We start from the raw sequence: 63,392 nt of genomic DNA on the forward strand, positions 1-63,392 counted from the left end.
AGTCTTGTATTATTTTAATTTTAGTTTCTTGTGTACAATTTGGAAATTAGTATGGCGTTCATTATCACTGGACTAGTATATATTTGTTTGGGGGCCAGCTGGGGGACGCCTCTGGGTGCGGGAGTTTCTCGCTGCATTGAAGACCTGTTGGTGACCCTCTGCTGTTGTTTTTTATTTGGTCGGGTTGTTGTCTCTTTGACACATTCCCCATTTCTATTCTCAATTTTATTTAAACCTGTTTGATTGTATTTATCAATGAGACATTTCATGACAAACATATGATCTGAAGTACGCGTGCCTTTGCAGAAACTCATTTGCTCAGGACAAATGATATTTCTTTTAATATAAAATTTTTCTAATCTTTTAGTAAGAATTTTTGTAAATACTTTACCGAGACAACTAGTCACAGTTAGTCCACGATAATATGATGGATCATCCTTTGAACCATTTTTAAATAGGGCAGTTATAAAACCATTAACCCATATCTGGGGATAGTTTCCAGTTGAAAGTATTTTATTAAAAACATGATTTAAACTTTTATTTAGAAAACTTTGACTGGTTTTTATCATTTCATTTGAAATACTGTCAGGGCCACATGATTTTTTATTCTTTAATGTTTGAATTGCATCAGAAATTTCTGTGATAAGGATGTCTAACTCAGTAAACACTTTTGCATTTTCCAAATTACGTAAAAATTCTATTATATGAGGAGAAGGAGTTACTGGGTTTTTGTTAAGATCTTTTAAATATTCAGGCCACTCAGTGCTTGTTATGTTTGATGATTTTTCTGTTTTTTTTGTCTGAATTTTTAAGGGATTCTAATAAAGTCCAATAATTTTTGGGTTTTTTCCTTTACGCAAGTTATCAAGTTGATATATAAGATCAGCACGGAATTTGCTATATTGAGTTTTTCTTGCTTTTCTGTATTTTGTCAGTAAAGCAAAGAATGAGGATCTAATATAAGGATCTTTGTTATATTGTTTAAAAAGCTGTTCTTTATCGCATTACTGTTTTTCCATATTTATAAGAGGTATGTCAAACTATTTAGACTGTTGACTTTTCTTCACTTTTATCAGTACCATTTACCTTTTTTATAATCTTTTTCTTAATAGAAATATTAGCCTCATAAAGGATATTATTTAGATCTTGTATCATATTATTTGAGTCACCAGTATAGTTTGTATTATTAAATGTTTTTATTTTTTCTTGATTCAATGGTGAAGCTAGAGCATTTTGGAATTTCTCTGAAGAATTTTCTTCCCATATATATTGCTTTGGTATAGAGTGAACATTTTTTTGCACTGCATTAAATTTACAGTTAACCCTTAACATTGTGGATACCTGGCAGTGATAAGAGAGGTTTGCTTTAAAATCATGAACCTTTTTTAAAAAACAGTATATTACTTAAAAGACTTTTGAAAGATAAAAAATAGTCTACTACACTACTACCCATAGGGGTGTGGCAAGTAAGCTGTTATATAAAAAAAAAAGAAAAAAACCTTCAGGTAAGCCTAACAAAGTTTGCTTACAAAAAAAATTGCTAACAAAGTTTAAGCCAAATGTAGTTATTTGTTTTGTGTTTTAAGAATTTAATTCCAGGTCTCAATGTAGACCTTACATATACAAAAATACCACCATAGCGTTTTCTTGTGCGTGCAGACATGGGCCGAATAGGATGCACAGCTTTAAAATCTGGTATTTCCAATGCATCTTCAAGAAAGCAATGGGTTTCAAAAAATATCTTTTTTTAATTGAATTCACTAATAAAATCCGAAGCACTGTACTTGTTGTATCCCTTTAGTTTAAAACCATTAATATTCCAACAGCTTACATGTAAAGTGTTTTTGATAACTATTTCACAGAATGAAAAAAATAATCAGACATAAAAGAGACGAAAAAAACTGAGATACCCAGAGATATAAATTTCTTATACAGTAATGTAACAAATTTTACAGTAAATAGAGTAATACAGTAATGTTACTTATTAGATGACATTAATATGATCAAGGAGAGATAACTCAATGACTCCCATGATTTTATAGTATTAGCATTCAAACAGAGAACAGAAAATTATTTCTGAAAGCTTTTTAAATTATTGAGACATTTTGTATGATTGAATTTGTTACATACTGTACTGTTTCACCATGTTTACAAAATGTGTATACAAAAAATACAAAAAATTTGGTCTATTATTATTTATACAAAAGAATCAATATGCATGTTTATAATATACATGTATGCAAAGTTTATAATTATGGTACATGTATAAATGAAGGCCTCTTTGGCCAATAAAAGCTAAACAAACAAAAATATTGACTCTTGACTTATATAAGAGTATATGTATACATGTATAATAGAGAATCAAAACATTCTTGTGGCACATACATGTACATAAAAACTATTATTTATAATTATCATGAGCAAATAATAGCTTTGAAAAAATAAAGTTGATTTACAAGTACATATTACATGTACATGATGTAGTTACCACTGAGTAATGTTTTATCTTCTACCAGTTTGTTGTGACAATCTTGGCATATAGCCGAACATACTAGAATTGAAACATGTGTACATAGGATACATAAAAAGGGGTTTGTGGGGAAGGTTGTTCTAAATTTTGTTCTGTTTTGTTAGAGTTAAATTTCATATTACCTGTACCATGCAAGGAATTCTGGTTTACAAAATCAGGACCATGTGTACCTATTTGAGGTTTGTTCCTTTTTTGGTAGTTATTTACCATTTTTTGTTGACTGTTAGGTTGGACTTTTCCCAAGCCCATTTGCTTTCTTAATTGATATTTTATGTTTGATACAAACACATTCATACCTTGTGTATTCAAGTGAAGGCCATCATTGGCTAGGAACTTTTTAACAGGAGTTCTTCTACTACCTAAATTATGATTGTCACAAATTAAGATATCTAAACTGTTTAGATATGTACACTGTAAAAGTACATAACATTTCATAATCTTATCATTAAGAGTTTGATCTTTGAGACAAGCAAATGACAAGGAAATTGTAATTTTAGCAAAGGTACAATGAGACTTTATTCCATCAATTAAATCTGAACAAAGTTGTATACAATCTTCAGGTGTATTATTGCGCAAATCATTTGTAAAGAAACGAATAAAAACACATTCATAATCAGTATCATAGTTTTGAATTTTCTCAGTTGCTTCTTCAAAAGTTGACACTGTGAGCTTTTCAACAATACAATCTTTTAAGAAGTAGTCTGTATTGATGTACTTCACATGGGAATTGCCCATTAATAATATTTTATGGTTTGCGGACTTCTTTGATTTACTTTCAAGTTTTTCCTGTTTTGCGTCTGGTGAATCATTGTAGTCAGACAGTGCTTGGTAACGATTTGAAGTATCACAATTGAGGATTGAACTATCCTGTGTTTTTCGTGAGCGAGACATCTGGGGACTTTCTCTTAAAGGTAATGATATTTCAAGTAACTTTAACTTTCACAGATTGACAAAGGCTAGATAAGTTTCTACTGACAGTATCATTGATTGTGGAGTTCTTACTCAGAATTTCACCTGTAATTTCAAGATTACTATTAACTTGACAGTTCTGTTCGTGCAGTTCTTTAAATGAGTGATAAAATTGAGAATGGAAATGGGGAATGTGTGCCAAAGAGACAACAACCCGACCATAGAAAAAAACAACAACAGAAGGTCACCATCAGGTCTTTAATGTAGCGGGAAATTCCCTCACCTGGAGGCGTCCTTCAGCTGGCCCCTAAAAAATATATACTAGTTCAGTGATAATGAACGCCATACTAATTTCCAAATTGTACACAAGAAACTAAAATTAAAATAACACAAGACTAACAAAGGCCAGAGGCTCCTGACCTGGGACAGGCGCAAAATGCGGCGGGGTTAAACATGTTTGTGAGATCTCAACCATCCCCCTATACCTCTAGCCAATGAAGAAAAGTAAACGCATAACAATACGCACATTAACATTCAGTTCAAGAGAAGTCCGAGTCTGATGTCAGAAGATATAACCAAAGAAAATAAACAAAATGACAATAATACAACAGACTACTAGCAGTTAACTGACATGCCAGCTCCAGACTTCAATTAAACTGACTGAAAGATTATGATTTCATCATATGAACATCAGGCACAATCCTTCCCGTTAGGGGTTTAGTATCATACCATCATAACATATATGAGAAGAACATAACCCGTGTCATGCCAACAACTGGTTTTTGAATAAATGTGTTTAGTTCCAATGCAAAAACCCTATAAGTGAATCAATATTAACGCCAAAATATGCAATCTTTAATGACCTGACAACAGTATCGTAGCTATATCCCTTCTTAATAAGTCTATTCAAAGGTTTTATTAGTTTTTGAGGTGAATACTGACACTTTTGTGCTTTATAAAGAATATTTCCATAAAAAAAAATGGATGTGAAATACCTGTACGTATAAGACGTCTGCATGTTGAGCTATATTTACGAATGATGTCCTTATACCGATGATAAAATTTAGTAAATGTTTTGACAAGTTTGTGATATCGAAAACCCTGGTGTAATAATTTTTCAGTAATACATACATTTCTCTCGTTAAAATCTAAAACATTGTTACATACACGAGCGAATCGTACAAGTTGACATATATAAACACCGTAAGATGGTGACAAGGGAACGTCACCATCTAAAAATGGATAATTAACGATATGAAATGAAAAATCATCTCTTTTATCATAAATTTTAGTATTCAGCTTTCCGTTAGTGATACAGATATCAAGATCGAGGAAAGGGCAGTGGTCATTGTTAGTGTTAGCTTTATTTAAAGTAAGTTCAACATGATAAATTTCTTTAATATACATACTGAAGTCGTCATTATTGAGAGCCAAAATATCATCCAAATATCTAAAAGTATTATTAAATTTGTTTATCAGATGTTGTTTCGATGGGTCTTTGCTTATTTTTGTCATAAATTGTAACTCATAGCAATACAAATACAGGTCCGCAATAAGTGGTGTACAGTTAGTCCCCATTGGAATTCCGATAATATGACGATATACGGAATCCCCAAAGCGAACAAAAAAGTTATCTAGTAAACATTACAGGGCATATATTGTATCAAAGCATGTCCAATTGACATAGTATTTTGTTTATTGCTACTAAAAAATGACCTAAAAGAGTTTAAACATATATATTCACATTCTGACTTTTTAAATGCCCATTTAATTAGGTGTGTGAATTTGTTCTTAATGAGAATGTGAGGCAATGTGGTATACAGGGTAGAAAAATCAAAACTTTGAACAGATTCAAAATCACCAATATAAGCATGCAATTTTTTGTCGGTACTGACTGTAAATAGTTTACCAAGGTTATTAAGATTTTTGGATATAAAATCACTGTCTTTCGAAATTTTAACAAGTTTTTTTGAAAGTTGGTTATAGTTTTCATAAAGTTGTGATTTCTCTTGAGCTTGAGAGTTTGACATTTTATCTAATTTGTCACATAAGCTTTTCATTTCTGTCTTCCAGCTCTTTCTTTAACGTGTTAATAATCTCATCTTGATTTGATTGATGGCTGTTAGTTATAGCTGTTACAACACTTTGATCAATACGCGTGGCAATTTGAAGAGCTTCAGGGGGTGATTCGGGAGCTTGTGGTAGAATAGTAACGTTTTCCCATTTTTCTTTGAAGCATGTTGGCACTTCAGCACAAACTTCACATGTATACTTCCCGGAAGTGTTAACAAGTGTGTACAATTGATCAATTGGCAGTTTTGTAGATTCATAATGTGTCCATTTGTGACATTTGCTACATTCCATCATATGATCATTCTGATCTTTGTTACACGACTGTGAACACTCAGATTTCACGGTTGTTTTTTTTTGTTACGAGTTGTGACTGAAGGTTCAGACTGCTTGGATTCTGATACATATACATTTTGTACATGTAACTCTGTGTCTGAAGGGGTTGAGTTTTTGTTTTCTGATAGCAATTGCTTTGGATCAGTATTGTCACAATCAGATATTGGTTCAATGTCTTCGCTAGCTAGACTTTGAGATAGCGTTTGTTGAACTGAGATGGTGAATGAAGGGTCACATAGATCTATTGTACAGTTAGTGTCATTAGGACAGGCATGTCCAAAATCTGTGGGAGATTTAAGTACAGTTGTGTCATCATATACTGGGATGACATTACATGATTGATAAGTATTACCAGCAATAAGAAATTGAATGGCTTCGTCTATAGTTTTGAAGCCTTTATACACGGCATGGCGAAATTGGTAGACACTGAGTTCATACTTCGACCAGTCAGTGAAGATTCCGGTCGTCAAACCACGGGCTACGCTATAGAAATTTTTTCTGGACATACTTCATATATTAGTGGCACTGTTTATGCATAAATATAACGGAATTAGACCATTAAAGACATATATGGGTCAGTTTTTCGTCTTTTGAATGGTCTTTAAAATTTTTGCGCCATATTGGTAAGGGGACGCAACTCGAAATCTCCAACATATCTCATTATATCAAAATAGAATAACAATAAAAATAGTATTACATGATAATTATCCGTTATAAATTTATTATGGCAGACGTTGGAACCTTTGAATATTGAAATTTTCATAATGTATTAAGGTTGTTTTAAATCATGATAAACCATCAGGTACATCCAAACAGCAGGGGTGTATAACCAGTGCAAGTAATGTTAATAACATGTTTAATGCTTTATTTATAGTTACAAAGAGAGCATAGCTTCTTAATAAAAATAGTCACATACATAGTAGCTTATCATTGGCAAATAATAATAAAAGATGTGAAAAAAAATATCAGTCTGCGTCTATATGGTAATGTTTCTTATGTTCAGAAAATCATTCTATATTTCTAGTAGCACATTCTATATGCAAGTGGAAACACCATATTTTGTACTTATTTCAGTGAATAATCACGTACTATAAACTTGACCTTAGACATAGTGCTAGTAATTCAAAACTGGAAAGAAAAGGGACCATGCAATTCTTATCATTATATGTGACCATACATAAAATTAGTTTGGTTGTAATCACATGTAAAGAACTCAAGTTATATACTAGTAATTTTATAAACTCCTTCTTGAACTGAATTCAAATCTATTTCAGTAACCATGACCATAACCGTTTGCGTAGTAATGGTCCAAACATGAAGAGGAAAAACTATGTTTAATACGTGAAGGTATTACTCTGATGTGATCTTATATGAATTAATATTTGCAATCAGATGTAAGGACTTTGGAGTTAATATCAGGAATCCCCATTTTATGCACTTATTTTAGTTTATTATTTGCTGCAATAACTTATAACTTAAGCATAATCTTAAAAATATATAGGAGATTGTATAAATGTTTCAACGGTAAAACATGTTGTCAATTTAATAGCTATTTGGAAAGTGTACTGTTTTAATGTATAATTCAAGATAGTTAAATATTTGGACTGGCTTGTTGTTTATTCATAGCAATACTGCCATTGTGACCTTAACGTACAGTATCTTTACGGGTATCTTACACAAAATGACACATTGCTTACAGTCTGCTTTTTTCTCCGATAAAATCTCTTTTTTGGTACATCCTTTTGCACAAGCTTTCATTGCAGGTGTATGATAATCTTCATCACATTTATTATAATCTGCCTCATGTATTATAATCCGCTCCTCTGTCTTACAACATCTTTATCATTTCTGTATGACCTTTTTGACAAGCCTTTATTAAAGGTGACTAACTAAAATAGATACATTCATTGTAGTCTGATCCACTGTCGAACAACATCTTTACTATTTCTGACCTATCATATTCACAAGCCATCCCCTAATCACATTGGTTATAGTCTGCTCCTCTGTCTACCAAAATCCCAACTATTTTAGAATGTCCAAATTGACAAGCCATCATAAAAGATGATTGACCATCATCGTCACATTTATTGAAATCTGCCCCACTATCTAACAACAATTTTACTATTTCTGTGTGACCAAGAATACAAGCCTTCATTAAAGGAGACCGACTAAAACTATCACATTTATTATAATCTGCTCCAGTGTTTATCAACATCTTTACAATTTTAGTATAAACCTTTTCACAGGCCACCAAAATAGGTGATCGATCCGCTCTGCCACATTTATTATAGTCTGCTTCTCTGTCTAACAACACTTTTACTGTTTCTGTATGACCTTGTTGACAAGCTTTTATCAAAGGTGACTGACTAAAATTGTTACATTTATTATAGTCTGCTCCTCCGTCTATCAACATCTTTACTATTTCTGTGTGACCCTGTTTACAAGCATTGAATACAGATGACTCTTCCCTATTGTTACATCTATTATAATCCACTCCTCTGTCAGACAATGTTTTTACTATTTCTGTATGACCATATTCACAAGCGATCAATAAAGGTGACTGACCGTCTTCATCACATTTATTATAGTTGGCCCCCTTGTCTAACAACATCTGGACTAATTCTGTATTACCATGTAAACAAGCGATCACTAAAGGTGACTGACCGTCTTCATCATATTTATTACAGTCAGCCCCTTTGTCTAACAACATCTGGACTATTTCTGTATGATCCAGTTGACAAGCGATCCTTAAAGGTGAATGACCGTCATCGTCACATTTATTGAAATCTGCCCCACTATCTAACAACAATTTTACTATTTCTGTGTGACCAAGAATACAAGCCTTCATTAAAGGGGACCGACTAAAACTATCACATTTATTATAATCTGCTCCACTGTTTATCAACATCTTTACAATTTTAGTATAACCCTGTTCACAGGCCACCAAAATAGGTGATCGATCCGCTCTGCCACATTTATTATAGTCTGCTTCTCTGTCTAACAACACTTTTACTGTTTCTGTATGACCTTGTTGACAAGCTTTTATTAAAGGTGACTGACTAAAATTGTTACATTTATTATAGTCTGCTCCTCTGTCTATCAACATCTTTACTATTTCTGTGTGACCCTGTTTACAAGCATTGAATACAGATGACTCTTCCCTATTGTTACATCTATTATAATCCACTCCTCTGTCAGACAATGTTTTTACTATTTCTGTATGACCATATTCACAAGCGATCAATAAAGGTGACTGACCGTCTTCATCACATTTATTATAGTTGGCCCCTTTGTCTAACAACATCTGGACTAATTCTGTATTACCATGTAAACAAGCGATCACTAAAGGTGACTGACCGTCTTCATCATATTTATTACAGACAGCCCCTTTGTCTAACAACATCTGGACTATTTCTGTTTGATCCTGTTGACAAGCGATCCTTAAAGGTGAATGACCGTCTTCATCACATTTATTACAGTCTGCTCCTTTGTCTAACAACATCTGGGCTATTTGTGTATGACCATGTTTACAAGCGGTTATTAAAGGTGACTCACTGTATTTATAACATTTATTACAGTCAGCCCCTTTCTCTAACAAAATCTGGACTATTTCTGTTTGATCCTGTTGACAAGCGATCACTAAAGGTGACTGACCGTATCTATCATATGTATTACAGTCAGCCCCTTTGTCTAACAACATCTGGACTATTTCTGTTTGATCCTGTTGACAAGCGATCCTTAAAGGTGAAAGACCATCTTCATCACATTTATTATAGTCTGCTCCTTTGTCTAACAACATCTGGGCTATTTGTGTATGACCATGTTTACAAGCGGTTATTAAAGGTGACTCACTGTATTTATCACATTTATTACAGTCAGCCCCTTTGTCTAACAACATCTGGACTATTTCTGTTTGATCCTGTTGACAAGCGATCAATAAAGGTGACTGACCGTCTTCATCACATTTATTATAGTTGGCCCCTTTGTCTAACAACATCTGGCATATTTCTGTATAACCATGTAAACAAGCGATCACTAAAGGTGACTGACCGTCTTCATCATATTTATTACAGTCAACCCCTTTGTCTAACAACATCTGGACTATTTCTGTTTGATCCTGTTGACAAGCGATCAATAAAGGTGACTGACCGTCTTCATCACATTTATTATAGTTGGCCCCTTTGTCTAACAACATCTGGACTATTTCTGTATTACCATGTAAACAAGCGATCATTAAAGGTGACTGACCGTCTTCATCATATTTATTACAGTCAGCCCAATTGTCTAACAACATCTGGACTATTTCTGTTTGATCCTGTTGACAAGCGGTTATTAAAGGTAAATCACTGTATTTATCACATTCATTACAGTCTATCCCTTTGTGTAACAACATCTGGACTATTTTTGCATGCCCATGTATAAGAGCATTTCTCATAGGTGACATGTGTCTCCAGTCACTTTTATTATAGTCAGCTCCTCTGTCTAACAGCATCTTTACTATTTCTGTGTGACCATGTTCACACGCTTTCATAACAGGTGACTGATTACTCCAGTCGAAATTATTACAATCAACACCTCTCTCTAACAAAATCTTTACTACTTCTGTTCTACCATTTTTACAGGCCATCATTATAGGTGACTGACCCCAGCCGTCACATTTATTATAGTCTACTCTTCTTTCTAACAACAATTTTACTATTTCTATATGACCAAGTTCACATGCCTTCATCACTGGTGACTGATTAAAATAATTACACTTATTGACATCAACATCAAATTTAAAACACCACTGAGTGAAAGAAATATCTCCTGTAAGACAACATTTTATGAGAACAGTATCATCATCCTCAAAATCGTCTTCATCGTCATCATCCTCCAGCATGTTTCTAAATGGATTACGCTTTTCACAGATATATGCCAACTGTCTCTGGAATGTCATATCAAGTGTATTCAAATAAAACAAAACTTTCTGTCTGAAACTAGGTATTTTCATATTGATGTTATCAAATACATGTTGGACGTTTCCCTTCGACCAGTCATTAATCATTCTCTGTAAGTACATTTGATGATACTTTGGTGGTATTATAATTATAAACTGATCCATCCCATTCTCTCTCTCTAAAACAAATCTTTCCTTGATCAAACCACGGTCGGCATTCTTTATCAAACAGTTGATTATTTTCTGACCAAAAAAAAAAGCTAGAAAGTCAAATATTTTGTCATGCATTATTTTGTACATGTTTTTTTTTTTTTATAAAGGTATCTTGAAGTGAGTCAAGTTCATCGAGTAAAACTAGTCTTGATGTTCCCCTGTCTAATTTACAGGCTTCACATGTATTTTCAATCATAGTCCTGATTTTTCTATTGACTTCGTCTGTCAATATCTCAGCTTCCAGGTTGTTGTTAAACATGACACATAAAGCTAAAGCGCAGTATTTAGTTAAGTGCCCTTTTTTAAGTAGATTGTCAATCTCCGCTTCATAAACTGAAAATGGATTCTGAAAGAAATCAATTACATTAAGTTCAGGATTATCATGGTACAGTTTACATAAAAGAGGAAAACAATCATATAAATTGTAATAAGGAGTAATCTTAGTCGATTTTGTTTTCAGATATAATTCAGCAATTGACTGTTTTTCAACTTCTAACAAACACATATCCTCTGATAACATGTTACACACACATGTCTTAAAAACTAACAAAGATTCAAACTTTTCATCTTTGTATACCTGTAACCGACATGCTCCAAGTATTTTTGTTTGTTTTTTGTCAAGAATCTTTATGATATCTTCCATGACTGGCTCCCAACTTTTAATGTCACTCTGGTCAACGGAAAAGTTTCCACATAAATCATCAACAACAAACAATGTTTTTTTATTTGGATTGTTAAACTTTACAATGTCACCCGGATCGGTCACCAAAAGAACATCATATTCCTCTCTTGCCATTCTTAAAGCTGTATGTCGTAAAATAGTTGTTTTGCCTACACCGGAACTAGCAGTAATAAGTACACAACTGTTTTCCTTTATACACGTGACAACCTGTTGAGCAGCTCTTGTGTTTATAAACATCTTATCATCATTGTCCTTCCAGGCCTTAAGTGTGTCTTCAATTCTTGCTGAAACAAACATTATCGAAAATTGTTTCAATACACAGTTATCAATTAAGACGAAATTTGATCTACATTCACACGTATAAAAATTGCGGGTTTTGTCCAACGCAATCATAGGTTTGAATTTGTTTTCAATTTAGACTTGTTTATAATTATTTCGTTTGGGCTTGTATTGTATTTGCCATCCGGTTTATATAATCCGTTTATCCTTTTTCGACTCTTTAAAAATCAAGAGTGTATCCTAAATTGAGGTTAATTATAAGGCATTTCAAATACTTCGATCCCTAACATCACTGAAGAGACATTAACTGTCGAAATCCGGATATGGAGTACAAATGTTAGCACCTCCTGTTTGTGGTTTACCATCTTTGCCGCAAGTTTATTGTTTTGTATTTGGTATTAAATGAATATAAAGATCCACTTTGTTACATCTTGTGATCATTTTATTTGTCAATCGCCAATGAAAGTCAGCAGGGTTTAAGAACACCAGTTGTTCGACCTGTTAGTCAAATGCGTTTTGTTAAAATATACTTTTTCAACTTTTAGTCTTTTTGAGAATGTTGTTTGTGCTGTATTTAGACCCCTCTACAACGAAGTTTGTTTTACATGCACACGTATAAAAATTGCGGTTTTTATCCAACGCAATCATAAGTTTGAACGTTGTTTGCAATTTAGACTTGTTATTAATAGCATATATATATTATTAATACAAATTGATATCTAAGTAACTAAAAGCATTGTTTAGCCAACCGAATGATGTGATACTTTATCTATACTAATAAAGATTTTTCATTTATGTCGATAATGGAAGGTCACTTTTGAATCGGATTATCCTTTATCTTGGAATTTTGCAATTATGATTGTGTTCTAATCATGATGATTAATGTCAACACAATTGGTACTATTTGAAAATAAACACATCATATATACAAGGATTGACATTTTCATATTTGCGCTAGACGCGCGTTTCGTCTACAAAAGACTCATAAGTGACGCTCGAAAAACAAAATTTTAAAAAGGTAAAATATAGTACGAAGTTTACAGAGCATTGAGAACCAACAATTCATAAAATCACCTCTGTAGGTTACATTGATATTTGTGATAACAGGATGAATTTTGTTTAAAACTAAGGAGTTCCTTAGTGTTGCACCTTGAGTAGTCATTAAACAATGATATAGTCTCTAAGGTCGCTCGACTTGAAATCAGTAATAAACATTATTAAACGACAAATTATTATAAGTTTTAAATCTTGCAGCTCATGATGAAATAATAGACTTAAAATCATGAATGAAAATGGGGAATGTGTCTAAAAGACAACAACCCGACCATGCATGGAACATAAAACAGCAGAAGGTCTTCAATGCAGCGAGAAACTCCCGCACCCGGCGGTGTCCTTCAGCTAGCCCCTTAACAAATATTATAACAATAACATTACATGGTACCCTCATCTCATTGTGCTTACTTTTACTATTTCAATAAATCAACATCATTTAAGTCCAGTCTTTACCTCTCACATTCCAAGGTACTGTATCTTCTTGACAAGTTTTCAACCTTTGTATTTCTTTCGTCATCTCTGCATGGTTGTCTTGGAGTGCCTCGTGAGATTGTTTTAGACTATTTAATGACTCTTTCAGTCCCTTTATTTCATCATTAGATCGCTTGATATCCATCATGATTTCTGTGTTTGTCTGGTCAAGTGTTTTTGTTTTTAGTTGATCACACTCCAATTTCAATTGCTGTCCACCTAATCGTCCAATGGCCTGCAAATGTTTTACAGAATTTTGAAAATCGTGCTTTTTTTATTAGGTGGTGGCTGTTAATTTCGTTTGTACGAAATTCTACTTATTTCAGTAAATTTAATAAAATAAATGGACTTATCATATAAAATTAATTACTGGATTTGAGGGTATACAATAACGAATGTTTTGACTAGAAAATTATTATAAAAATCCACCAAGCAACTTTGGTTTCTTTGTCTTATCATCGTTGTTTCCACATGTATTGCATTGACTTTGTATCAAGCTATTTATGAATGATAATATTATCATATGAGCATGATGAGAATATATTATTAACAAAAGTTAGAGTGCTCATGAATTTTCTTATATTTACATAGTGTGCTTGTGATCTAATACGATATATATAGATTCAGCAAATTCCATATGGTGTGAGAGCGAAGCTCATCCAATATCGAATCCTACTAACCGAATATGGAATATGGAATATACATGCAGTTGCTTTTAACCAATCATATTCCTAGAAATGCATATGATGTATGATAAAAATTTATATCTGACCAGTAATTGTTTTGTTTTGTTAGTTTGGCAGAGTACCTCGACCTGCAATATGTTCTATGTTTATGAGAGTATGAGACGTAGAACTTTTTACCCAAGAACCGCATTTCGTCTACATAAGACCAACAAGTAACGCTTAATTCCAACCAGATGGATCCAATGCAAAGATAAAAAAGTCCAAAAGAAACGGTGATGCACCTAAAAGTTATATGATTGTAGATTTTGCTTCAATGCTTTTCAAGATAACAACCAAAGTCTGACAAAAAATCGCAACAAACATTATTTCAAAAACAATCTCTCCAAATTAGGTTGTCTTTCATGGCTGAAAGTTTCCTCCTTTATAAATCTAGACTTGTTTATTACTATAACTGGCATAAATTTTGCCAATAATCCTATAGGTTTGTTTTAGATTAGGTCAAAATCAGAACTTTAAACCCTATGTTATACTGCAAATAAAAGCAAAAAAAATCTTTCAATTTGCTGAAAAAGTACTCTTATGAGACTTATTAACAGATACCGGATTTGTTCAGACATTATCAACACAACGGGTGATACATGTGGAGCAGGATCTTTACTTAATCTTCCAAAGTACATGAAAGCAAACCCGGTTGTGGAAGGGTTCTTGTTGCACAATCTCTAGTTGTCCATATTGTGTTTCGAATATTGTTGTTTGTAATTTTTAACCTTTATTTTTTGTCATGGCGTTACCAGATTTATATGTTAAAAAATAACATTAACAGTACAAATTTTCCTGCACCAAATGCACATTGCGAAATTAAATGTTTTTAAGTTATTCTCTTTCCGAAACGTATGAAAATCCAAAACCTATAAAATAACATTGAAGAGCTGACCAAACCAAAGACTGTTTACGGAATTATTATCCAAAAGTATTATTTTGAAGATAACTCTTTCATGCAGCTAAATAGAGCACATAATTTGAGATTACGTTTCCAATTTCAATTTCCCGGAAAGAATTGTTTATGTTTAGCATCAATTCAGTTGTTATCTTATAATTCGTTTCTGTGTGTGTGTTACATTGTTGTTTGGTATATGTTCACTTTGGTGTTTCAATTGTTTCGTTGTTTTCAGCTTATAGGTGATGTGTTTCCCTCAGTTTTGGTTTGTAAACCGGATTTTTTTCTCTCAATTGATTTATGACTCTCGAACAGCGGTATACTACTATTTTACTAGTCTATTTTTAAACCGTAGCAAACAAGACACCCGTATAAACCAAATCATGATAAAGATAAACAATACAATACTTACCTCAGATATAATCTCCCATGCAGAGTTGAATTCTGAACATAGTACCTTTCCTTCATCTAGATGTGCCAGGTAGTTTCTATAATATTTTATTCTACATAAGTCTGCACCTGGTGTGGTTTCATTTTGTGTAGGTAAACAATCAAATCCACCATGAGGAGGGTACATATTGGTAAGGTTTCTTAAAAGTGTAATCATCAAGGTGATGTCAAAAGTCTTAGAATCTACCACATCTGAAAAAAACAAAAAACTTCCTACATGTGTTTTGTTGTAAAATATCAATGCCATATAACAAAAACCATGCTAAACAACGAAATTGGTAAAAACTAACTTAAAAAATGCTTAACTGTCAATTTACAGTTCCAATAACCTTTTTTTTAGATTTTGTTATGGTGATTAATCTACTCTATACCGTTCACGTTATTAAGATAATGTGCAGACATTTCTAAAATAAATAGAAATTCTTATTGTAGGTCAAGAATACTCCTTGTAGGGCAAGACTTAATATTTTAGACAGTTTGGTGCTTTTTGGTGTCAATTGGGCCGCTATCCTTCATCATAAAAAAGTTTAATTGCTTATATCTTATATTTTTAAGATCAGTCTATACGTTTCTAATGCCTATACTAAACCAATTGCAACATAAATCTTCAATTACAAACACGTTTTGTAGTCTCTCAATATTGACGACTTCTAGTTTCAACCTCCTGATTGGACCTGTCTTATTTCCCTGTTCATACAATCCAGCGGGCTACGTTATTACCGATTATCTCATTATTTGGAAACACAACTTAAAAACATAAATGGATTCAGTCGAGGACTATGTCAGGTAACGGGAGAAAGAAGAGTTAGACACTCTTTCAATTCAGAATTTCAAAAAATGGATGGGTCTATCAATACCCATGTTACGTCAATGTTGCATTACACTTGTCCAACCTCCATGACGAAAATGTTGTTGTCCCCGCAGATAAAGCCCCAAACAAAATCGTTTTTGTGCATCTTGATAAATGGATTAGGTATTGACAGTTCACTTGGATATTCAACATATTTCCCCACGACACTTGTTTAAAAATTAATCCTGGATGGTCATTGGTTTGTTCTATGTTCCTTTAAAATTTCAACATAAATAAAGCACTGGATTTTCAGTCACTGTATTGGATACCTAAACTTCATAAGTGCCCTGACAAACAACAGTATTATGCTTGCTCTTCCAAGTGCTCCACGAAACCTCTTTCTAAATTATTACCACATTTAATTATAAACTTTACACAAGTATTCCCCTTTCCAAACTAAAAGACAAATTGAAATAATTGGTAGTGCTTTCATAAAAAAGATAAGATTGGCCAGCAAAGATAAAAGTATCTTGTCTTAGGGAGGGGTAATTTCTACTGTAAATAATCACTCTGATTCAAACAATAAAAATCTCTAAAACTGGCATTGAAAAGGATTGATTTCTTGATTGACGGCATATTTTTACGTTTGGAGGACCTATTTTTTAACCAAAAAAATCGGCATTCCCAATGGAACTAACTGTTTTCCTTTTCTTGTCGACTTGTTCCGTTTTTTTTTATGAGGCTGACCACATACAAAAACTTCTCAGGAAGAAAGAAAAGAAATTAGCAATATCCTTTAACTTTACTTTCCGCTATATATATGATTGTTTCTCACTAAAAAATCATAATATGGTGACTTTGTTGAATGCAATTATTCCATCGATCTAGATAAAGAATACAACAAATACAGTTAAGTCTGCTTCATATCTTGACTAAATCTAAACATTAACAGTGAAGGTCGATTGAATACAAAAACTTTACTACAAAAAGAGATGATTTCATCTTTCAAATTGTGAACTTCCCATTTCTATGTAGCAACGTTCTTACAGCGCCTGTATACGGAGTAAATATTTCCAACTGATACTGGGTGTTATATTAACATGAGCAACAAAACGGGTGTAATATGTGGAGCAGGATCTGCTTATCCTTCTGGAGCACTTGGGATCACTCTCAGTTTTCGTGTTGCTTAGTCTTTACTTTTTATATTGTGTCCTTTGTACTATTGTTTGTCTGTTTGTCGTGGAAGGAAGAGAAGCGACACACAAAATGAGGTCTTGTCTTTTAATAGTATAGATATCAATATATATATCGTTCAATTGGATTTTTCTAGTCCTTTTTAATTTAATTTCATAGGTTAAAATATATCATCGTTATTACCTGTATCACATACGATTTTCTTGTTCGAATATGTCAATCAAATGACTTACCTTTGATTCAATGTTGAAATTATTCTCATTTTAATTATAAAACACATAAAATTCATGCGATCAATCACTAGCTAAGGAGTTGAATTGAAGTTCACATGAATACGGATTCAATGAGGTCGAATTATTCACTATTTCACTTTCATAACTAACTGAACAGAAAAAAAATCATGTTTTGAAGTTTTTTTTATATATCTCGTAGAATAGCTAGTGCTCTGTTGATGGTTCATCCGAAAAATTCAGTCATGTTGACATTATCTTACTTTTGACCATATTTCCTGCTCACAGTTTTGTACTTTAATGATAACTAAAAAACCTCAAACAAATTCGCCTTTAGCCTCAACAACTCTTTCAGAGTCATCACCCAATGATTTTGGTCATTTGACTGTTAGAGATTATTGTATCAGAGATAATTAATATTGTTTATGTTTTTACCTATATTTTTTTTTATAGTTTATCAAGCAACTGTCAAAGAGGAGAAAGATTATACGAAAAAATAGGAAGATAAATTCTATTACTTTTTGTTCTAATGTAGAACTGTAAGAATCTTTTGTATGGTAGAATGGACACATATATTCAAGGGTAGACTGGTGTGAATCATTCTAGGTTAAAACTATTTGGAGTAAAAACGATATCGATGGATCACTTCTATAACAGTTGTTTTGACAATTCCTACTATATTTTAAGAAAGATAAAAAAAAACTGATACCAACTGGTAAATTGATGGTTTCTCTGACTTACTCACAGAATTTAACATGCAAAATTTTCAGTCATTGACTGCGGGGACATAGAAATGAAATGTGTAAAAAAATGTAGTATATAATACAATGGCATAACAAATATCATTGACCTGTCATTAGTGACTTGACATAATAACATAATGCAAGACAATCGGATGTGTCAATGCTTATTCAAATACAAGCAACCTATCATTGATTTACTATCTATTATGGTTCTTACTGAAAGGACCTTATCAGACACTTTTACCAAATGTTGACCCTGACGACTCTAATGAAGGAAGAAACGGCAAACCTCTAGCTATTGATCTTTGCGAAGCTGGACAACAATGTTATATCATGACTGTTTTATAGTTTTGAACTTAAATGAATATTAATGATAGAATGATTATACATGACGGAATGGTTCGATTACGAAAACCCACTGAAATTTTGTTAATTGTGACCTATTTGGTGACTTATTTTACCAAACGCAATTTACTTTCAATCTTTCATTATTTATTGTTGCCAACACAAATGCTAAAAATATAAACTTTTCATTAAAGCACAACATATCCTATTCTTATTTTGTCAATTTCATTCGAAATGAATTGTAGGTTATGACATTTTGAAAAATGTTATCTTTTTCAAATTTTCTCTAGATATTACGATTTATAAGATATAAGCAATTGCTCCCATTTTTTACCCTAAGGTCTACTTTTAGCGGAAGGTTGAATTATCAGAAAAATTTTCTAGTTATATACTAAAAGCGTGATAGTGGTTTGAATTGACAAAGAGTCAGACAGACAATGTTTAAGCAATGTACACCACGTGCTTGCCGTAGCTATCACTGGTCTTTTGCTCCATGCTAGCAAACAAATCTATTCGTACTAGAAAACATAAAGAATAGACTTCATCAAATTTAACACGAATTTCAGATATGTTTTAATTAATATAACATGCATAATATGTTACGAAATCGTTTTTGTAATTGCACGCATTCCTTGTTTTCAATTATATATGAAATATATAAAATTTATAAATAATCGAAACTGCCAGTAAGGAGAATATTTCACTTTCCTCTATCAGTAATAAAACATTTATAGAATCTGATAATCAGTACTGAAAGCTATATCATACGCACATGAAGCCAAACTATGACCCATAACATTTATACTATCGTATCTCTGTTGCAAATTGGTTGTTTGCTGTAAACTTTGAAGTATTAGAATTTGCTGTGAGTAAAATAAACCTGCGCTTTATGTACTTACCTATTAAAAAATAATTGTACACACATTCGTAGGAACATGAACAGACTTTAAATTATTTTGCTTTCATGACTTACCAGGAAATCTGGGAAACAGGAGGTTCCATTGTGATTGGTTAATTCTGTGTGTCTTTTTTATTTCAAGCAATTTGTTATACTCTTTCTTGAGTGATGAATTTAAACATACTGGTGCAAATTCTTGATTAAAGAACGTTCTTGCTGCACGTGGAGAAATTCCTGTTAGCAATAGACTCATTCTAACATAGTTTTCCTCCTCTTGTGAAAGAGATGCCATCCTACTGATTTATTCAAGTTATCAATATAAAAGCTACTTCTTTTTGGCATAAACGATGACAATAACATCTATTGATGCTCACATTGTTTAAAAGCAGGCATGAAAAGGACGAAGAACCGATTGAATCATTCAAATAAAAACTGTGACACATATTTCTTTTCTTCTTTTGTAGATCGCACATAAAACTCTCTGCAATAAAAAAAGGTATGAAAGTAGAAAATGAAATTCTCATTTGGTCTCTTTTCGAGAGTTGTCTCATTGGCAATCATTTATATTTAATCCCTTTTGTAAATGTTTATATAAATTTAAACTTTAAAAGGTCGTTTATTGAAGCTTAAAGTAATACTGATATCAATATTTTAAAGAATTTTACTATGAAAATAGTCTTGTTATACTGGCCATTTATTAGATGGAGTTAAAATAAAAACGTTTAAAGAAATTTGCCCATTGTCCAGTGTTTTCCTCAATGTGATTAAAATAAAATATCAACAATCATTCACATGTGAAATTTCAATTTAAGCAATATACCAACTTCACCTGCATATGGGATATACCTTTCCCAACTTGTAGCTCCTAATCAGACTTTGTCTGAGCAGAAAGTTGAGTAACCAGGCGTATGTCAAAGAACGTCTCGTCCCGTTCAAAAAAGTTCGGAGGTAAAATATTCCGTATTAAATTCACAAATAATAAATGATGGACTTGAAGTATAGATTCTGCGTACTGACGCTGTTTATCATCTTAATAACGTGTCAAGGTATACTTTAATTGTCTTGATTAATATTACTTTTAATGGTTGGTGGTAATGGTGATATACATTTGACGTGTCTCTGTACATCCATTCATTGTTTTTTAGTTTCTTTGATACGTATTACGCGTCTCTGTACTTTAAACATCCCTCCATTATGTAATTGTTCTATTGTAATTTTTGCATACTTTGAAGGACAAAATTATTTTATATCTCTATCTGTGTGACGTTTACATTCTGACGTCAAACACGCGATCTACGACAGAGTTAATATTAAAATTACGATACGGTCCAAGTGCTTAAAATCTCTCGATCTTTTAAGGGTTGATTTGGCATACTTAAATAAAATATAAAAGTAAGTAAACAATGAACGTGGTTGTTAAATGTAATAATGACAGTGTTGACTGCTGTATCCCTATTTTGACAAGTTTACGTATTATGTCTGTTTGTTTTAATCACGCATCTTTGTCAATATAATGGGATTTGATGCGACTATACAAGTAAACAGATAGCGTTACAAAACCACCATTTTCTACATAAGAAAATGCCATTACCAAATCATGAAAGAGACAGTTGTTGTCCTTTCGTTTGATGTGTTTGTGCTTTAGATTTTGCCATCTGATTAAGGACTTCCGTTTTTAATTTTCCACGGTGTTCAGTATATTTTGTGATTAAACTTTTTTAACCGTTAAATCTGGGTTCAAAATCCCAAAATAACAATTTCGCGTCTTTGCCTGAAATGAATGGTTTTGGAAAAGAAATAACACTATGTAAAAATTATACCAATTCGGAAATTATTTACCTTGGTACAGGTTATCCGATTAATAATATATGGAAAATACATTGCTTTATACCGTTTCTTTAGTTAACTAGTATACAATTCATGATAAATATGATTACCATAAAATTAAACTTGTGGTAAAATATGAGCACAGCTGTGAAGGTATGAATATTTGGTAGAATGTAAAGGGATTTTTAATTGGTGGTGTGACACCCAAAGCAACTGCCCTGAATGTATTTATAGTATTAGTTAAGCTCCCGTTGAACATGTCCAAGTTGGTGCATTGTCCACTCCATCCGTTGCATATATATGCACTGTATTATTTCTTTAATTGTTAGAACAAGCTTGACGATTTTTTTCATGAGGTTTATAAGTCATTTAACTGGCAATTGTTTTTAATTTTATACCTACCAGATTGTTCCTCATTAGTGAATGGTTTGGATTTCAGTTATTCGAACACTTTCTAAATGAAATTGTTTCTTTTAGACAGATACACCAGTTAGAAATATATTTTCTTGACACGTCATCTACTTATCTAAAATGGTTTTCTGACGTCTGGGAAATACCCTATTTTTTACTTTTGTTTTGATCGAGATTAGTCAGTGTATAGGCATCATTCTACCAGTCCACCTGTAAACCGGAAAGACATCACTTAACCGGAAATTTTATCTGTATATAAGTTCGTGTATTTAAACTACAGGTAAACTAGAACTATGTATAGACACTTTTCATATCTATACATAGAATTATTTTTAGATCAAATTCAACACTTGAAATTCAAATCAATGTCGTTTTTGTCATAAAAACTAAAATTATAGCTTAAATTTATAACAGTAGATTATATTGAAAAGCCAATTGGGTTAAAAGTATACGTTTGTTTAGATATAACATGTACACAGAGACATGCATGGTTAAATGTGTGTCGGATTGAAAGCAGATACTACTACTATAAAATATCATAGAAAGGTTTGGTTTACATATTTTTGCCTGTTATCTGTTTGCAATAAACAAAGGTATAAAATTCATATATAGTTTGTTTGATTGATTGTGTGATCGTATTTTGTTAGCAGCGAGTTGGTGCTTGATAAACAACAGTTCAAATAGCCTGATATGGAAATCTAATCCAGATGAATTAAAAAATATGTATTTAATTGGAGGTGTAAATAACGGACAAATAGATGGATTAACCATCAACATAATGACACATAAGTTAACAACTATAGGTCACCGTACGGCCTTCAACAATGAACAACGCAAAGTCAGCTATAAAAGGTAACAAAGTGACAAATGTAAAACAATTTTAACGAGAAAACTAGTTAATTTATGTACAATCAATTAACGAAAAACAAATATGTTACATATGAACAAACGACAACCACTGAATTTTAAGTCCATTACTTTGGACAGGCACAAACATACCTAATGTGGCGGAGTTAAACATATAAGTGGGATCCAAACTCTCCCCTAACCTGGAACCATGGTGTAACAGAACAACAATAGAACGAAATTTAAAAATAAGTTGAAATAGGCTTAACTCATCAGATGATACAATAGAAATATGGTTATTAAACCCTGTTAATCAAACAAGAAATTGTCTGATACCAGGCTTATAATTTGATACGCTGGACGCGCGTTTCGTCTACTCAATAGTGACGCTCATATCAAAGTTGTTTGAAATTAAGATAGAAAATAAAAAGATTCCGGAACACTAAAAGTAATACAAATATGATGCCAAAAATTAAACCAGTCTTGTTTGTACGAACAAAGACAAGCTAGAAATAAGACTAACAATACAAATTTGGATCCCAAAATGAAAAGTGAACCGTTGCTTACCGTGGCCCATAGTAAAACTATTTTGAAAGTCAGAATGACGACTAAAACCTATTGTTTTTTATCAATTGATACGATATTCCAGGGCTTGTATTTTCTATCATAATTTCCATGATAGATAGTTGCTGCTTAAAAGGAGGCTATTAATCCAAGAGTTCCAAATATTGAAGTTGTCTTACCCTCCTTGCTTCTTATTGACGCCATCACGAGTAAGTTGACAATTATCGAATATGTGTTTCACAGATGATGAAGGATAAGTTTCATAAGTCATATCCACCATTACGCTCATTTCCCCTGGAATGTGATTAAGACTTATCACCAAGTATGTACGTACAGAACGGGTGCAAAATGTCGAGCAATATTTGTTTATAATTAATGCGCACCTTGGATCTCTCCCGTTTTTGCTGGGTTTGCATTGCTCAGGTTTTTGATTTTTATTGTTGTGTTTTGTGTTTTATTTTGCATTTGGTCTAATATTAAATGCCATGGGCGGTTTCAGTTCATATTCGACTTTGCAAGTCCTTTTAGTACATTTCCTCTCTCTTGATAAATCCACCCTCTTTGTTGAAGAAAACCTCGAAACAGCGGTGACTTTGTTTTGCTAATTAGGCAGTCAACGTAAGGTTGTTTATACTCTTCTTCAAAATATATCAAAGAAAGTTCTTAAAATAATTTCCGTTTATTATATATATGCATTCAGTTTTAGAAAAAAAAAGTTATTGATCATTGAAAAATAAAATGTTTAATCATGCAAAGAAAATATTTATTTGCACCCCACAACCGAACAAATTTGTTTTCCAAAAACATTTTGATAATTTTTTATTTTAGTTTGATACATTTTGTCATCAGGGTTTAATTGCACATATCAGTTCAATTAGCATACACATATATCAAAAATAATTGTTTTTTTATTCAAAGAAAAATAATCTGAAAACGGAATAGTATACATTTATTTCCCGTGCCCGAGGGTAATATCAATTTTCGAGGGTGATCAAATCTTCATATCTCCCTAAGCTAAGGGGAATGAATGGGTTTTTTTACCTCTGCCTGTACATGTTTTTAACTTCTGGACATAAGATATTGATTTACATAGTTTAGTTTTCTTATCCGGTTTTCGTTATTACTTAACACATCATCAACATACACAATAAAAATCAGTACTGATTAAAAGTTAATTATCTATTCTCTTCTTCTGAAATTGTCCTTAAAAACAGAATTTCTATCCTTTTTTTTTTTAAAGAAAAAACCATCAAAACGTTTTAAAACATTAACCGTGGGTAACGTAGCACAAGCTAATCCCGACTTTCAGAGGGAAATGTGATAGTCAGAGGGGAATATGAAGTTTTGTTCGAAGTCACGTGGGATAGTTTCGACCAAACAAATTTTGCATGCAGTGGAAGACTAACTTTTGGTCTTTTGACCTTCTGTCCTACATTCACATGAATAAGACAGTTGTTCTGTATTCGTTCCGTTGGTTTATGACACTAAATTTTGTCAGTTTGTTTTGAGTTTCCCCCCTTTTTTTTAGCATTATGATATAATCTTCTGTTTTATTGTTCAAAAGAATCATTATAATGTCAAAAATGTTCGCATAATTTAGTTATGAAGTTATGCCGTCTGACCAAAAGTATGCTTCTACCAACATTTTTATCATAGTAAAATGTAAGCTGCAAAATGAATATTATCTTTACACTAGTACTGTTAATGAAAAAAACTACAACATTAATGATATATAAATAATCATTCGATTTATTTCAATGATATTTATATTTTATTAACGAATTGACTCATGCAGAGTAATGGTAGCCTGTTCAAAATGGTGTGTGCAACTGTCATAATCTTTCAAACATTTCATGATATCTCGTTAATATGTTTGCTGTTCGCCAGTATCTTCTTTCCACAGATTTAAATTTAAGTCAGGCAGATTCCTACATTTCGTTAGTTTTCTACAAATAGACAATATTAAAAAAATGATACATGTACATTTTAAATATCTGGAACATTTACATTGTATAAAAAGTAAAATCACAAAATTACTGAACTCCAAGGAAAATTCAATTGGAAAGTCCCTTATCCAATGTAAAAATCATATGACAAAACACATCAAACAAATGGACAACAACCGTCATATTCCTGACTTGGTACAAGCATTTTCAAATGTAGAAAATGGTGGATTGAACCTGGTTTTATAGCGCTAAACCTCTCACTTGTATGACAGTCGCATCAAATTCCATTGTTTTTACAACGATGCGTGAAAAACAGACATAATAAATAAAATAGTCAAATTATTGGTAATATGGTTAATAGACATTTGTCATGCTTATCGAACGTCACCATTTTCGATTATTCTTGTTTTTCTTGATTATTTCTAATCATATTAAAGTTTAACAATTTTCTAAATTTTAGCGGTTTTATTAAACAGTGCAGACAATGAGTTGCATTCATTTTATGTAAGGAGAAATTTTCTGCTTCGATGGAACCTGTCTCAGTATTTCGGATTGATGTAAATACTTTGTGTTCAGTTAAACTCTTTATCTGCAAAAGTTACATAAAGACGAAAACATCTGCCCATAATAATTATGTCGAAATGGATCGTTATTTCTGCAATGTGATTTTGAACTTTATGAACCTTATATGCTAAACCCGACTTATTCTAATTAGTTGCTGAAATATATGTATAGGGTTTAGTGGTTCACCAACCACGTCAAATTTGAAATATAAATGATAGTATTAAAGGCATATTTGATAGTTTCATAACAGTATAAATCAATATGCAGAAATACAGAACAAAATGTATCAGACACGTATAGTTGGATCCATTTCAAACCTTTAGTATTCCGTATTAGTAGGTAAATTCTTTAGTGAAAATGGTTTTCAGTTTGCCTGTTGATTTGTATACATAAACATGATAAAGTAAATTCATCTTACTCCGTCAAATCTTCTTGTATGATTTCTCTTATTCCATAAAGAGTTAAGTTGGAATAAAATTACTATTTGAATATTACAAAGTTTACTTTGTTTTTAATTACTTTTTGTTTTTGGGTCGGATGAAAGCTTCCTTTTGAATACGCTCCAAACCAAGGTTTTCACAGAGCACTTTGGACATTGTCATCTTTTTGATTGAATTAAGCTGGGCTAAAAAAGAATTAATATTTCTGTAATTATGGTGTTGAAACAAGTGGCATAAGTGGCGCAAAAGTGTGTTTTTTAGTTTGTATGACTATCGCACTCCCCCCCCCCCACCCCACCCCACCCCACGGTATATATGATTGATAATGTGTATAATTTACATCAGTTGGGTGTACTGATATTGTTTATACAGACTTCTCATCATTTAAAAATATATATAAAGTGTATGAAATTATAACTTTATTACAAGTCACCTATTCATATCAACCTGTCATACTAATTTTCTAATAATATCATTAACATTCCTATTTGTATGTTTGACATGTATGCATATTTTCTAACTCGAAATCAGGTAAATCCATATGAATCCAACATAATTATACCTTAACATACTTTAAACACAAATCCATAGGATTTTACAATACGATTAGATAAACATATACACATTTACATAAATCCAAATGATTCTATCATGACTAAACATTAACACACACACACACACCCATTGATCAAACATGCATATGATTGATCTATTATCATCCTTTAACTCTTTTTAATTAAAAACAAATCGATATGCATAAATCGATATGATTATAAAATAATTATAACTAAAAAACTCAATTGAAACACAGATCCATATGCTTTTACCATATGTATAGCTTAACATTGACACATTGAACATAAATACAAATGATACTACCATAATTATACATTACCAACCTAACTCATTGAAAGTTAATCAATATGATTCTACCAACATAAGTCTTGGACCAACACAAATCCAGATGATCCATCATTAATTTTACATAAAGACACACACACACACAGAGACTAAATAAACACCCATTAAACACCCATACATGCAATTGAAGGCACATTCATATGTTTTAACCATATTAATCCTAACATAAACAAATTTCGACTTGTTCAATAAGACTCTGCCATTATAATACACCAACAAACTCATATTGAACATGTTGAACAAATCACTACGATTCAACTATAAGTATACCTTAGCACACAAACACACACATTTAGCAGAAATTCATATGTTTCGATCACATATATCTTAACAAAGAGTGATCAGATTGAACACAATCCATGTGATAATATCATAACTATACCTTACCACAGATATTGAACAAAAATCCATATGATTGGACAATACTAGTAATTATATTATAATATATACTCATATTGAAAACAGATACAAATGATTTTACCATGACAATGAATTAACACACACAAACTGAACACAGATCCATATCATTGCATCATAATTATACCAAATACACACACGCATTTAACAAAATGCCTGTTCCAAGTCAGGAATATGACAGTTCTTGTGCATTCGCTTTTGATGCTTATTATTATATGATTTTGCCATGTGATTATGGACTTTCCGAATTGATTTTCCTCCAAGTTAAGTATTTTTGTGATTTTAGTTTTTTATTTAACACATATCCACACGACTATAAATTAACACACACATACTGAACACACACAGAGTTATATCATTCGATCATAATCCTACCCAAACATACACACATTTCATACAAATCCATAATGAACAAAATTAGCATCATACCTTTTGTAAAGCCAAAATCTGAGTCTCTCCTCTCATACCAGTATCTATCTCCATATTTGGACAGATAAAATTGTTTACCAATTAAACATGCAAATGTTTCTCCAACACGTCCGTTCTTTGACTTCTCTAGAAGTCCACCGACATACAGATCGACATCGTCAGCAGAACTTTAAAAAGAAAATTAAATAAAATTTTCCAAATTCTCTGTTGAATTAAAAAAAAAAAAAATAGGGATGATAAAATATATTAACCAAGTCAGTCGATAAAATACATAAATTGAACCATGCAAATCTAATATGTTTGCATTTGATTTGATGAAATCACCAGATACGACTCATCAACGTAAACGGTCCGACATGACGAAAGCCGTTAGTTAAAGATGACATGTTCACCCTTCCCGAGCGTCTGATTTTAACCTCAGCTTTGAAAAGGTTCAAGATACACATGATACACGAGCCTTGGAGTCCTGAGTGATGTTTCGTGGACTGTTATGACACTTAATGTATTTTTTTGTGCATAAATACTTTTGCCAAAATACACTTATCCAAATAACGAAATTAATTGGTGCATCATAATGGAAAAAAAATGTTAATTGTCAGTTATTTGGAGGTAACATCAAAAGGCAAATAAAACGTTATATAAAGATAAACCCAAAATTATTTAAAAACGACGTAAAAAAGCAAGTAGGAAATGATAATCTACACATCAAGATAATAAACTTAGAAATATAGAATTTGCTAGAAGAACAGTATGCATATTTTTTTTTAAGATATGTTCCAATAATTAATTAAAAAAACGATACGGTATGAGTTCCATTTAGATAAGCATCAAACAAAGATCAAATACAATGATGTTAAGTGGACATTAAAATGTATCATCAATTAAAAAAAATATCGTTCCCCATTGATAGAGGACCTTTTGTTTTGTTATAGAACAAATCCTATGGCAAAAAAGGAATAAAGATTACAATCCAACTACAAGTCCTCCATCAGAGAAATATATTAGCAAAAGTAAAAAAGCAATAAACCTTCAATCCAACTGCCGTAGCAAGGTTGTCGGCTCGTTAAACTTTCCCGAAGTCCTCCGTTGATTTCTGAGTTCTTCGGTCCTTGCTTGGATGTTGCCTCCTAAGTATCCCATTATTGTGTTATCTTTTATTACATTCCCTTTTTAATGATTATTTTAATTAGTTAACAACGTTACGTTTCTCTCAAGTAATTACTTACGCATATAATTCTTTGAGGACATTCTTAATATCGTTTGAAACTTTAAAGTTTTTAAATTTCAGTCTTTCCAATCCGCAAAATTCCCTCCAGTCATTATAGCTTGGTGTTCCTTGATCTCGACCCCTCTGTATGTTAATGGACAATAAATCAATTTTTCCACCAAACAGCTTGTTACGCATTGCATTTACTCCAAAACTGTAATTAAAAATATCATATTGATTTATTGATCGATTTTCTTGATCTCGACCCCTTTGTATGTTAATGGACAATAAATCAATTTTTCCACCAAACAGCTTGTTACGCATTGCATTTACTCCAAAACTGTAATTAAAAATATTATATTGATTTATTGATTGATTTTCTTTGTACTTAACACCGCTTACAGCAATGTTCGTTATTTCGTTGTTAAATCTGTGTTAAATCTTTTATTTGAATTTTATTATAATCCTGGTACCTTTGATAACTATTTTATCGGTGTAAGAAACCGAAGTGCCCTGAGGTTACCATAGACTCTCCGCAGTAAAACTGGCACGAACAGGGGATATATTTTTTAATACAGGTAAAATTAGTAAGACTTTTTGGAAAATTCTATGCATGCTTTTAAGTAACTGTTCTAATTCATTGATGTTATCCCGTATTTTTGAAAGCATTTCATCCCCACCAGGATCTTTCAATGGTTCAATATAGCTGAAATAACAGTGAAGGGGCCTATTTAACAAAGAGTTCTTACCTATCAATTCTATTAGCTGGATTAAATGTTAACCATCGTATAAAATCTTCAACATTTTCGCCCATATTTGTTTGAATTAGATGTGGAGCCAAAAAATTGTCAGCAAGGAGTTCAGTAGTTATAGTTTTGTAATCATCTTCAAGCAATGACTGCTCCCTCATAGCTTGGGAATGTCCCATTCGGAAAGGTGCTACTGCAAAAGCGTTCCTCACAGAGGCATCAATGTTATCATTATAACAGTCATCAAATCCCTGTTTCTTTGGTTCTAGCTTGTACTTTTTCATAGTCTTTTGAGAAAGAATGGCAGGTAGGTACTCATTATATGTTATGTGCTGCATTTCCGCTATAACTATTCTTCGTGTTTCTTCGAAAACTCTATCATTTTCCCATTCCGAGTTGATTTGTTTCAGTAATGTAGCGATCCTGTTATGTTCTCTTACAAGAACCAGATGGTTTAATTGGAGACTAGGTGCTTGGTCAGTCCTTGAATCTCCTATATTGAAATAAATAAATAAATAGGATGACATTTTAGGAAACACATAGTATAGTATTTTGGTAATTTCACACAGTCTCTCAACAAACACATCAATGTGATGGCGATAACGAATATTGTTTTATTTTCGTCTCAGCATACATTTCAAAATTAAAATCAAAACAATCAGCAACAAAAAAAAAGTTTGATAAAATGCAGTTTTGCCTCATGTTTTTATATAAAAAAAAACTTTATTGATGTACGAAACATTTTCACTTGCATGAATCAAATCACCCTTCGGTTTGCTTGAGGGGTTGAATTGGGGGTCCTTCACTTTTATTTTTACATGTTTATGACATGTTTCATTGTCTGTATGCTTAAAACTTGTTCTATAATATTCTCATGAAAATGAATAAACATTTGTGTATGCAATTATATGATTTCTTTTTTCAAATTATTCTGTACATCGTTCATGTTTCTGTAACCAGTATATACGTGGTTTTTTTATACTGTTGGACAACTTTTTTTCTTTATTCTTTATTTAAACTCATTTTCTGTATGCATTTTACTATTTGGTCATTATTCTCTATTATGTAAACCTAAACCAAACCCTCTTATATGATGTGTGGTAATTATTACGTCACCAAAAGTATATCATGTCCTACCATTGTTAACTCTATGTATTACACGTACAACAAAACGCGTTTCGTATAGGGGTGAACTAAAGTTGACTTGAAGAAACAAAATTTGAACAATTCAGTTTTCTTCACCCAATTTTTTCTGATTTATGTAATAAAAGTATTAAAACAATTATTCGATATGAAAACACTTCATTTTAGACTACTGTTTATTCCTTACCTGTTAATTGGCAAAAATCTGCTACCGGGTTTTTCTTTACGCAAAATCCATTTACGTTCTCAGGTAAATTATCTCCAGGAGAAGTTTTTAAAATTGCTGAAATAAAGAATTTCAAAGTGAAATTATAGTATTTATACGAGCTTCCATTTTCCCTTTGTCACGTTTTGAATAAATTATCATTTATACTACGAAATACATAGGACTTTCAACTCCCAGGCATGTATTACTGTAGCTGTATTTGAAAACATCTTTTGTAACTTTGGGTCCTCAATGCTCTTTATCTTCGTCAGCAAATGGTTACGACCCCATCCGTTCCACTTCAACTTTGGCAGGATAAGTAAGAATGTGGGATCCACGACGAATTGATTTCCATTTGTAACTAGCGGCAACCAATAAAATGTGCCTTTAAAATGGTCACGTGTAAATAAAACAAAACATGTAAAAACAAGTTGCTTGAAACAAAAGCAGACAATACATGAACCGTAGAAATTTTTATCCCAACAAAAATTAAAATCGCATTTTTGTCATGACCATGTTTATTGAGGATTAAATTTTCTTTTTATAGTACATCATGACAATTATGACATAATTCACGCATTTATCGCTTCGTGTGCTTTATATTTATAAAGCATTTAATTTATACTCACTCATACTGAATAGGGCAGGAAACGAGATATGAAAACCCATATATTATACATTTTCATAAGTGACAATATTAAGCGGCCACAATTTAGACGAGTACCAAAACTAAGGCATACTTAGTTCTGTACTTTTAAAAACTCACATGAATCTGTCGTATCTCTAAGGGTTGCTAACTGTGCATCAGAATTACCATATACATGGCTGCAATCAATGTATGACGTCACATCGTTGATCTGTTCCCTATAGTCTAAAAGGAGAGGATAAAGCACGCTTGTATGGAATAGAATAGCAAACCAAATGCATTTCCATTTCATGCACACATATATAAACAGAATAAAATAAGACGGATTTGTTTGATTTCCCTAAGTGCGTTTATTAGGATTGATTGATTGTTGGTGATTTTTAAGTCAATTTTAAGCACAAAATTTGGGCTTTTTCGTTGCGGTCAGTTATTATTGGTGGAGGAGGAAACCGAATTACCCGGAATAAAACACAGACCTTCGATAGGAAAAACAGACATTCTTAGTCAATTAACATTGGGGTTGAGTGCACCCGCAATAGCGAGGTTCGAAATCAAATCAGAGTTGACTGGCTTGTGATAACAAAAGTAGAACCTCTTAGATCATTTGACCACCGATGCCCTCCGTCGATTAGGTGTTTATTCACAATTTTAAGGCACAAACCATCACTTGATTCAAATTTCATTTTAGCATGTGTAAGGCGACAGTAGTTTATTGATGTTAAAATCCAGTAAATCGATTTAGATGAGACGAATCAAAGGCAAACAAATGTGATAACTAGGGATTCGCGTGACCTAGAAAAAATGAGAAGACTGTGGCAAGCGTATACTGCACATGAATAAAATAAGAAACACGACTCAAACGCATATAAAAACAAATAAAACAATTTTTGACTAAGATGAGCAATAGAGCTTGAAAATATTTAACTTATACATTTTGTACCATTAATTTGATTCTTTTGAACCAGTTCAATGCAGATTTGAAAAGACTTTTAATGGAGCTATGAAAGTGTGTCGATATCACATTGGCAAACAATTTCTATGAAAAGTTGAAGTTCTACGGAATTTACCATAGGTTTCATCTCTCACTTTGTTCGGAATTATTTTCATTTCATATTACACTGGCTCAATATCTCTGCTGGTTGACTATCATTCCCGGGGTATAATCATCACCGTAATGTAGTACTGACATGATTATAACAAACCTTTCGTGAAATGTTCATTTATAAATATATTAATTTTCAAGAAACTAAGGTTTAACTCCCTCAGTCAAAGTTGACCTCAAACGGATTTGACTATTATATCAGACCCATTTTGGACATACATATATATCTCTGCAACTGTTCTTACACATCCTTGGCTTCCAAATATTCGGCTTTGAGCGTTCCTGATGAATGTATATAATTCGGAGTTTAGTATGACGTCCATTATCACTGTACTATTATGCATATTTTAGGGGCCAGCTGAAGGACACCTACGGGTGCGGGAATTCTCGCTACATTGAAGACCCATTGGTTGCCTTCGGCTGTTTTTTGCTCTATGGTCGGGTGGTTGTCGCTTTGACATATTCACCATTTCCTTTCTCAATTTTATATTAAAATGCTTAAATGAAGGAAAAAAAGAGAATTATTATGTGGTTACAAATGGCATTCAAAATAGGGGTTTCAAAGCAATAGGGCTGTTGACTCTTTTGATTTTGCTTTCTGTTTTGAATAACTGCAATTCTTTATAGATGAAGAATTCTGCAGAATAATGCAAATATGTTACCTGTTACATCGGGGGATCTTTCAGTTCTTTGAAAACTTCTGCATCCAGGTGTAAATTCTTTGTCGTCAGCAGGTATATCAAACGGGAAACATACATCGATGCTGTATAGATAAAATTAGAATAACACATGGTTTGGTTAATAGTACAAAAAAAATAATTCATCATAGATACCAGGATTGAGTTTTGTATATGAGCCAGACGTGCGTTTCTTCTACAAAAGACCAATCAGTGAGGATCGAAAACAAAACGAGTTAAAAAGGCCAAAAGAACGAAGTTAAATAGCAAAACACATTTACAATTTAAACGACTTCATACATTCGTAGGATTTATCATGTATAATGAAAATATCAAATATCGATGAGGTAATTATGCTGAAATCAATGCTAGTGATCCTTTTATCATATCTTTAAATTCGTATGCCATTAGTTCCTGTTTCTTTAATATATATTTTAGCATCCAATTACTAGGTCTTTCCACTTTTCCGTGGAATATGAATATGAACAGTTAATGCGTTTTAAAAATGTAACAGTATGATTTCATGTCCTAAATTTTTATTTTGGCTTATTATTGATTCTCTACACAAACCGTATACAATATCGACAAAATGTTTTTACTCATTTGTCAGTTATTTTGTTTCAAAGGGTGCGTTAAAACTAGATATGAGTTTATTCCCATGTACTGTTTGAAACAAGCTATATTGTAATAAACGCATCAGACATTAATTCATCATATAATACCGGCAGTGACCATTTTTAAACCGGAAGTAGCAAGTATATCGCTTATTTTAGGAAAAAGTGAATGGACCATATATATTTGGAATCAGCTTCAAGTAAGCTATTGTCTGATACCAGAAATTTTATTGCCCTATTTAATATCTTCATATTAAAATATGTGCTTTTTGGGTGAAAAGGCTGTGAATTGTTCTCGAACATTTGGTTTTAATTTTTTTCCCCGCCTAATTGTTTTTCTTTTGCTGTTTCAAACGCTTATGAAACTGACACCAATTAGCCAAATACTTTAATTTGTAACAGCTCTCCCCCAAACACTGTTTTATCTAGTCATTTCTTATACTCAATATCTGACGAAGAAACGGACTAATTTAGTTTTTCCAAATTTCCCGTTATATTCTCAGGTTGAACTGTATAATTTCGTCCGAAGTAGTATAGAGATTGATTTTTAATTGTATACTCTTTGTTGATTTTGCCAATTTTTTTAATTCTTCATTTTGGTTGCATTTTTATTTATGCTCCTTTTTGTTTTTTCTGTTTTGTAAACTCATAATAAGTTCTAATCATCTGTATGTCTTTTGTAGTTTTTAACTTACTCATTGTTATCACAGCATTTCAGATCTGAAATTTGAAATGAGTGAATAAATTAATGAATGAATGTAAGTATATTTTATGTACAGTGTATTTCAAGGTAAGATGTTTACAACAACTTCATCTACATGAAAACATTTAAAATAAAAAACAAAATATTCTATTGTTTTTAAATTTATATTGACGTTCATCCCGCAGCTTTGCTAAGAACATGCCATGCAAATTTAAACAAAATTAACCTAGAGATAATATAGGTAATTTAAAGCGTTGTGGTCGTCTTGCATTTTGTGTTACGTATACCTTGAGAAGCATTTAATCAAATATTTTCCAATCTTAGTTTGTTGGTTGAACCTTTATCAAGATTTTTTTAACCCCAAAAAGTGCATTTTTAGAACATCAGACACTTGTGATTTTTTTGCATTTATTAAATTCAAGTTAAACTTCTTCGGTAATTGTAGCTATTTATGATAAGAACACACCTGCTACATTTGTAGAAAAGCTTTTTTATTATGATAATACCACGTTCATTCGTTAAAAATGTCACTACATATAACTGTAAGAATAAAACTAGAAAAAACTCCCCATTAAAAGGAGGCAACTGAAAAGTCAGGACCAAAGAAAGAGAAAAACGTTCTATTCATTATAGCATTTTATGAAATTCCAATCAAAATTTTTATGTCAAGGTTTTAAAAAGGACATTAGTACAAAATATAATAAATTATCTGTGGTAGTTGTCGTCCGATATTAATAGATTATCGTTGAGATTTTTGAGAAAAGCTATCGATTTGAAATGACCAATGATAGTTTGTTTATCGCTGCTTTGGCTATGACGACGATGTCAAATTTATGTCAATTTCCTTAGCAACGCGACGTGCCACCTTAGTTTCTAGCGACAATTTTCCATCTCAAGCGAGTAGCATGATATGAAAAATGATCACAAAAAAAAAGATTAAAAGAAAAATGCACAAAATAGCGATAATTTGGTTTACACATACTTCTCTTTAATTGTGTCTTTATGAGATCATGGGTAAGTGCTTGTCCAAAAGCAAAATGTTGGCCAGACAGTGTCGGAGATGCTTGGTCAGTGGGTCCTAATTCATCTGCCATTAGTGTGTTGCTTATCAGTCTAGGGCTTGGTAAAGAACTTGGAAATCCACCTCTTGGACTATTATCATCTGCAATGGATTTGATACGTATTACACTTTTTAAATCGACAGATATATATAGTATACTTAATCGGTATGTATTACACTTATTATATAAAATCGGTACGTAAATCGATAGTATCGATAGGATGACACTTAAATCTATAGTATCGATATAATTACATTTAAATCGATTCGTATTTTACTTAAATCGGAACGTATAACATTTAAATCGATACGTGTTTCACTGAAATCGATATGTATAACACTTTATTCACAACATACATGTTTGATAAATTGTTCATGCATTTATCGCAGAATATGATTTCTTTTTTTCGACCTGAAAGAACATATTTACCAACCACTAAGATTTGTGAATGCTTCAGAAAGTAACATAAGATAAACTTACATAGATTAAGGTTTTAAAATACCTGTCTAACTTGACAAACAAACCATCGAACTCTACTCAAAATAGCGGTAATGGAATTTGTGTTGTAACTTTTATTATCTACATGCATCATGGGTTGATGTACTCGATTGTGTAGTTTTGCTTCTAAAATTGTAAGTTATTTTGCAGTGTGATTAGTTTTGGTCCTCAATGCTCTTCTACTTAGTACTTTATTTGGGCTTTGTAAAATTTTTTGAGTCGAGTGTCACTGATGAGTCTTTTGTAGAATAAAACGCGCGCCTGGCGCAAATATTAAATTTCTATCCTGATATCTATGATGAGTTTATTATAAGTAGCAACAAATGTTGGTTTCGATTGACAGTCTCTTGTTCTTAAAGGAATTCTAAAATTTTCAAAAAAAATTGTTTATTACCTAATTCATATAATTTGTGTAAAAAGTTTCGTGCGGAATGTGTAAAAAACAGGTTATTTTGGTGTAACGTGTGCATCTTTCTTTTAATGAGTAAATTAAAGCGCGAACATTACCTCATACCTTACATTATTCAAGTCATGTGACTTACCACCGATATCAATAACGAGATTACCATCATATTCAAGTCATGTGACTTACCACCGTAATCAATAATGATATTTCCATTATATTCAAGTCATGTGACTTACCATCGTAATCAATCATGAGATCACCGTTATATTCAAACCGTCTTTGTGCCGTATTTGCTTTTCCCCATGATGGGTACACCAGGTTGTTACAAGATCCGTCATACGTCCTATATTTGGCATTAGTGGAACAGGATGCTTGCACTGGAATAAAATAACAGAACAAACTTCATAACATCTGTTTGAATATGGAACTTTAAAAATGCACAAACAACTACAAACAATTGAACACATAAGAGGCTTAAATATCTGAATGCTATGTTATTAGATCTAAATGAAGGATGAAAAATACCAGATGGATATTCAAACTTTTAACCTAGCTCTAAATTAAGCTCCGACTCCGTTAATTTGAAGAAAATGAACACTCGAGGGAAGCAGGTCATTCAGTAATTTTCTCCATATCACAAAGGTCATTTCTTGTGAATTGAGCATGCTTTAAATAAATGTTTGTCGCTTGACCTTTTGTAATCCACAACCATTCATTTCACCAATCTGTTTTCTATTGTAAGCGATAAAAGAATGCCCCCTTAATGTCTTTTTTTTAAATGGTTCCTTCTTATCACAACGCTTAAATCCTTTGAAACTGCACGCTATATTCGATGTTTGAAGGTACATAAGGATCAAATACAATTTTACATCTATTCTCCGAAATCATTCCCTGGAGGGAACATTATGCAACAACATATAAATGACTTTTGGGTCTGTAAACGTCAATGTAATTCAAGACAGTATTTTATTCACATGTACATTTATTTGAAATACACAGCCTACTGTCACATGCTGCTTGTGTTATTGTTCTAAAAATAGAGAAAGTAAGCAAGTCATTTTTTGATTGATATAGACAAGACAAGACAATATTTTATTTGAGTCTAACCTCTTATAAAACATTAACATAATATTCCAATTTCACATATAAAACAAGAGCTACTCTAAAAAAAAGTTATGATAGACTATACAAATGGTATACATTCACATATATATACATACACACATAAAATAAAAAAAGACCATAAAACATATTAAAGGATACAAATTTTAAGAATATATATCTAGTTCATTAAAAGAATAGCTATGTGTCATTGGTCAACACCAAACCTTTGAAATGTGTAATCGCCCATTAATATTGCAGATCATGTGAAATATTTCTTTCTCAGTAACAGTAATAATCCGCTCAAAACTACGTTTTAATACGTTAATACGTAAACGGTGTGCTCAGTATATAAATTAAACACATATTTTTTTTTTAAATATTTTAATTATATCCAGAAATAGCACCTAATAAGACAGTTGACTTACTAACTTTACTAAAATTGTCTGTTTATCAATTTTGAAATTATTATGAAACTTTGGCTTCAACTCCCTCAGGCAAAGTTGGCTTTAGATGAATTTGGCTATTTATTTTAGGTATTTTTGACATAAAGCTCTTCAACGATATGGTACACGTATTTTGCGAAAATAATTGAGGGTTAAATACAGTCAATAGTAGTATACCGTTGTTCAAAAGTCATGAATCGATTAAAAGAAAACAAATTCGGTTTTATAACTTTAACCGAGGGAAACACATCAACCTACAAGAGAAAAACAACGGACCAAAAGAAACACCAAACTGCAACACAAATAGACGCCAACATACATAGACTATATAAAATAACTGCCTCATTTTGACATTTTAATAAAATTATTGATTGGTCCTAGTTTGATGGCTAGCCAAACCTCCAACTTATATCGCAATGTTCAAAAGATACCGCTAGAATGTTAACACTACGTGACAGGAATACAATAGAAACAAACATATATACCAATAAATATAAAAAAAAAGACGTTAACAACAAATGTTTTCTTATAGTTGATAGTAAATTTGACAAAGACGCCCACAAATTTTCATTGTAGTCGATGATTTATACAGTATATAATATACACTTTCTCTGTAAAGTATCAATTAAATAAAACATAAATACAAGGATAAAAAACAAACGATTACAACGCTGTAAAAAACATCATCTAATTGCGCATAAAAAGAACCACCTGCACCAGGAACGCTCACAGCGCCAAAACCCAATTGCTCCATCGATATCCAAGTCTCAAATTGTAAAATTAAACCATTATAGGTCAAAGTACGGTATTCAACACGGAGCTTTGGATCACACTGAACAGCAGGCTATAAAGGGCCAAAACAATAACAAGTGTATTACCATTCAAACGGAAAAAAAACCCAGTTTAATCTAATATATAAAAAACAAGAAACGATAAACACTAATAAATCACAAGAACAAACGACAACTACTGAACATTAGACTCTTGACTTAGGACAGGTGCAAACAAATGCAGAGGATTTTAACGTTTTAATAGGTACCAAACTTCGCCTTTATCTGAACCAATATCGTAAAATCACAAAATAGAAAGCATGTCTTATATTTTTGTTGAAGTAGACTTCGGCATAATTTCTTACCTTGAAAAATAACATTGCAAAACAGCCACGAAAGCACAAGAAAGGTCAAACTCGCCATTATCTTAGTTGCAATGTCAAATGTGTGTGTTACATTAAACGATCGTGGTTTATAAATGCAATATATATGCAATAAAATTATCTAATTTGAATAAGCATTCTGATTGGATGAGACAGCGCTTGAAACATAACATCCTCTTATATTCATCATTGGTTAACTTGGAAAAATCAACATGAAATTTACATCTTGAAATGATGATTCGTAGTTTTTTCGAATAATTTATACATTAAGCATGTTAAGGAGGGGACGGTTAGTTGATTTTAAATTAAGTTTTATTTTTGTTTCATTTAAAGGAAGATTTTGATATACCCATCAAAAGTCAATTAGATACATAATATCCTGTTCGCAAATTGCATCGAAAGTTCTTTTGCTTTTTTAATTCATTAATTCTTTATCATATCATGATAATTGCACCATCATAAGTGTTAATATTAGGGACTTTCTGTTTGAAATTTCCTCGGTGTTCCGTATTGTTGGGTATTTTATAACTTTTTCCTTATATATTTTATAAAATTGTGAAATAAATTTGTCTATGGGGTAGATGAGACGTTTTTCTTCGTTTAAATTAAATCATTATATCTTGCACCTGCGAAACATCAAAAAAAGATAAAAGTTGTCGTCTGTTAGTCCATATTATTAGTAAAAACACACTTTTATAGTGGCCCTATACGATTAATTCTGGGCCATTGAAATTCACTTGGAGAGATAAAAAAAAATGTACCTGAATTTCTCTTTTCGACGAGATTATTGCCCATTTTTTTCACACAAAATGTTACGGGGGTTGATATGCAAATGAATGCTTTAAAAAGAATTATCTTTTATCTTCACATTATTAGATTTTTACATAAGAAAAAGCCTGTACCATGTCAGGAAAATGACATTTTTTATCCATTAGCTTGATGTGTTTGAGCTTTTAATTTTGCCATTTAATTAGGGACTTTCCGTCAAGAATTTTCCTACACAGATCTAGTGAATTAAAAGGTATGAATCTACCTCTTGTTAAATAGATTTTAAAGTATCAGTAAATTAAATTGATGATAAATTTAAATTCATCTCTAATTGTGATTTTTTTAAGTTAACTGTATTGAGGCTTTTATCATTTATCTGTGATGATTTTAATTGACTTTGGTTTTTATACGTGTCAAGTTTGATGTGAACTTGTCTCTACCTTAAGGGCTGCAGTCCTTTTGCGCCAATTAATGTTTTTCGGGAGCATCATTTCCGCCAAATTTGTTTTTCAAATGTATCAATTGCGCCAATATTAGGAACTCATTTGCGCCAATTTACATGTTTACATATCTACCATACATATTAATGATAATTATATATTTATTCTTATTTTTGGCTTATAAGGTACCATCCATGAAATAATTGATTCACTAATGTCTATAATGAAGGAATTTATTCAAACCAACAGATGAACACTTAATATTAAAAGTGTTCAGGTGTTGACATGAATATCAATGATGTGGTCATTTTTATAAATTTCCTGTTTATAAAATCTTTTGAATTTTTCGAAAAACTAAGGATTTTCTTATCCCAGTCATATATTACCTTAGCCATATTTGGCACAACTTTTTGGAATTTTGGATCCTCAATGCTCTTCAACTTTGTACTTGTTTGGCTTTATAAATATTTTGAAATGAGCGTCACTGATGAGTCTTATGTAGACGAAACGCGCGTCTGGCGTACTAAATTATAATCCTGGTACTTTTGATAACTATTTACACAACAGGGTCGATGCCACTACAGGTGGACGTTTCGTCCCCGAGGGTATCACCAGCCCAGTAGTCAACACTTCGGTGTTGACATGAATATCAATAATGTGGTCATTTTTATAAATTTCCTGTTTACAAAACTTTTGAATTTTTCGAAAAAATAAGGATTTTCTTATCCCAGGCATAGATTACCTCAGCCATATTTGGCACAACTTTTTTGAATTTTGGATCCACAATGCTCTTTAACTTTGTACTTGTTTGGCTTTATAAGTATTTTGACATGAGCGTCACAGATGAGTCTTATGTAGACGAAACGCGAGTCTGGCGTACTAAATTATAATACTGGTACTTTTATATAACTATTCAGTAAGGAATATAAAAAAAAAATCAGTTTGAGATAACAAATAATTGAACAGCGGCATTCCAAAAAAAATACAATAAACTGTTTTATGCATCCCATTCTTCAACGCATGTGTTTTCTGACAAAATAGTGAAGCCAAAAAAGTACCCATGCAGCAGCAGTTAAAAGAGAACGTTTAAGTTAAGGGAATATTTGCCGTTCAAAAGTGTCAAAATATGCAGGAGAATTCAGCCGCATAGACTTTGTGTGTGAAATGAGTAACAAATCACAGCCTTTAATGTATATGTTGTCCTACTGTACATATATTTACATTTTGTATTCTATTAAATGAATTAAAATGAAGGAAGAGAGAAGTCATTTCCCTATTTGTTGACGCAATCGTATATTATTTTTGGCGCAAATGATACTATGTAATTCTAAAACAAGTGGCGCAAAGGTAACATTTGAGAAAAAGTTTATGGCGTAAACAGATTTCTGAAAGGACTCGACTAGTTTCATTAATGGGCCAAATTTTATATCAAATATCCTTTTCTTTTTATGGTTTTAATACGTTTTTAAATGATAAATGAATGCTTTATAATTAAGTTTTACAGATTTTCTTTAATTTCACCATTTAAATATATTTCTTTGTTTGGCCTTTTTTTAAAACTTGTTTAATTTGAGCTTCACTTTTGAGTCTTTTGTAGACCAAATGTGTGGGTCATACTAAGACTGCAATGAACATCTTGTCTAATTAGAAATATAACAGTCTAGTAAAATATTAAAATAATAAAACAAATCATAATTTTATAATTTAAATTATAGTTCTTAATGCTTATAACTGTAAATTCTTTTCGTGTCTGTAACTGTTAAATCTAAAAATATATCTATTGCTATATTTTGTAGGTAATTTTACTTTAATGTGTCTGACAATTTCATTCCATTTATCTTTAATACATACTATTATAAATCATGCTTCACGAAATATATTTTAAATCTATTTATCAATGCAGAGCAATAATACCGTAAAACAATAAAAATGCATTTGTTCTACATTTTTATTTCTTTTTTTGTTAAAAGTCAGAGATATATATGGATTTAGGTTATGTTTAAGTAAGGTTTAAATTATCATTTTCAATGATGATTATGAGACTGTAACAAAATGAAGTCCAATTTTAGACTTGTGAAGAAAAGGTTCGTCATATGTAGTACGGTTTTGCTTATGTTATGTAACTATAAGAGAAATGTGAATAGGTAGTAGAAAAACATTGTGTTTATTGCATGTTTCAACATTGTAAATACTAAGAATCTATTTCAGAGGGACTGTTTAAAAATTAAGGATGTTCGCTTGTCGGGTTTTTTGATTTTTTGGTTTTATCCATTTGATAGTCTTAAAAAATGTTGCACATTGTCTATGATAAAGCTGTAAAAAGTCAAGAGAAAACATTTTCCAGCTTAAATTTCAATGGCTAAAATCCCAAAAAATAAGCACATTGACGTTTATTTTATTTTTGGTTCCCTTATTAATCAGTATAAACCAGTGTTTTGAAAAGCTTGTTATTTTGCAATTAAGGAGCGAACTGCTTTAAGTCAATTGTTAGTCTATTTACTATAATCCTTTATGACGTATGCAGTATAAAATGCATAACATATCTCGTTAAAAAGCACAAAGCGACTTCTGAAAGTCCATTGTGGCAATTGCTTTTTATTCGGACATTCAGACACAGATACATGTGTCAAATGAGGTCATTACCAATATCAATACATAAACATGTTTACATAAACATGACGAAGTATAAACATGTGTACATAAACATGACGAAGTATAAACATGTGTACATAAACATGACGAAGTATAAACATGTGTACATAAAAATTACGAAGTATAAACATGTGGTATCAATGATATAGATAAAGCATATAGAAATAACACTTAAATATACATATATGTTTTCAACATTCTCAGAACATATTGGCAATGTTTTTGGTAAATACAGAAAGTCGTTTATGCAAATTATATATATGATTAGGTTACTGCGTGATTAATATTTACTAGAAGAACAAAATGTACACAACGGCATCTCCTTGAAAATAATATGGTCATTGTTTTAAATATAAAAGGATACCTAGTATTATTTACGAGGTTTGTTGTTTATTCGAATATTATATGTGGTTTACAAGGGTTTGTATATAAGGGAGCTACCATTTGATATTTATGAAGTGGATAGGATAAAATTTGAAAAAAATACACATAACAGGAGTTTGAGTTAAAAAAAAAAGTCAGGATGATCATTAAGATACCAAAAAAGTCAGAATAAACAAAAAAAAAGAAAAAAAAGAAAAAGAAGGCAGGACCAATTAGAGTGAAAAAAGGCAGGACCGAATTCACATGTACAATATGCACCTCTAAGATAACATTCCATGACACTTTTACTCAAGAAGTAACTGCACTAAAGGTTTTGGAAACAGTCTTTCTTTTGTTTTTTGTTCAACAAATGATATCGAGACAAAGCTATAAAAAAAACTCCTTAATTTACCGGAAGGTTATGACGTAAGAGCCAATAATAAAATATTCTATCGTGCAAACAATACTAACCGAGACGTAATGGTACAGTTTAAGGAACACATGACTAACAAAAAAGTATAACATGGATATTAGATAAAGTACGAAAATCACTAAGTACTGAAATGTATATGAAACCGCTTTGTTTGTTGACAATAAGAAAAGACACAGGGACATCATATTCCAATATCTGGTCCGTGAACACAGTTATCGTCTCTTAATTTTGGTTGTTCACGAATATAGTCCATAGTGTGGACAGTGTGTTACTTTCCATTTTTTCTTATGCCCCTTCCAAATGAATTTCCTCATTTATCATGCCTCTAATACTAAGTAGGAGGATGAAATTATACTGTAAACATATTTGGGTTATGAATTTTAAAGTAAAACAGTGATTTGGTCCAGCTGAAAAAGATTAAAAATTAGCATTTCGGAAGCTGTCAAAAGATTTCAGGCCCCCCTAAACATATAATTGTCCATATTTTAAGTTAGAGTCGATGATTTTTTCTAAAACTTTTCACTAAATTGGCCCAAAAGTATGACAACACACTATAAAAATATTATAGAGAAAGCGCTGGCGGGATTTTACTTATTGTCTAAAATATTGCCATTTATTGTCTAAAATAAATGCTCTACGAAATAACTATCGAACCATCTCATAAAAATTCTGTATCAATAGCCTGTCAACACAAAGACTCAGTAGATGGCAGGTGCGTTAGATTCCAGTCATAAATGGCTACATGTAGAATTGTCAGTATATTGATCTTACTGAATCATAGGTTGTTATGTAGTTTGGTGTATTTCTGTCAAATTAAAGAATTTAACTAATCTAGGTCAAAAAGCTATGATATTAAATGATATCAATTTTTTGTTTTAACAAAAAAATAGTTGTCTTTTTAAGATTTCATAACTTTTTTAAATCAGCTTAAACAAAATAAACACCTTTTTTTCGTTAAAACAAAAATTATCTTAAAAAATTAAATGACATGGCACTATACATGGTTTAATTACATCAGCACGCATGAATTTTACAGGTAAAAAGTAAGCCCTACTTTCCTTAAACTCGTGTATTACTTATCTAGTGAATTAAAAAGCCTTGCGATTTAGATTTAACAGGATGTTGCAACTTTGAATAAATGTTATTTAGAATTTAAAACTCTCTGGTAGACGTGATCTTTTAATAAGTTTGCCCCAAGCAGAATGTATTGCTTTATAAATCACCACAAATGAGAAGAACTATTTTAATAATTTCTTTAAAGTTTCATCCTTTTTTGATATATTTATATAAAACATATCAAAAGGAATAAAACATTAAAGGAATTTATTAACTATTTTATTTATACTTTTTTCACAAATTATTAGGAAAGATATATTACTAATGTCTTAGCTTTTTGACCTAGATTAATTAAATTCTTAAATTTGACAGAAATGCACCAAACTATATAACAACCTGGGATTCAGAAAGATATATATCGAAGATAGCTGCATAGTTTAATGAAAATCCAAGTTGATTTGATAAAGTTATTAAAAAATTAAAGTGTACTATCTCTATTTTGTTTGAACTGCAAATTCTAGCTTTTTTGACCTAGGTTGATTTAATTCTTAAATTTGACAGCAATTCAACAAAAAACAAAATGACCTGGGATTCAGTAAGCTTTAAATATATTTAAGATAGCTGCATAGTTTGATGAAAATCCAAGTTGATTTGAAAAAGTTATTAAAAAGATTAAAGTGTACTATCTCTATTTTGTCCGAATTGTTAATCCTAGCTTTTTTTTACCAAGATTAATTTAATTCTTAAATTTGACAGCAATACAATAAAAAACTAAATGACATGGGATTCAGTAAGCTTAATATATATATAAGATAGCTGCATAGATTGATTAAAATCCAAGTTGATTTGAAAAAGTTATTAAAAAAATTAAAGTGTACTATCTCTATTTTGTTCGAACTGCAAATTCTAGCTTTTTTGACCTAGATTAATTTAATTCTTAAATTTGACAGAAATTCACCAAAATATATAACAACCTATGATTCAGTAAGATCAATATATTGCAAAGATACATTTGTAGTTGTAGAGTTTGATGAACTGCAAATTCTAGCTTTTTTTACCAAAATTTTTAAATTTGACAGCAGTGCAACAAAAAACAAAATGACCTGGGATTCAGTAAGCTTAATATATATCTAAGATAGCTGCATAGTTTAATGAAAATCCAAGTTGATTTGAAAAAGTTATTAAAAAAATTAAAGTGTACTATCTCTATTTTGCTTGAACTGCAAATTCTAGCTTTTTTGACCTAGGTTGATCTAATTCTTAAATTTGACAGCAATACAACAAAAAACCAAATGGCCTGGGATTCAGTAAGCTTTAAATCTATTTAAGATAGCTGCATAGTTTGATGAAAATCCAAGTTGATTTGAAAAAGTTTAGTTATTAAAAAAATTAAAGTGTACTATCTCTATTTTGTCAAATTTGCCGAATTGCAAATCCTAGCTTTTTTCCAAGATTACTTTAATTCTTTAATTTTACAGCAATACAACAAAAAACTAAATGACCAGGGATTCAGTAAGCTTAACATATATCCAAGATAGCTGTATAGTTTGATGAAAATCCAAGTTGATTTGAAAAAGTTATTAAAAAAAATTAAAGTGCACTATCTCTATTTTGTTTGAACTGCAAATTTAAGCTTTTTTGACCTAGATTAATTTAATTCTTAAGTTTGACAGCAATACAACAAAAAACACAATAACATGGGATTCAGTAAGATTATTATATATCTAAGATAGCTGCAAAGTTTGATGAAAATCCAAGTTGATTTGAAAAAGTTTAAAAAAAAATTAAAGTGTACTATCTCTATTTTGTTCGAACTGCAAATTCTAGCTTTTTTGATATAGATTAATTTAATTCTTCAATTTGACAGCAATACAACGAAAAACAAAATGACCTGGGATTTAGTAAGTTTAATATTTAAATAAGAAAGCTGCATAGTTTGATGAAAATCCAAGTTGATTTGAAAAAAGTTTAGTTATTAAAAATTTAAAGTGTACTATCTCTATTTTGTCAAATTTGCCGAAATGCAAATCCTAGCTTTTTTCCCCAAGATTACTTTAATTCTTAAATTTTACATCAATACAACAAAAAACTAAATTACATGGAATTCAGTAAGCTTAATATATATATATAAGATAGCTGCATAGTTTGATGAAAATTCAAGTTGATTTGAAAAAAATTAAGGATGCCTATCTGAATTTATATAATATTTTTTATTTTTACCTATTGTAAAATTAAATTCTTTCATTTCTTAGCAATAAATTAAACTACCTAATAAGCTTGAATTTTGTAAGATCAATATTTAATTTAGTTAGATGGGCTGATTTATACCAATCAAAACTAAATTTGAAGGTCAAGACTAGTTGAGACAGGTCGAGACAGGTCGAGACTAGTCAAGACAGGTCCAGACAGGTCGAGCCTTGGTCAAGACCTTTTCAGACTACACAAAGATCATCAAGTACTGAATCAGACTAATTAAGGAAAGTCGATACCTAGTCGAGTACACTTAAGTACAGTTAAGTACAGTCGAGTTATTGTCGAGACTGGTCGAGTAAAATGTGTGCTCGATTTTACTGGTCGAGCACAAAAACTGGTCAATTCAGACTCTGAGCAGTTTGACATGTTTGAAGTGCATGGGATGTTAGATATGCATACCGTATATGATTATAATAAGACTTTTCAGTGGACCCTTGCATAAATTTTCACTAGACATTCTGTTATTGTGTGTGTGTTTATTTTCTCGACTTTAATATTTTTTTCCAAAACAACATGCCCATTTTAATAGACATTTGCAGAAACTATCATACACTTACGATTATGATTATAATTACACTTTCAGGTAGCATTTTAATCTTGGGTCGTTTTGAAGTGTAAATATGACGGCGTGGGACGTTTGAGCTTTTTAAAAAAAGTACATGTGCGTTTTTTACATAGGACATTTGCACTTTTTACATAGGACATTTGCGCTTTTTACATAGGTTTATTTTTTATTAAATGCAGGTGAATCAAAATCTTAAGCGCAAATATGAACCGTCGGTTCAAAACAATAACTTACTCCAATGATGTTTTTTTATACTTAAACAAAGGGATTTGAAAGAAATATCGGTACACAAAATAAACATTAGCGCCAATTTGATTCAATTTTACATGGTGGTTTATCAAATTATCTTAATTTGTCAGACGTCTCAATTATTTTAAACGTTACCGTTATAAGAGGGGAAAATATACCATAATTCGTCAAAATCGGTTGACTTTAAAATCGTCATGGAAAAATAAACTCTATGTTTCCTTTTGAAGTTTTTGTGGACTTTTGTTTGTATTTTCGTCTAAAAAAGAAAAAGTAACTTCAGTTGCATTATACATATTCATGCATTACAATATTCTTAATGCAGTCAGGTTGTCTTCTAAAAATAAACTCATCATAGATACCAGAATTAAAATGCACACGGATGTTGGTGAACCTTTATGAGATTTAATGCACTCAAACACTTTTGTTAAACGATGATTCTAATTATTTCTACTATATATTTCTTTAGAAATATAGTTGCTATATGTTATTAGATAAAACTATATTACACCCTTCTAAATTAAAATGCACTTTGCTTGTATAGATATTTGAATGCACGCGAATATCAATAAGATCTTAATCAAACACATTACACGTCATGTATAACGAAATATTATTTTATCTTAAAAGGAATATACAATGAACTGATAGTCTAAAAATTGCCAACGCGAAATTAACTACATGTATTATTAATGTCATACCCAGTGGACATATATCGTATTACTGACTTGGTATTGGACGAATGGAAAAAAACCTGTCATATTTCTAACTTGGTGCATGCATTTCACAGATGAACCATGGCAGCATTACCTACCCTGATACAGACTAATGCCTGTGTTTATAGTACACATTTCGTTCGTCATCCGATTCCAAGCCTGGTAGTCCTAGCCTGGCCACCGACAAACCAATCATTAATTAATTAGGGAAATGTCCTAGTCAAATTTAAACAAATAAAGATGAAAAAACACACATTTACCCACTCCAAGAAACATATATCAGTCTTATTCATTTGCCTTCTTTGAATGATTGACAGACATGGTCAAAATTTTTGTTTGCAGTAGGACTATCGGCTACTTTGTGGCCGATAACGGATCAACAAGAACAATGTTCCTCAGGACACATACATTGCCACTGCATTTACACAGAAGTTGTAATATTAAACGAAGACGGGATATGTTATGTTGAATGCGGAATATTCTTAGGCACCAGCAACAAATAGTGATGGGAAATATAGGATATGAATTACTTTTCTGGACTGAGCTTTGTTTTTGCTATGCGACAAATTATATCCGAACGTTTTTCCAGTATTGACACCTTACATAAAACAAAACTTTGAATATGCAGACGAAGTGTAGAAAATTAAAAAGTCATATTTTACACTATTTAGTAGGGGTTGATACTCCACCGTAGAGTTAAAAATAAATCTGCATGTGTGTGCTGTGTGTGTAACTACTTACGAGATGAAAAAAAACATGTACTTTTACCATAAATCTCAATAAGGTTTATTATTTTACCTTTTAAGAAGAACCCTTGTTTTTCGTCAACTGTAATCGTAAGTCTAAGTATAAACCTGTGTATAGACGGGAGAGATCCGTTTGTGCCAAAAATACGTCCTTTTGCGTCACAACCTTTTTCTTCAATTCTACGTTTGCGCCACATGTTTTAAAATTACGTGGTGTCAATTGCGCCAAAAATAAAACATACGATTGTGCCAATTAGAAGAAAAATGACTTCCATTCTCCTTCATTCGGACTTGGAACCGGCAGTTTACACGAACATTGGCGCAATTGATACATCTGGAAAACAAAATTTGGCGCAAATGATACCCCTGAAATCGTGCGAACAACAGTAACCGAGACGTAATGGTACAGTTTAAGGAACACGTGACTAACAAAACAGTGTATGGATATTGGAGAAAGTACGAAGATCACTTAGTACTGAAATGTATATGAAACCGCGAATATAGTCCCTAGTGTGTTACTTTCCATTTTTTTATACCCCTTCCAAATGCATTTCCTCATTTATCATGCCTCAAATAGCAAGTAGGGTGATGAAATTACACTCTAAACATATTTGGGTCATGAATTTTAAAGTGCACTTGTGATTTGGGTCATGAATTTTAAAATGCACTAGTGATTTGGGTCATTAATTTTAAAGTGCACTAGTGATTTGGTCCAACTGTAAAAGATTAAAAATTTGCACTTCGGAAGCTGTCAAAAGATTTCAGCCCCCCCCTTTCGAAACATAATAAAATTTCAAAATTTAAGTTAGAGTCGATGAATTTTTCTATAAATTTGCATTAATTTGTCCCAAAAGTAGTACAACACACTATATAAATATTATAGAGAAAGCGCAGGTGGGATTTTATTTATTGTCTAAAATATTTCATTTATGTCTAAAATAAATGCTCTACGAAATAACTGTGTTTTCGGACCATCTCAGAAAATTCTGTATCAATAGCCTGTCAACACGGAGACTCCGTAGATGGCAAGTGCTATAGAATTCAATCATAAATGGCTACACGACTGTCGTATAGGATTTTCAGTATTCCTGCCGAAGGTCGGTGGTACTCTTGGGGCACTTCGGCTTCCTTTATCAACACAAAACTGACCGCCGCGATTATCTTATATAGTGTTGAAAGTGAGATTATTAGTTTTGATTAATGTTCACTGCATCATGAAATGATCACGTAACAAATATCAGTTTAATTCATCGTCGTTTAATGTAGTTCTTGCTTTCTATCTTATATTTCGCCTGGTTCAACAAGTAATACAAGAGATTTTTGAACATATAGTTTAAATTCATTGCATATTAATGGGAGATTTCATCTGCAACGCGTTATAAATCAACAATATTATCAATAATTAATATCTTTAGGTTGGTATATGTCCTTCAACTATTTGTATGGATATAATTTCACTTTGTTGCTTAGTTTATTTATTTAGTTCGTAAAACTGCATGTATTTTGCAATGTTAATTTACATGTATTTAATATTTTATTGCTGATTTATAACGAATAACGGATAACATGTCGCGTTCATATACAATCAATTTAAATTGTCTGTCAAAAAATGTGATTTGCGTAAAAAAAAAAATTGTTTCAGAGCACAACACACAATATATGCCTCCCTAACGAAAGCCGTATTTTTAGTGATATCAAAAGATCACTCGTTTGATTTCATTGTCATTAAAGCAGTCGGAAACGATACCCCTCATTTCATTCCAATTCATTGCAAAACAATTTGATCTGTGATTAAAAGATAACATTCAAGGTGCTGAAAGCCAACATTATTGATATGAGTACTGGTTGTAGAAACAATGCATGAAACATGAAGTACATCTATTCTGTCTCAAAATAAACAACAAAAAAAATTGTAAATTCTACATTCGGCTATAGATAATTTTTTTAAGATGCTGAGCAGACATTAGATAGACAAAAAAAACCTACGTCCATTGATGTAGGCATATGTTGCATAGTGTGCTTTAAAAAGAAAACGTCAGGCACATCAAATAAACGAGACATTAAATGTGTAGATATTAGCTTAAGGGGTAAATTCAGTAAATAAATAAACGTCACCAGGGACCACCCATTAGGGGAAGAGCTTTCTGTATAAAACTGAAGTCATGTGCTCTTCTGGTTGGTAGATAATGTTTGTAATACATATTTTTAGATATTAGATGGATCAAAACTAGAGTTGCAAAAAACATAAAAAAAAATAAATGCCACATGACCCTATGCTTTTATTGTTGGAAAAGATAGGGCTACATTTATTTAGTACTTTTATGAATGATATATGAAACTTTCTAATTTCTAAAGGTAAATCAGGTATAAATTGAATTCAAGACATAGATAAGCATTAAAGTCAATGGGAAATTTTTTACTGAAATTACCCCTTAATCCACAATCACTGGGGATGTAATCGCGGATCACGTTGGTCAAGGGAATAGACGCTTAGGAACGAAAACTGTGTCTATTATATATTTGAGGTGTGTCATAGTAATCTGGCTTTTATCTAACTCACAGGTTCACAGTTTATAACAAGAGATTTAAAACAAACCTGAGGTTTTATAACATTTTGAAATAAATCTGGTGTCTACTAAGAATACACATTATAGTCATGCATGTACAAGGTGTCATTCCCAAAGTCCTGTGCGTTAATCTATTATGGTGTCAACAATATAAAACACACATTACTATGCATTCAAAACGTCCTGGTCTATACATGCTATATCATCTTTTTTAATTTTGACTGAATAGTCATATAATGGTCATAGAAATCATTATATGTTTTTTTCAGTGGGTTTCAGAATAAATCGACGCCAAACGCGATGGATACGCATACGTACTTCTCTGACCATGATATGACTCTCATTGAAGATTAGAATGCTTCCACGCCCAGGATGATGAATATGCATATCTTCTTTGGCCATTTTATGACTTTTCAGTCAATATCAGAATAAATTCACGTTCAGTATGTGGGGGAAACACACCTTTAAAGACCATTTATTGCCTTTACAGCGAACATCAGAATAAATCCACGCCCATGACGTTGGGTATTCATACCTTGTATGACTATAATATGAGTATTCAGTGGACAACTAAATAAATCCATGCACAGGATGCTGTATATGCATACCTTCTATAACTATTACATAACTATTCACATGAGATTTGTTTTTGCAGTGTGTTTATTTCTCGACTTTGAGAACTTTTTCAAGACGACATGTCCATTCTGCAATACTTAATATTCGGTTTACCATACTTATTATGCTATAGATACCTTTCGCAGTCACACAAATGTTCTTTCTCAAATTGTCACAAATGAATTCTTCGAAAACTGTTACTTGTTTAGAAAAACTTAATTTGAGGTATGAATATCGATTCAATAATTGTTTTAGCTGTATGATACTAGAAAATTTCTCCTCTAGACTAAAACCTGCAATTATTATATACAACCTGTTTCTAATAATTACAGGTATAAGAGGAGAAATTCTAGTTTGTATGCCCCATTAATGGGCATTATGTTTTATGGTCTGTGCGTCCGTTCGTCCGTTTGTTCTACTTTAGGTTAAAGTGTTTTGGTTGATGTAGTTTTTGATGAAGTTGAAGTCCAATGAACTTAAAACTTAGTAAACATGTTCCCTATGATATGATCTTTTTAATTCTAATGCCTTATTAGAGATTTTTATCCCATTTTTACGGTCCATTGAAAATAGAAAATGATGGTGCGGATGGGGCATCCGTGTACTCTAACACATTCTTGTTATATATAATTTGTATCTTCAAATAAATATTTTTAAACTAGTTATTCTTGATTTTGTCCAAATGTTCTTAGATGAACAATACGACGGGTTCAACATATGGAGCAGGATATGCATGTCCGTCAGAAGCACTTGAAATCGCCCCCGGTTTTTGGTTGAGTTGCTTGGTATTTAATTTTCTATGTTGTGTTTTGTATACTGATGTTTGTCTTTTGATCTTGATTTCTTTCTTTGCAATAGCGTTGTCAGTTTATTTTCGACCCAGAGTTTGAATGTCCTTTTGATATATTTCTCCTATCATTAATCCTCAATATTTAAAGTAAACAAGGACGGTTTGAAAATTGTAATGCATTAAATACTTACTATTTATTTACTAGGGTTTAAATTAACAGACTATTGCTGGTCAGTATAGAAAGTCAATTTTTATACGAAGAAATGTATGTGTGAGAGGCTTTCCCTTCATCTTAACAATGTAACAGTGTTGTCATTTTTTTATGCCCCACCTACGATAGTAGAGACGCATTATGTTTTCTGGTCTGTGCCTCCGTTCGTCTGTTGTACCGTCCGTTCGTCCGTTCGTCTGTCCCGCTTCAGGTTAAAGTTTTTGGTCGAGGTATTTTTTGATGAAGTTGAAGTCCAACCAACCTGAAACTTAGTATACATACACATGTATTCCTTATAATATAATCTATTTTAAATCTAATGCCAAATTATAGTTCTGACCCCCAATTTCACGATCCACTTAACATAGAAAATGATAGTGGGAGTGGGGCATCCTATGACTTGGGACACATTCTTGTTTGTTTAAATATCTTTCTTTAGACATATTGTTTTCTATATATAGAAACGTTATTTTGACAAAACGTTAATAAATAGTTTTTCCGATACATTTTTTTTTTGCAATTATATTAAGTAATTTCTGTAAAATAAGTAAAATCAAAAGATCTATAGAAATAATATAACAGTTACTGCAAACTACTATTCAAGATTGTTGAAGGCGAGATAACTCGACCCATAACTACGATCATAATAAATTTATTTATTGTAGAAAATCGTTCATTTTCTTTATTGAAATGAGTTAGTCACGGATCAATCTAATGCATGTAATTTTTATTCAGAAACTATTGCAAGGTTTTCATGTTTTAAATAATGCGACTGAGTGAGTAAGGGACGACATCACGAGATCAAAAACTTAAATCAAATAGTTTGGAGATGTGTGTGGGGGGATTCAAATTGCTGCAAGTTTTGTTTATCAAAATCGATTTAACCTATAACCATATTATTTGGTCAACCACTTTTCCCCAAATTAAGTTAAGGGAAAAAGGAAGGGGGGGGGGGGTGTTATTGAAAGAACTATTTGAATTAAATGTTGTTGTTTTTTTTTTATTCTTCATTGATATTTTGATGTCGTCCCTTACTACCAATTCATTGTTTAACCAGAAATTTTATAATTAATTATTTCCCCAGGAAATATCATATGAAAGCTTTGAATCTTGTTTGAAAATAATGTTATGCAATTTTCTTTCTGTTTCTGTTCACATATTTGGACATGGACTTTTGTATTCTTTACCTGAAAAAAGAAGATTGACCGGCGGTCGCGACACATTTTATTATTATCTATATTGATATATTGTATATATATGTGTATAGATACTGAATCTGGGTAAAACCTCATGAAAAATATAAAAACAATCGATTTCAGTTTAGAGTTCATGATTACTTTAATTCGCAATCTGAGTTCAATTTGCAACATATGTCACATATTTTAGAGGCGAAAAAAAAAGTTTTTAAGGTTTAACCATATGATATCTAATATTAGCATATACTTAGAGCAAATAACTTATACATGTTATGATTTTTACAGTATGATAAAAGCATTACATTGATGACAATTCCATTGAAATTTGAAAAGGGGTAGTAGTCAAGTATATGAAGTTATCAACACAGTGTTCATTTATATGTGTTCTTGATATTTTTTTATCTTCAATATAAGAAATATATAATATTGTTGTTTTCTTTTCTGTTGAGGCATGCAATGTACGATAGAAAGATTTCATGTCGGATTTATTACATTTGGCGTCCGACGTCCGTAGACTTTTTGAAATTCTACGTGGGAACCAGTTAAAAGGATCAATATGTTGATTTGTTATTTTTCTGTATTGTTGAAGCATATGATAAAAATGTCATAACAAGTCATTTTTCATATCAGATGTATGCCTTCGGATCTTTCGCTGATATCAAGTTGAACCTTGGGCTAATATTATAGATACCTCTGATATTATTCATATAATCCTGACGCTATTTTTGTTTTTCCTATTTCATTTAACAGAAGGCTAAACAGGAGTAACTTTCAATTTGTTTCATATATTGTACTCATATTTTTTCCTTAATTGGTCTATATCGCAGGGCTTTATAAAAAACTATTCATACCATCCACCGTTGTTTTATTTGGATTGCTTTTAGTATTGGTATTACGCTGCATCCTTCATTATGTTAAATCGAAAGTGAAAGTATGTACTTAATTTACTTCCTTCTTTAGAAAACTGATTTGACACATTGTAGATCATGGTAAGTTAACTTAGCTTTAGTCATTTTTTTACCAATATTATTCTTATCTTGTTATGTAATTGAGGGTAGTAATTGGCGGAACCAGGGGGGGGGGGGGGGTCCGGAGGTTATAATATACGTCGGGTAGATGTTTTTATTGATTGTTCACGTTGTAGAAATATTATTATTTTTGTGTTTGTGTTTAATTTTGTTTTGTTTTTATTAAGAGACTTACAACAATAGAATAGGGGCGGATCCAGCCATTTTCAAAAAGGGTAAGGGGGTTACCCAACGCAGGAAAAAGGGGAGGTTCCAACCAAACGTCCCCATTTAAATGCATTGATCTTCTAAAAAAAAGGGGGGTCCAAACTTCCGGAACCCGCCCCTGGATCGCCACTGAAATTAACAATCGATATAAAATATAAGTTGAATTCAAAAAGTACGAGGTAAATGTTCATTCTAATGCAATTTGTATGTAACAATTTTTTTCATTGGCTAAAAGTTGCCGTCAAATCCACAGTTGACCAGGCGTAACTAAGGAGGAACAACCATTTTAAAATGATTGAATCAACAAATGTTCGATTACTACTATATAATCGAAAATAAAACAACTCTTACCTCGAATTCGCCGTTTTAATGTTATTTTATCCGAATTTGAAGCGTACAAGTAATGTAATAACCTCCAGTTTGTAAGTTTTCATTTGTATGACGTCACGTTTCCCCATGACGTCTTTGCGTTAAAATCATTCATGAAGTTTCGCGCATTTTTTTTTATTTGTCAAATTTAGACATTTTTCCAAGTTTTATCGTATTATTTCTTTTTGAAATGCATTAGGATCGGAATAACAGTACTGTAGTTGAAGAGTTGCCACCGTCAATTTTGATTTGACGGTCGCAAATCTCCGTTTTACTGTCTCCGCTACGCGTCGCCAGTAAAACTGCATTTGCGACTGTCAAATCTACAATTGACGGTGGCAACTCTTCAACTACAGTACTGTTATTCCTTAATTTTAAATTTAACGCGGATTTTTCAACATTTTTGAAACTAGTCCAAATAATGATGACGTCTTGAAAGGCTATTTCATTTTTTTGCTTTGACGCCTTTCTGTCGGAGAAATGTAATATGAATTGTCTTATACATTTTTTAGATAAAAAAATCAAAATTTTGGAAAACATGGGAAACCTACGGTTTTGGGCTATTTTCATTCGATTTAAAATGGTATAATATTGCATAACACTACAACTGTATGATTCAGTAAATATTGAAAAACCTCCTTGCAAATTACCCTAGCGTAAAATAAATTGAGAGATAATTGACCCTGCCTCTTTTTTGTGAGACTTTTGAGTTAAACATTAGTATGGAAATTAGTATGGCGTTTATTATCACTGAACTAGTATATATTTGTTTAGGGGCCAGCTGAAGGACGCCTCCGGGTGCGGGAATTTCTCGCTATATTGAAGACCTGTTGGTGACCTTCTGCTGTTGTTTTTTTGTATGGTCGGGTTGTTGTCTCTTTGACACATTCCCCATTTCCATTCTCAATTTTATGTATATCAAACTTGTTTATTTCAGGCAACAAGTGAAGATTACTTACTAATAGGTAAATCATAAGTCGTTTCTAACTTTGCAATAGCCGACAGGTTCTATTTAGTTAATTCCAGTAAATAATAGTCATTTTTAACTCTGATTCAATAGCCGACAGGGGCTATGTTCCAGTAAAAAAAACCAATTGATTTGGGGTTATATGTCAATGAAACGTCAAGGAAGCAAGACACAAGCAAAAGAGACACACAGCGGTCAGCCTACGGTCCTCAGTATTGAAATGAATTTGATTAAATAACATATCGTGTGTCCACGCTTCGCTTGTAACCAAGCCTTGCAAGCAAATCGTGGACACAGGCTAGGATTGGCATTTCAATCAGCTTGTAAAATCTTCAAATCGCTCCGAGTTTATATACTTCTCGTGATAAATTTTGATAGAGACAGATACTTTAATTTCTCTGCTTTCGAGGGCGCTGCCAGTGATTGAAGCAAATAGGGACGAGGGCCTAATCGCCCGACATTATAGAAATAGAGTCAAGCGTAGCGATTTGTTTAACAATTATTACTAAAATATTTTGACACAACCACTGAATGCAAATTTCAACTAACAAATGAAAAAAACCGACGGTAACATTACTAAAGAAATGCACGAACGAGGCTCCTAATAAACCTTCACGTATCTAGCCATTGTATGTACTACATACCAACAAGGAAGCATGATATGATCGTTTATTAAACACCTAATACATAACAAATACTAAAGAATGAATGTACAGCAGCTAAAGATAACCGTAAGGCATTCAACAATGAACAAAACGAATACCTTTAATAAACTACATGTAAAAAGAGCCCGGTTACATCAAATGTGAAAGAAATACAATGAGAATATATGATAAGTGGAGGTAATGGTTATGCGTATTTCATCAGAAATAGTTTTAAATGCATTTTGTTAGCGATGTGTACTAAATACTTTTAAAACTAAACTTCACGTAAAAAAACAAAATTATTTATTTGTTCTAAACCGCATGTGTACATCCAAAAACACAACGGTAATTTTGATACTTGAAGAGTTGAATTTTAGAATTTCAGGATGCATTCGAACTGTTTGCAGTTGATGGATTCATCGACTTTAAAGGTTTGAAAAGCATTATGAAAGCTCTTCAAGGATCTGCACCAAATGATGAAGACCTCAAGTCAATGATGAAGGCTGTTGATAATGACGGTCAGTATCTATACATGTACATTTGGTATTATAACTTTACACTCTTTATAAGCAAGCGATTTTAAATTTTGCCATATTTATGATCATAAATAAGTACAAAAATGAAAGAAATTGTGGGATATTCATCAAGTAAAATCCACATTTCAAACAGTTTAATAACCCTGTCGCGATAATAGAATGCCAATAACCATCCGATTACATTTTTAACCCCACCACATTCTGAACGTGCCTGTCCTGAGTCAGAAGCCTGTAATTCAGTGGTTATCGTTTGTTGGTGTGTTACATATTTGATTTTATATTTCTTTTGAAATTCAATGTAAGGATTAGCTAAAATATATTGAGAGGAGATCATCTGGTTTCCTAAGCAGTTAAAGCGATAAATGATAAGGAATCAAAACCTGCATTTAAGATCATTATATGGTTGGATTTTTTTTTATATATGAAAAGATATATAAAACTTCTTTTTCTTTCATTTCAATCAAATTAAAAAGCTGACAGTATGTTATATTTGATTTCAAGATTATGTAACATATATAATTTAATCTTTTGTAGAAGATGAATGGATTAATTTTGATGAGTTCGTAAAGATTTTATCGATAAAATTTGATGAAATGGATTCAGCGCAAACAGTTCTAGAGGCATTCAAATCGTTTGATATCAATGGTATAGGGGAAGTAAGTACAGATCATCTACGGCACGTGCTCACAACAGCAGACGAACAGCTATCTGAGGACGACATAAACAATCTGTTAAAAGACTTTACAGATAAGTCAATAAACTATGAAGACTTAATACAGGAATACAATAGCGATTTAATACAATATCGTACAGCTACAAAACTAAATTGAGAGAAAGAGAGAGAATGAGACTGGGAATAAGATATATTATAATATATGTTGTTATTCTTTTACTTTTATATTGTTCAGGAAAGAAAATAACATTAACAGCCAAATTATTTTGCGTCATGTCACATTTCAGCATATCTTTCCGGTTTTTGTTTAGCATTAAAAAAAGATCGAAAATTCGGAAAAAAATAAAACATTCTGAAATCATGCTACATCATTCATTATACTTCATAAAAAACATTAAATGATTGGTTAGAAAAGGAGTTTGAGGAATAAACATTCCGATCGTTTACGAAAAAGGTAAAGTTCTTTATTCGTCCTCATTTGTCAAAAAAAAATCAATGCTCTTAAATTGAAATTAGTATAAAGTAAAAATAAATGGAATGCTTAAATTTGTTTTTATTCAAAATAATGAAAATGTATGACTTTTTGTGTTTATTTGTTACATATAATGTGGTTCTGTACTTTTATATTTTTGCGAAAGTGCTTTGTCTATATGACATTTTGTGTTTTTTGTTACATATTTGTTTGTGTTTCTTGTGATTATTATTATAATACAATGTTGACTGCCAAATTTTTGACACTTTTACCAATCATGTGTGTTTGTTTAGTTCACAAATCGTTGTAAGTATAATGGAATTTTATTCGATTGTCATACAAGCAAGAGGTTTACCTAGCTATCCAAACAGATTTAATCCATCATTTTCTACATAGGGAAATACCCGTACCAAGTGAGGAATATGACAGTTGATATCCATTCGTTTGGTGTGTTTGAGCCTTTTACTTTCAGTTTGAATACGGATTTTCCGTTTTGAAATCCTCGGAGTTCGGTATTTTTGTTATTTTACTTTTTTTGTAACAGTCTGAGGATCTGGAAAATGAACTTCAAGATGACATCTCATACCGTTGAATACCGTATGGTCTGAATCCCCCGTTTCCTCTTTCAGCTAAACCTTTTAAAAAGTCAATCAAAAAATACTATTGCTTTTTTCAACGAACTTATTTTACAAAACACTGCAAAGTATATCCCGCCGTTTATGATTTGTACCTGAAAAAAAGCTTGTAATATTTATTTAGATGTCAAATATAGTTATTATATATTCCACCAAAAGTGTCAAAAATTTGAAGAAACTAGTTCAGTATGTTAATGTTATTTTGTTACAATAGTAAATGTTATAAATGTTTATGTAATTTACATAAAATATATCTTAGACTCATAAAACTTGGTTATAAACGTGTCTATCTTTTAGTTTATTGTTATATAATGAGATGGTCTTTCCTTGACCTCTATGTTCAAAAGGGAATGCAAAAACGTCAAAATTTCAACTAAAAGCAACGAACAAGATAACAATAAAATGCGGACAAAAATTGTGTTAAAGATTTATATCTTATTTAAACTACTAGTGCTTTAATAATGCAACTACACAGATATGAATTAAAAAATCAAATATTTCGTTACTACAATGTATCATGTATGTTGTCGTCTGTTTTTGTTGTTCTGTTGTTTTCCTCTTATACTTGATGTGTTTCCCTCGGTTTTGGTATATGACACAAATTTGATTTTGCTTAATCGATTTATGATTATTGAACAGCAGTATACTACTGTTGCCTTTATTTATACATTGGATTGTTAAAAGACAGCGATGGACCTTTGGACTTTCCAAAACATTTGTTATCTTTAATCGTGTCTCTAACACAGCAAGCGCGGATAAACTGGAGAATATAGCAAGGGCCATTAAAGAACAAAAAGTTACAACTAGTCATTTTTGTTCTAATCTGTAAAAGTATGTTAATGGGTTATACCAGGTTATTTACCATCATAAGCAGCAGATTGGTTAATATATACGAAGTCTTATACTACGATAACACCAAATTCATAAATCATCCTGGTATATTTGTACATGAAACTTCTCCTATCCAAGATAATGTTAGTTAACCACGTCATGAATATGAATGACAATCTGTTACTAGACCCATTTAAATGTTTAAACCCGCTGCAGTTGTTTGTACCTGTCCTGAGTCGGGAACCTATTGTTCAGTGGTGGTCGTTTGTTGATATGATATATAAAAAAAAGAAGATGTGGTATAATTTCCAAAGAGACAACTGTCCACAATAGACCAAAATGACACAGACATTAACAACTATAGGTCACCGTACGGCCTTCAACAATAAGCAAAGCCCATACCGCTATTCAGCTATTAAAGGGCCAGATAAGACTGTAAAACAATTCATGATTCACTACTGTTTCTCGTTTTTTATACATATTTAACCATTAGTTTCCCTGTTTGATTGGTTTTTGTGCCCTTTATAACGTTCGATGTTAGTCAAGGCTTCGTTTTGAAGGCAGATCTTTGACCTATAATGGTTTACTTTTACAAATTATGACTTGAATAGAGAGTTGTCACAATGCAATCAAGTAACACTGTATCAATTTACTATCAGATAATGTCATAGCAAATTGATGAGATAGTTGATTACTGGTGTAACTGTTACTGAACTTACTCGTGTAAATGTGCCAATAAATAACCATTTGCTATATGCTCATAGGAACTCAGACCATGTTTTAAAAAATACAAACTTATGCAACTGAATTGCTTACAAACTTGTGTTCTTTTCTTCCGATTCTGATGTGGTTGTGTATGACTGGCAGCAATACCATAGCTAATAATGAGGTTGTTTAACGACCTTGACTTCAATCAGTTCTAAGATAAAAGTCTCAATCAAATCGAGGGTAGAACTGCCAGAATGTCTTCTAGACTAGAACTGTCAAAAACTTCAGAGGTTAGAACGGTCTCATCTGTTCTAGGTTGGAACTGTTTGAAAATGTTTATTGTTTATAGCCGCATCTGTCCGAAAATGTTTTAGTTTGATTCTACATGCATATACAAAACAGATTCAGCAAGAAGTTAAGAGATGTTAGAATTGATTCCAACTGTAATTATAGTTTAATAAGTACATGTTTCACGTTAAACAAATAGAACGACCTTCTACGTTAATTCATTCATAAATGTATAAAATATTCTCGGACATCATCTGAAGTAAAACGTCTTGTCGTTATGATAAATTACATAAGTATTCACCTTGTCCGGACAGGCTGACAAATAAATAATAACTTTTTACATTGTATGCGAAGTCGAGTTTCATTTTCCGCTGAAACTATAAATCTTGATCCTGTCAATGACTGCGGCTTTGTCAAAAACCGGCATCGACTGATCAGAGATAAAGCCTTTTTTCATGTCAATTAGAAATGGTACAATTATATTCGATTTTGAATGCCGGGTTCATGCATTACATTTTTGACAATGTAATATGCGATGTAATACTGAACGGGAAAACTAATCCGAGATTAAAAATATGTTTGTAAA

The 63,392-nt window shown here is 31.8% G+C and overlaps 4 protein-coding genes across 4 annotated transcripts; 1 reads left to right on the forward strand and 3 right to left on the reverse strand.

Annotated features, from left to right (window-relative positions):
- Nucleotides 1-6,784: 6,784 nt before the first annotated feature.
- On the reverse strand, nt 6,785-11,003 carry LOC139503609 (serine/threonine-protein phosphatase 6 regulatory ankyrin repeat subunit B-like). Its single transcript, XM_071293418.1, has one exon. The coding sequence runs from the start codon at nt 10,947-10,949 to the stop codon at nt 7,821-7,823; it is 3,129 nt and encodes a 1,042-aa protein (XP_071149519.1). The 5' UTR covers nt 10,950-11,003; the 3' UTR covers nt 6,785-7,820.
- Nucleotides 11,004-11,064: 61 nt separating this feature from the next.
- Nucleotides 11,065-20,194, reverse strand: LOC139504111 (uncharacterized). The gene is made up of 4 exons (XM_071294172.1): nt 19,831-20,194; nt 15,518-15,747; nt 13,465-13,717; nt 11,065-11,963 (listed from the first exon to the last, which is right to left on the reverse strand). The coding sequence occupies exons 1-4, from the start codon at nt 20,045-20,047 to the stop codon at nt 11,065-11,067; spliced, it is 1,599 nt and encodes a 532-aa protein (XP_071150273.1). The 5' UTR covers nt 20,048-20,194.
- A 4,935-nt stretch (nt 20,195-25,129) lies between these two features.
- LOC139503925 (salivary peroxidase/catechol oxidase-like) lies at nt 25,130-39,961 on the reverse strand. Its single transcript, XM_071293945.1, has 12 exons — nt 39,814-39,961; nt 37,368-37,508; nt 36,149-36,328; nt 35,159-35,183; nt 33,835-33,935; nt 32,191-32,295; nt 31,407-31,502; nt 30,077-30,569; nt 29,347-29,667; nt 28,121-28,287; nt 26,433-26,538; nt 25,130-25,349 (listed from the first exon to the last, which is right to left on the reverse strand). Exons 1-12 carry the CDS (start codon nt 39,869-39,871, stop codon nt 25,268-25,270), a joined length of 1,875 nt encoding a protein of 624 aa, XP_071150046.1. The 5' UTR covers nt 39,872-39,961; the 3' UTR covers nt 25,130-25,267.
- A 16,400-nt stretch (nt 39,962-56,361) lies between these two features.
- Nucleotides 56,362-61,264, forward strand: LOC139503926 (calmodulin-like). Its single transcript, XM_071293946.1, has 4 exons — nt 56,362-56,437; nt 57,990-58,017; nt 59,041-59,181; nt 59,734-61,264. The coding sequence occupies exons 1-4, from the start codon at nt 56,435-56,437 to the stop codon at nt 60,027-60,029; spliced, it is 468 nt and encodes a 155-aa protein (XP_071150047.1). The 5' UTR covers nt 56,362-56,434; the 3' UTR covers nt 60,030-61,264.
- The last annotated feature ends 2,128 nt before the right edge of the window (nt 61,265-63,392 follow it).

The sequence above is a fragment of the Mytilus edulis genome, chromosome 14, assembly GCF_963676685.1.
Source record: "Mytilus edulis chromosome 14, xbMytEdul2.2, whole genome shotgun sequence".
Classification (NCBI taxonomy): Eukaryota; Metazoa; Mollusca; class Bivalvia; order Mytilida; family Mytilidae; genus Mytilus; species Mytilus edulis.

What these genes read in the sequence shown, in the direction of transcription:
- LOC139503609 (XM_071293418.1), bottom strand. Translation starts at nt 10,949, where the DNA reads ATGGATCAGTTTATAATTATAATACCACCAAAGTATCATCAAATGTAC.
- LOC139504111 (XM_071294172.1), bottom strand. Translation starts at nt 20,047, where the DNA reads ATGGCATCTCTTTCACAAGAGGAGGAAAACTATGTTAGAATGAGTCTA. An exon ending in CCTGTTTCCCAGATTTCCTG is followed by an intron (nt 15,748 to 19,830) that starts GTAAGTCATGAA and finishes TGTTTTTTTCAG; the next exon opens with ATGTGGTAGATTCTAAGACT. An exon ending in CATGGGAGATTATATCTGAG is followed by an intron (nt 13,718 to 15,517) that starts GTAAGTATTGTA and finishes AAACATTTGCAG; the next exon opens with GCCATTGGACGATTAGGTGG.
- LOC139503925 (XM_071293945.1), bottom strand. Translation starts at nt 39,871, where the DNA reads ATGGCGAGTTTGACCTTTCTTGTGCTTTCGTGGCTGTTTTGCAATGTT. An exon ending in TCTCATGATTGATTACGATG is followed by an intron (nt 36,329 to 37,367) that starts GTAAGTCACATG and finishes AATCCATTGCAG; the next exon opens with ATGATAATAGTCCAAGAGGT. An exon ending in AGATTTTTGCCAATTAACAG is followed by an intron (nt 30,570 to 31,406) that starts GTAAGGAATAAA and finishes ATTTCAATATAG; the next exon opens with GAGATTCAAGGACTGACCAA.
- LOC139503926 (XM_071293946.1), top strand. An exon ending in TGAAGATTACTTACTAATAG is followed by an intron (nt 58,018 to 59,040) that starts GTAAATCATAAG and finishes GTTGAATTTTAG; the next exon opens with AATTTCAGGATGCATTCGAA. An exon ending in GAAGGCTGTTGATAATGACG is followed by an intron (nt 59,182 to 59,733) that starts GTCAGTATCTAT and finishes AATCTTTTGTAG; the next exon opens with AAGATGAATGGATTAATTTT.